The following is a 72,089-nucleotide window of genomic DNA, read 5'->3' as shown; positions in this document are numbered from 1 at the left end:
AAAGGTGGTAGAAAATTAGCACTGTTGTTTACATTTTAGAACCAAATCCAGATGTCGCACATGTCGGGGTAGGGCTTCAGTGCTACGCCTTCTCACCCTGATTGATACAAATCTTCCAGCTGGTGAGGTACTCTGTCAGGGCATCTATGCCTCGTTGGACTTTTGCCACTAGCGCTCTCATCATTCTACCGTTGTATACAATGGAGGTATCATCTGCGAACAGAAACAGCCGCCTTCTGGAGGTTCTGGCATGTCGGAGGTGAACAGATTGAAAAGCAGGGGCCCGATGGGGGACGCCTGCGACGATGTTGGACGCATTGGAACTCGCTCCGCTTATAGAGACCCGGAATGTTCTTGCCGACAGGTAATTGTTGATTATTTTCTCCAGGTAGCTGGGAAGATTGTAGCGTGTGGTTTGTACACCAGGCCTTCATGCCATACATTGTAGAATGCCTTTTCGACATCGAGTAAGGCCATGGCGGATGTTTTTGAGACAGACTTGTTCCATCTGAGGACGTTGGTAACTCGGGTCAGTTAGTGTACGGTTGATCGGACACGTTGAAAACCAAATTGTTCCTTGAGCAAGATGTTGTGGTGTTCGGGCAGACTAAAGTAACTGGTTGTGAATCGACTTTCCAAACAGCTTGGTTAACCCCTAGAGAAGGTTGATGGGGCGATAATTTTTCGGAGAGGAAGGATCCTTCCCAGGCTTTGACTGATTTCCAGGAGAATGGAAGTAGCTGAGACGGAGACACTGATTGAAGATCAGCAAAAGGTGCTCGAAGAACGGAGCAATCATATGTTTGAGTTCGAGATTCAGGACGTTGTCGAAGCTTGGGGCCTTCATGTTTCGATGATTTGATATGGGCCGTCAATTCACCAGCTGAGATCTCTAAATCCTCCAAGAAGTCGTTGGGAATAAGATGGATGTTGTTAGCATGCTCGTCAACAGCTGTGGACTGACGATGTTCTGTCTAAGATTGTGTGAGCTGACAAAGTGACGACCTATTTCGTCGACCTTCTCTGCAGGAATTATCAAGCGATCCTTAGAGCCATTGTTGTCTAATGGGATCAAAGGTGGAATGGGCCGAGGGTTGGATTTTAGAACTTTGGTCAATTTCCAGAACGGCTTAGCACAGTCTCGAAAAGCGCGGATCTTATTGGAAAAATCACTATTCCTGAGGTCCACCATTCTGGCATGAATAATTTTTGTTAAGCGATTGCAACATGTCTTAAGGGCAGGCAGTCCGGTATGCTGGTACTGCCTTCGTGTGACATTTCGTAAACGGATTAAATCTTTGGTGAGTGTATCAATGTTTAGGTTGTTGCTTACCAGTAGATCAGTTGTTACATGTTGTTCACGGGTCTGGGACAGCACCTCTTGGATGGAGTGGAGCCGCTCGTCGATTTCCTCCGATGTTGCCGGATATCGCTGGCAGTCCATGTTATCGTCAACGCATATTTGGAACCGACTCCAGTCGACTCGATGATAGTTCCGCGGAGAGTGCTGATGCCGATTAATCGAGGAGCCTACTTCCGCCATCACCGGATATTGATCCAAGCCGAGTGGCAAGTTGCTTGGACTCCGGCCTCAGCCGAGTGGGGGAATCCGGACTCCGGATCGTGAAGTGGCCTTCCTTCATGTCGTTGCTCCAGATGGCACCGTTTCGATTGCCGCGATTGTTGCCCCAGGTTTGCTGCTTCGCTTTCAGGTTACCGACAATAACGTACTGTCCTTGCCGCCGCGTAAGCTTGACAATGTCCCTCCGAAGGGCGACCGATGATCCGTCGCCGGCTTTGGCTTGAGTTGGGCAGTACGCCGCGATGAGCGTGATTGTGCCGATTGAAGTGGTAACTTCGACACCGATGGCCTCGATGACATCGAACTGGAAGCTTGGCAGCAGGCGACAGTTGATGTTTTATCGAAGTGCGATAACCACACCACCTCCCCTGGACGGCCGGTCCAGTCGCACTATGCGAAAGTCCGGGATGTTGACGTGTACCTCCGGTTTCAGGTGCGTTTCGGTGATGAACGCCACGTCTATTTCCTTCTCCTCAGGAAAATCCTTCACCTCGATCGTTTTGCTCTTCAACGAGCAAGCGTTCCTGTTAACCAGGCCAACCCTAGCAGCCATTTTCAATGATGAACATACCAAGAGTTAAGACCTGGTTGAAACGGGTTTTTGATGCGGGCAGCCGAGTGGCAAGCTGCGCGAATATCGGCAACAGTTGCTCCGGGGTGTAGAGCGGAGCAGTTTCTTCCGGTGGAACATTGTCGTTCTCCGACTGCCGATAGAATCTAGGAGGAGGGTGCAGGGCCATTCGCTGGGGAATGAAGCCGGCGTTGCTGGAGCTTGAACCGACGCAGCTGCTGCTGCCAGTCGCTTGTGCGGTTGTAATAGTGAAAGGATTGGAATCGCTCGCCGGGGAGCCACCATGGCTGGATAGTTCATCTCGTTGAGTGCAGGAACACGGTTCTTCTTCGTTAGGGTCATGGTGAAAGCCTTCTTCCGGATTTCCAGGAACTCGGCTCGTTTTGGGCAGCATTTTGTGATGGCCCGATGTTTGTCGCCACAGTTGGCGCAGTTGGGATTGGTCACCTCCATCTTGTCGCACTCGTCAGTTGGACGGGGTTCGCCACACTTGATGCAGCGCGGCTTCATGCGGCAGTTCATGGTGCAGAGCCCGAAATTGAAGCAGACTGCGTGATGTCGTGGTGCACTGGCCGATATCGCTTCCAGTCAACGACGGTATAATTTAGGCTCGCGCGTGCCTAAAAGTAATTAATGAAGTAAGCTCAGAAGCCCCACCCCTCTGTGATCTGTTCTGGGCGGTTATATGATGTGCACTTTTTAACCTGACAAAGGGATTGAGGATAACAAAAGAGCAGGGCTAATGAGATTACCTCATTAGATTCAAGAAAGCTGCTTTCCAGCGCGCACGCGAGCCATTTTGTTCGGGGTTCAGCAGAGAGCGGAACGCTCTCCCAAAGCATCGAACAGACTCACAAAGTTTAAGCATCCTGTGAAATTGTTTAGCAAGATTCTTAATTTGGTTATGAACTGTTAGTGATTCAAAAAGCGTTTTGTTGAGAAGAAGAAGTTAGTAACACAAATTTGACCCAAGACGAAGTTTCTTCATAGTACAACAAAATGGCGTCTGGTGGTCCTTGCGACGGTCGTCGATGAGTGGTTGCTGTAGAAATTTTCATCGATTTGGCTGTCGTCGGCGGAAAATGAATTTTTCTGGTAAGATTATTTAGTTTTGTCTCTGTTAGTAATTGGAAATGAAATCAATTTCTTCCAGTCCACCATTTTATTTAAAAGCAGGTTGATCATTTGGCGACGGCGGAAAGTTGCACTTTGGTTGCAGAATTACTATCCCGTGTTGGAGGGAGATGAAAGAATGGAATGAATGGAATCACTAACCAGTGTTGGTAGAAACTCAAAATCTCAAAACTCATGGATGATTCAAATCAAGCGTGAGTTGAAACGCACCCAACTCAGCACCTAAAAACTCATGGATGAGTTGAATCATCCATTTGAATCATCGTAGGTTTTCTTTTGTTCTCCTTCGTTAAAACAGTGAATTGACGTTTGTCGCATAAAATATTAGACACTCTTTTATGTATAAGCAATAAATTACCAGAAAATTGATGTCAAATGCGTCTTTAAACCAAAATGATTTTTTGGCAAATGAGTGAAATGATGCATTGCGGGCTTGGTAGTCATAAGGCTACTGCTTCTGCCTCATAAGCAGGAGGTCGTGGGTTCAATCCCAGGTCCGTTCCATTCTCCTACTTTGTATCTTTCTCTTTATTTATCATGTTCTAGCAATCGCTAGAACTGGAAATGGACTTCCATACCGTTTCCATTACTATTCCTATACCTTCAACTTGAGTATTCTATCAGTAATCTGCTAGAATTGGAAATGAACTATAGAGCTCGTTTCCTACATCCAATTAGAAAATCCATCAGTTACCTTCTCCTATCTATCACATTGGCAGCTCGTTAACCAAGACGGACCTCTGCCTCTCCAACCTAACCCAGAAATTCCAACAAATTCCGCATGAACTCGTGGCAAGTGCAGAGGTATATTCGGCTTGCAGTGGGCGAGTGATTGCATCATCATTTCCTCCCCTTCCCTACATTGACTTGCATTTTGACGTGGCAGGCGCCAGTATGACCTAACAAATGAGATCACCAGTACTTGTACATTGAAGATGTGTGCTAGTCCCAAGCAAACATCTGTTGGTTCCCTGTGCAAGAACAGCTGATCTGGTCATAATGGAGTAGCAACTACGAGCAGTCAATCAAGCTCTCAAGCTCTCTCAAGCTCAATGAGTGAAATGATGCATTCCTTTAAAATCGCAGACGATTTCGATCACACGGGAGCGCTCGTTGATTGAGATTTATGAGTGATTTTTCCAACACTGTCACTAACAATAACTAAGCTACCACGCCAAACGCCGATTCCACTGAAACAGTTCGTTTTTGCAATCAACCCTTTCTGTTCCCTTTTCCCAATGTGCCTTACTGCCTTAATAACTAACTGTAACCAAACGCTTATCGGAACCTCGCGTTGAAATCTCACTTCGTGGTTTCGCTAAGACGCCACCATTTGTTTAAAGGTTGAGGTGAGGTTGAGGTTGAATGATCTGCAGCAACTACGCCAACGACCACCAACGAACATTCGAAGGTGATCGAGCGCTTATTCAACCAAAAAATAGTCTTCTTCAGCTTAAAAACTAGCTTATTCAGCCTAAATTGATAGTTGGTGGTTTTCCATTGAAAATGTATCAGCGCATTAGTGCAGCTGCCTTCGCTCCACTGCGTCCGCTCTCCGTAAAATCTTATTCAAACTGAGGATCAGATCCAAACCAGCATGTTGCTTGATTTTGATGTCTGTGCTTGCGATGCATGTACATGATCGGTTAGTTTATCTACTTAAATATTTTTAATCAGATATCAATAATAAATAGTTTAAAATCAGTATGTTTAAATGAATAGCGTTGAGAAGCGTTGATTCATCCTTGATCGAATGGTCCAAATAATTTGGAAATCCATCGATAAACGGCTGAGATATTATCGTTCAAAGTCTAAGATATTTTCATGACGGTCTCCAATTTTCGCAATCGCAAAGTATACCCCAGAATAATGATACCCAAAATGCCGGGATCCCTTTTAATGAAATTTGTGACTGAAGTAACGAAGAAGTTCTTTGGAAATTCCACGTGAAATTATTCAAAAAGGATAAGGGATATAATTATCTATCTATATATACAGTATTATATATTGCATTATAATTATAATTATCTGTTAGAGAACGTAATATGATCCTTTAAGAAATACATGCTCATAAAAGTACGTTTGTGAAAAAGTTATTAGTAAATTAGTCCTACGACACCGAAATGACTTTCCCAACACTGCATTATTTTCACTGCTATGTCTGGTCTAGGTCTGCTATGTTTCAAAGCTGTCTATTTAGATGTTAGCCAAAAAAATGAAATAAGTTTCAATGCACCAATTTTTTTGTATCAAATATTTGTTAAATAATTTGATTGAGTATTACTTCAGACTCTTTAATGATTCCTATTCAGATGCTGATGGAACACTACCAAGCTTTCAAATAACCCAGCTAGTCGGTGGCTGTCTGACTCAGGTGTGTCATAATCGAAGAATTCTTCACAACCATTTCTAAAACCCAGACACGCTGTCGTCCGCTGCGGGTTACATGCATATTTCATTGACTCCAGAGAAAGGTGTGGTCATACCCGTTTCAGTTTACTGACCTCATTGAAAAAGTCGATACAGCCACAAGCAACTCTATAAAGCCAATAGCTAGAATAAGCCACTTATAGCGAAGACCAAACGCACTCAAAACGCAATGAAATAAATCTTGCATTTCACGCTGCTGCAGACCCAGTTTAAACATCTATGTTATCTACGGCGACTGGTTGCGCATGTGTCACCTTTGAGCTTGTTCCAACATCTCCAAAGCCTATGTCGGCTTTTCATTCGGTTTTGGGAGGTGCGTAATGCAAAGGGGTACTCGGACCCACTCAGCGATTGTGCAAGTTTGAAATGTTTCTTTCGAATGCTAAGCATTATGTTACATTGTACCCGGTTCAACTCAAACCGGTACGGGGCATTCTTTGTAATTAAAATTTCCACCAACAAACAACATTCAGTCAATTGAGATTCGACTAAATTGAATTATGATTGGCCACAGATTTGATAATTTGTTATTTTCACACAACGTAAGAAACATGTCAATGTCGTGCAAAATTTACGCACAGCAAGACAAACATTCGGCAGACCATTCCCATGCATGCATCTTGATCATGAGTCGTGACACTGCTGCCCTAATGCCTAGCGGAAAGGAAGTTGACCAACGACAGACAGTTAAAAGTGATGGTATTCAACACCTCTTTATAGCTATAGAAAAGGGTATGTGGTATGTGAAGAAAACAAATGTTCAAAAAATTAGCCCTTCTGTTTTGTTCAATTTCATTAAATTGCAGAAAGTTATTCCTAAAAAAAATCAAGCAAACAATTTTTGCAATATATTCTGAATATTCCAATTCAGATGAACCCCAAAGTGTTAAGTATACATTTTGCAATACCGCATACTGTTATGAAGCACGACCATGCTGCTGGTAATGCCACTTTCAATCTGACTCACAGTTAATTCGCCCGTGTCGACAAAGCTAAATTGCAGTACTGCATTCATCACATGCCACATGATGGACAAAATTTTGCGTTCGTTCGGGTTCTCATCTTGTGTGTTTGGACTAACCTCCGTGTGTTGCAAAAACGTGACACAGAAACGTCGATACTAGCGCCGTAGCCAATCCATGCGACAACGCCTCTGATCTTTAAGCTGTATAAGGCAAAATGGAGTGCAGAATGCGAAAATTGCGCACGACGCGATGACACATTTGTTGCACTTGAATTGATGTTGTGGTGGTCTACTGAACTGGAAACGGCAAATGTCAAATTTCATCGTCATGCATGCATATCAATATTGGACAGCTATGTTTTGCAATAGCTTTAATTATTGTGAAAGGTCCGGTGTTTTTGCAATAGTTTTCTTTTCCATATTCATTCTCATGAAAGAAATGAAAAGTATAGGTAAATAAGAAAATAAAATAAAATGCAAGACCATGAAAGATCGAGGCATTCTTACACCAATTGGATAAGTTTTTCAATTCTATTTACCTAGTTAGTCAAATTCTGTGTTTTCCGTTAAATTTGCTTAAATTGGTGCCAAAATTTTAATTGGTGAAGTTTGAATTACAGTTTCGCTGATAGAATTGACTCAACCACCTATGATTTAATATCAGAAAAACATTTTGAAATTTTTATCGATTTAATTAATGGTTTGAGCTTTGGAACAGTAAGGCAAGGTTTGTAGTAGACCCCTATTGCGAAATAGTGTAACGATAAACCATATTTTATATACAACAAAAGAAGACATTCATGCATCACAACACAAGTTTTCTCTTGTCAACCTCGATTCAAACTACTGCTAGCTAGTGATGTCCGGAAATGCCAACTTCCGAAAAACAATATGATTCCAAACGCGTCATACCCGTTAATAAATAATTGATGAGTATAAACGGCGACCGCACGTGTTGACCATGGAAAACCAGCCAAATTTTTCGAACACAACATTTACTGTTGAACTTGATCTTCAATTGTGGGCCTCGGCAATCTACACCACTCAGTCAGCGTCAGCCTGATGTTTGGCGGTGGGACGTCCATTGGCCATTGCACAATTCAGCCCGACTGCATATATGTTCACGGTTCGCTAATGTCCGTGAGAAAATGATCTGCCAATTTGGTTTTCTTCGTTCTGCTTTCCTTCGGCCAACTACCTGAAAAAATGGCACAAAAGTACTGCTGGCCACACACCGGACAGAACCATTCACAGTCTAATAAGTTGACTGCATCACGATTGTTGTTGGAACGTGTCGATTCGGTCGTTAGTTCCACCATGTGACACATATTTAATCTATTTTGTCAAATCGTTAATTTTGGTCACGATTCGTAATTAGACCATCGAAGCTGAAAACAGCAGCGCCAAAAAAAAGCGGCTTTCGCATGAATGCTTATCTCGTCGGTTGTCATCTCATGTAGTACAATCTGACTACTGTTTGCATATGTGCGGCATACACTGTGAATCATGTACCTTCTAGCTCCTACAACCCACTGCATGTAGATTTATACGAGAATAGAAGCACCGGCAACGTTGTAGGAACAGCAAATTAAATGTTTCTACAATTCAACTTCAGAGAAAATGAGCACCACTTGTTTTCCAAGATCCAAATACCACGACTGCCACGGTGCAGCGGAGTTCACTCGCTTCACGGCTCGTTGTTGCCGAGCACTGGAAAGGTTAATTCATCCTACAAAGCTATGCTGTATTACATACTACCCTTATTTTATAGTTTTGGGCTTTAAATAGATTTTGAGGGTTTAGTGATGCGATCAAACTAACTTGGTAGTCTAGTCTGCCGCTACCGCATCTGCCTTTTAAATAGAAATTTTTATCATCAGTCAACTGACGTTGTTATAGCTAATATACCTACCAGCTATATCACCCAACCAGCGGATGGCAGATTTCAATACAGTTCTGCATAAGAACCTTACAGAAACTGTATAATAATTGGGCATATACGATTTTTGTAAGAATTTAATACAATCGTTGTATTAAAATTATACAGATTTGTATTATTTTGATACAATTTCTGTATAAAAACCTTACAGATTTGTATATGCCACGTTTTTATACAATAATTGTAAGATCTGTTTTTTGGGTGACTGACAACAATCGCATATTTGCCCCATATGAATAGGAAATCCAGCAAAGATGGAACTGCAATGCGATTAAAGGCAGTATATGTACCCGTAAATTGTAAATTATGCATTTATAATGCCCAATGCATTGCAGCATAGCATAGCATAGCATAGCATAGCATAGCATAGTTACGGTGTACTTCGTAGATTGGACACTAGTGATACTCATGTTTTTCTTTTGAAATCGCCATCCAGACTGCTATCAGAAATCAAGGTGGGTGTGGTCCTTAATTTCAATCTAAGACAAAAATCACAAAAGCATGAGGATTACTACTCCTGGCCACGCCCAGGCCACGCCCTGGCCACCGTAACTTGGGAGGGGGAGGAAATGTTGATGTAGTACTTACTTAATGAGAGGCCCCCGACTCAGCGACACCCTCATAAGTACTACGGAGTTGGATAATGAGGAAGGTATTCGTTGGGTCAGGATTTGCCTGTAGCTGGCAATGCGACCATAAAAACAAGCAAAAAAAAAAAACTTTTTGAACGCGCGGCGCACCCTTGCAATCGGTTGCAAAGGTAGCAATGCAATAAGTTCTGCATTATATGTAAACATTACCGATACCGATTCAATGTAAATTATCGTACCGATAATAAAAAAAAAAAAGAGAGACCGAACGCGCGACGCACCCTTGCAATCGGTTGCAAAGGTGGTAGTGCAATAAGTTCTGCATTATATGTAAACATACCGATTCAATGTAAACTATCGTACCATACCAAAATAAATAATGAAAAAAAAGGGAATAACTTTAGTTGTACCGATTACCAAAAAAAAAAAAACTTTGATGGTCCGATCACCGAAAACACGCAAAGGCGATGACTTTAGTTGTACCGATCACAGGAAAAAAAAAAAAAAAAAAAGAGACCGAACGCGCGACGCACCCTTGCAATCGGTTGCAAAGGTGGTAATGCAATAAGGCATTTTATGAGACAGATCGAGACAGCTGTTTTTCTCGTGTTTATCTACTTTGACAATTAGTGGGAGCCCGTTTGTTTGGTAATTTCGCGCCGAACATTCCGATGGGTCCCATCATCAATTCTGCCTGTTTTACTTTTTGTCTACCAGGGTTTTAGAACATAGTTCTTCAGAAGATTCTTAAAATGTAGCGTTAGATAATTCATACCATTGCATTCTAAGCAGGAAATGCTGAAGAAAACACGAATGAAAAGTAAAACGTTACAAACATTATTTTGTGTTCGGACCTAACGGAATGTTCACGCAGAATCATACCAAAACAAAACATTATAGAAGTAAATAAACGGGCCACCGCGAAACGTCTCATAAAATGCCTTATAAGTTCTGCATTATATGTAAACATACCGATTCAATGTAAACTATCGTACCATACCAAAATAAATAATGAAAAAAAAGGGAATAACTTTAGTTGTACCGATTACCAAAAAAAAAAAAAAACTTTGATGGTCCGATCACCGAAAACACGCAAAGGCGAAAAATAAAAAACCACTTTTATGCGTTATATTACCATCACCATCCCACACATATATTTTCATCAGACTCCACGAAAACCTGTTAACAACAGAGAAAAACATAAGAAAAATAAAAAGTGACACAACATTCAAAACAAAATTCGAAAATACGCTACATGAACACCGAGCCTTTTTGTTTTGCGTCAATTTGTGTCGACATCAAAACAGTTGTTAGTTACCAAACTCAACGAGCGCTGCTTTGACCTTCACAAGTGCATTGCGTTCCAAATTTTAGAATGGCGTTCAGAGAAAGTTTCCGACTAGTTTGCCGTGAAGTCGGCGAGTACAACCTGTGAGTTCAGTGTATCCCGGGAGACGGCAGTTGTCTTTTTGGTAGCCTTGTACATCAGGTATTTGGGATTCATCCTGCAGAGAAAGACTTTTTGTTTGTTGCGTCACGCATGCGAGAGTCTATATTGGATCATCTTCGAAGAAATTTTTCCCGGTACTGGGAATATCTAGTGCCGTTCGCTGAAGACTTCGTCAAAGATGGTTATGTGGACATATATGATCGTGTCTGGAGATATTTAGAACTTCTTTCGGACAACCGATTTTGGGGCGGAGAAGAATGTTTGTCTGTTGCCTGTGAGCTGTATGACATTATAATTACCGTCTGGGATGAGCGTTCCAGTCGTTTCATGGAGTACTTTGGCGGGTCTCCTATGGCAAAGAAAGTTGCGATATGTTTCTCTGGTGTGCACTATGACAGTGTTTTGTTTGCGTCTCACACCAGTTTTTGCGACGCCAACGGGTCAATCAACATCCCGAGGACCAGTGATATGATTAGAGTTCAACCATTCTACGGGGATGTATCCGTTTACCAGTCTTTCCTACATCAGTTGAGAATAAGACAGGACGACAGTGAAATAACAATTCTTCGTTCGCTGCTTCACGGGTATAATGGCCGTTTCCCTGGTGCAGAAACAGGTAAGTTTTGTGATTGGTCTTGGTTCATAGATATTCAGAAGTTTTGGTTCTACGTGTTATAGGTCAATGTAGTTTGGATCGACCCAGTATTGAAATGCATTTATAATGCCCAAGGCTGGCTGAAACGTATACAGTAATATCCCGATTCTATCACCAATCGGTTATTTTTTTTTCTTGAGCAAGGGTAAACGGAAATCTGCAAACAGACACCTGAGGAGGTTAGTTGAGCCATTTTTCGACTCTGCTAATCGCGTTGAAGCTTTCAACTTCGTCGAGAGTGTCACCTGTGCCTCTAGCATTACATCATCTGCAAAGCCTTCTATTTTCACACCGGCCGGAGGCGAAATACTCCGTCATACATGATATTCTACAGAATCGGTCCGAGGATCGATCCATGTGGAACACCTGCTGTTGACCTGTTCTTAAAATAACTTCAGAATCCTGCACAAATAATCCGGGACTCTCAAACGAAGTAGGGAATTAGCTATAGCTGCCTAGTGCCTATAGATAGTAGAATCTATAGATGAGCGAAAGCATGGTTGTGTTCGTTATTTTGACCCTGTACCAGGCGCATATGACATCACACCCCTTAATATTTTCATTGAAACTGTGACGTCATGCGCTATCTTAGCCGTTTCCGTAACCGACCGAATTGCTTCGATGGTAAAACGGCCTTTGCGGAACCCATACTGGTTTCTTGATAAGCCACCAGCACACTCCGTATAGTCTGTCAATCTATTCAGGATCACCCTCTCTAACAACTTACCAAGTGTGTCGAGTAAGCAAATTGGTCTGTATGCCGAAGGCTCTCACGGGAATTTCTCAGGCTTAGGCAATAGCATCAACTTCTGCCGTTTTCAATGATCTAGTAAGTTTCCTTCGTCCAGGCAACGTTGGAGGCAGCTCTTGAACATATCTGGAGCGACATGAATCGCGTGCTTAAGGACCAGGTTGGGAATTCCATCCGGACCTGGTATCTTATTTAGCTTAAGGTTTCTTGCAACGGCGATAAGCTCATATTTAGTCACTAGCGGTACAACGTTCGGTATGGTGGCCTATCCGATGAGTCATGCTTTGGAAACAAACCTTCAACGATCCTGGCTGACATCTCCGGGGATTTCTTAGGAGGTGTGATGTAGGTCCTAGCCATCACTATCCTGTATCCATCCCCCCATGGAGTATTATTGACCATCCTACACAGCTCTTCAAAGCATGCTCTCTTACTACATTTGATTTCGTAGTTCAGAGCTCTGCTCGCTGTTTGGAACACCCAGCGCCTTTCTAGCCTGTCCGCTTCGATTCTAGCTCGTCGCAACCTTCTTTTAGCTTTAAGACAGGTTCTGCGAAGATCAGATATCGTGCTCGTCCACTAGTCCACCGGTTTACGGTTGCCGGTTGGCATAGTCCTCCAGGGCATTGTTACGTCACATGTTCATTGCTCGTGTTAGGACACCGGATAAATTATCACCACTAAGGCCTAGAGTCCAATTTCCCCACCGTAGTGATTCTTCCAGCAGTTTTGGGTCGAATTGCGAGGAACGCCATCTGTAGGGGGTGTAGCTGGCCATAAAACGTATTTCCTGATGGTCACTAGCAGTATACCCTTCGTGAACCCTCCATTCAGGCTCCACCGTCCATCCCGCGCTGCAGAAGGTCACATCGATGCATAACTCGCCATTCGGTCTTCTGAACGTTGCTACTCTATGCTCCATGTAGGAGGACAGTAGCAGCTACAAAAGTAAACTCCGTTTACCTTTGCTATAACAACACCCTCATCATTAGGAGATGACACTATCTCCAGGATGCAGTACCTCCCGCAAGTCCAGATGGTCACTATTTTGGACTTATCTGCAACCCAACTGCTATGTTTAGCAGAGATGCGGTACGGGTCGGACAGCAAGGCAACATCATTATTCTCGTGCATTGACTGTTGTAGCGCTGCCTCGCGGTTGAGATTTGGCTGAGCTACTTGCATGACCGAGCCCGTCTGGAGGCCGGACAGGCCTGCCTATCGGATGGGTGTTTGTTGTTTGTGCCTGGACCACAGATCAAACACCTCGGTGTCCTTATCCAGTACCTTCTTGGTGTCAGCCAGAGTACCTGGAATGAGGCAACCTACGTTCGAGCATAACATTTCCGCAACCGAATCGCGATATCCTGGATTTCAACGCAACACTGGATCTCTCAGTGCAGGTACCAGTTCACTTAAGTAATTTCGTCCAGGCCTCAGCATAGGGCTCTCACCTGAACCGCATCACCCAGCACCTCTGCTGCCATCTTTTTATCCATGGAACTCTTCCGCTTCAGGACGAGGATCAGCTCGCCCTTCTGCGTTCTACGGATGCAGTTGACATCATCCCCTAGACCAGTGAGCTTTTTATCGCCCCGCAAAGCCTTCAGAACATCAGCTAATTGCTTCGCCTCTGTCCTTCCTGTCATGACCATTGGAAGGTGTGCCCTTTCCTCTACGGGCACTCCCCTCCTCTTCTTGGCCAATGGCGCCTTCGCCTCCTCTACCGCTTTTCGGTCCTTCTTTGCCTTTTTGGGGTTCACAACTTCCCTCCCGTGGCAGGCCTTCCTCTCGGTGAACTTCAATAGTCCTCGTAGAAGGAATAACTGGTTTCCATTGTTCCTTAGGGTCGGCAACCTGCTCAACTTTCTTCCGACGGATCTTAGTAGCCTTACATTGCGCAATATCGGTTGGCGCTAGATCACTTCAGGTCGGTTGCCATACTGACCTTACTTAGCTTTGGAGTTGCTCCAGTGACAGTCATGCGTCTGCGGAGTTCTGCAGTCTGGCTTTCTGACAGCTGCTTTTCTTCAGTAAGGACTCGAATCTTCGAATCGGCTTCCTTCCTGGCCTCCACCACCATTGGCTCACTGCCAATTCATTCTCCTCGGTAAGTCAGCGGATCTTCCGTTCCGCCTCCTAACTTGCCTGCAGCAAGGATTTCCACTCCTGCTTTGCCTCTACAACCATGTTGCAGAGGTTCAACACGGAATTCTTAAGGTCCTTGCTGTACTTTCCGCCGTTGTCCAGAAAGGACATGCTTACGTCCGTTACTTCTGTAATCACCTCCGTTTTCTGGCCTCCGCTCTTCTTGTGTCAGCTCATCACTTCCGTGATGACCCTGGTCAGGGTAGCTCCGTCCATCTTGATCTCGACGGGTGTTTCCTCCGACCTGCCACGCTCTTTTGTATCACTTGCCCCTGGCGATTGGGGGGACGATCTGTTAAGGCCACTTCGTCTGGCGAAGAGATCCACCCTTTCGTCAAACGCTTTTCCCTCTCCACTTAAACTTGTTTTTTTTTTGGTTTGGTCGACATTTTGGTCCCACAAGTCGCACAATAACATGGTAAGGTAACGTTGTACTGTGGGGGGAGCCCAGGTAACCCAGAGTCTCCCACAGGCTGAAGCGGGATGATGCACTTTCGAATTTCTTGTTCAACATGGCACTCAAGAGCGTGATTAGGAGATCTGGTGGGTAGAGGAGTGGCACTATCATCACACGGTCGCATATTTGGGTTTGACGCCCAACCTAAGTGGTTTTTGTTATACCATTGAGTTATGAGACAACAAGTTCTCAACCTATCATTTTAAGTAAAGGTGTGAAAAAACACACTTTCAAAAGAACAGTTGTTCAGTATTTTCTACGGAGACTGAGGAGACTTGATCTCCTTTTCTTATTTCCGATGTATCACAGCCATAAATAAATAAATTTACGCGGCACTTGTCGACTTGCGACTTTTCGACACAAGCACGAGGTACTGACGACGATCTTACTGTTGAGGACGAAATACGTATCTATCAATGTACAATTAAGTGGTGGAATTAAATGGGATTGTACAAACTCGTCTTATGACAAGTGAAGACTTTCCACTAAAAAGCTCAAAATAATTTTCTTAACAAATTTACGCGGTTTTCGCACAAACTATCTGAGAAACATATAATTTATCCTAGTTATAGTGCAATAGCATTAAGTTGTTGTCATTACTAAAACACAATCGACTTCTTTGAAAGCTGTAGAAAATCAAATGTATAAATATTCGGTGGCGTTACGATAATAAACTGATTGGGAGGCTACTGTTCCATGATAAATTCCTTTTAAAATCTTTTATTACGGTGGCACCGGTTATGATAATCTTGTTGTACACAGCTGTGCGAATAAAAAATATGGTCCCCAACAGAGAATGAGCGAGAACGAAGCGTTTTACCGTGGCTCCTCGGTGGGGACTGCTTATCCAATTCTTTTTTTTCGGACTTGTGTTGGATAGAACAGTGCATAACACACCCATGGGGCAAAATGGCTCAAATTATAAAATACTCATATAATCGTTTGTGGTACATTTCTTAGAGAATATTTTTTATAACAATTCAACATTACACATTTAATTATCCAGATGTACCGCAAAAATTGAGAAAAATCCTTTGATGTTCACTGAAAATCAACAATTTCTTGCAACTCACCCCTAAGATTTTCGGTCAAACAAATCAGTTTTACAAACAACCATGCGTTCACCATTAATTTCTCATGCAAGTGTGCCTTTTAGCACCTCTTCTAGTGCGTTTTGCCCCAGGTTCATTTTTTAAACTAATTTTAAAAGCTTTAGAACGTAATGAAAACCTGGTTATTTTGAATAGGAGATCATTGTGATATGTAGCTCGTTTTGCAAATTTTGTGTCTGCACGTTGCAATGACTCGGTATTTCGGTTCATATTGGTTAGAACATCGAAAAAGCTTAAAGAGGGTATTTTGAACCTTTCCTTTTAGTTCTTCCCTACAAAAAAATAAACACCTGCGAACAAATTTATTTATACAGTCGCCTCTCCACATCTCGATATTGAAGGGACCATCGAGATAAGGAAAGATCGAGGAATGGAAGGAAAATGGAAATGGGTACTAGATCCAAAAACCTCGTTGCTATAAAAAACGACAACAAAACAAATGTCGCTTCCTGTTGTTGATGTGTTTGTTATTGTCCAAAGATGGTCTAGTATCCTAAAAATTTGAACATATCGACATAGGGAGAGTTAATCCTGAACAAAATATGATCAGAACACATCGAGATAGAGAGATATCGAGATAGGGAGGTTATCGAGATGTAGAATTCCCAAATGTATGTAGATTGAAGGGACTGAGGAACCATCGACATAGAGAGAGATATCGAGATATAGAACATTTAGATGTAGAGAGTCGACTATGGTAATATCCCGATTTTATCACCCCCTGGTGAATTTAGGGTTAATAACATAAAAAATAAGAAAATGTGAAAAAATCGAAAAAAAATATTTTCAATTTTTCTATTTGTTTTACAAATATGGATCAGTTTATGCCTTGGAAAGGCAAAATACGTGAACGGTCTATAAAGCTCTTTAGTAATGAATTAAAACGTGTTTTTGCAATTCCTGATCATAATACCTGGTTTACATACACAGTTCGCATTTGAGTTATAAAACGGCCTAAAAGACAGGACACCGTCTTCGACCAGAGGTCGTACAGACTGAACACTTAACACCTAGAGACAACGGACAGGACACATAACACCCAGTGGACCAGTGGAGAATTTTTCGATCACGAAGGGGCGGGAATCAAACCCACACTCCCTAGGCACATGCGTCTAGACGATTGACGTTGCTAACCGTACGGCCCCACATACCAATGAAATAGGTGCTTCCATTATTTGGGATTTCCTTCCATCATTTGGGTACTATAATGGAAAACCAGCATTAGAACATTAGTTACATGACCACATTTTGCTTAATTAACTTGGGTGAGTGTTCAAATTGTGTATTCCCTGTTGTAACCAGTCACTTTCCTAGGTTACAATTTACTGCCTTAAACACTTGGTCAATTCGGCTCACTAAGAAGATTGTATTTTTTATGTCATATTGTAAGTAAATGTCTAAATGTATAATGAATGTTCAGGCTCCGTGTTTTCATGTTTGAGTAAACGTTTATTGCACATTTAATAGCCCTTGACTGACGTAGAAGTTGAGTTTTGTAGATCAATGTTCAAATAAAATGTATATATTATGTTCTTGTTTTCTTTCGTTAAGATTTAAATTTAAATGTTCGTCTCGTCAGCCATATGTAAATATTGTACTAAAATGTTTGTGCTATGCGGGTTGCAATCTCAAAAGAATCGCCAACCGGCGATAATGATTTGGTATGGCGGTTGAGCGAAATGGTGTTGGATGGTGAAAAATTTGAAGTGGTGGAAGAATTTGTGTATCTTGGAACATTAGTGACGTGCGATAATGATATTACCCGCGAGGTGAAAAGGTGTATTGCAGCTGCAAATAGGGCTTATTACGGACTTCGTAATCAGCTCCGTAGTCTGCAAACGAAAACAAAACTCGCGCTGTATTCTACTCTGATTCTTCCGGTGGCTTTATACGGCCTTGAAACGTGGACGTTAAAGTAGGCTGATCGGAGAGCTTCCGGAGTGTTTGAGCGTAAGGTGCTGCGGACAATACTCGGCGGTAAACAAGAGAACGGTATCTGGCGGCGTCGCATGAACCACGAATTGTACCAGGTATATAAAGGGCTGAATATTATTATACAACACGGCAGACTACATGTATTGTATAATTCGTGTGCCTGAATAACGTCAAGCGAAGGTAATATTTAGTAGAGAACCCGGAAGAGGCCGCAGGCTTCGTGGAAGGCCGCGTACACGATGGCTTTTTGCAGTTGAAGAGGACCTGAGGGCGCTCAATGTTCAGGGCGACTGGAAGCGATTGGCCCAGGATCGAGTCCAGTGGAGAAGGATACTCCATTCGGCGTAGGTTCATCGAAGAGCTGTAGGCCATCAAGTATCAAGTAAGTAAGTATGGCGGTTGAGCGAAGAAACCAAAATCAAAATGCGGGGCTGGGTATGAAGTGGCCAGAAGAAAGCCTTGGGGAGGAAGTTTGTATTTCGATCCGGAGGAGTGAAGATCTGTGACCTTGCCGTTTACGCTCGCTATTATGCGTATCGGTAGTTTCGTATGATTGGTCATTTTCCATAACCACCAACATCCGTCCATAGTGAACAGTGGTATCGTCACCGAAGATAATTGGACATTATAGTTTATTTCGTACGGAACTTAGTTCGACCGCACCACAACGGCCAGTGAACGACACGCCCAATAGCAAGTGCTGGTCGCGTTAGGACGGCTAAGTTCGTTAACGTACCCAGTGACCAAGCGAGTGTGATGCGAAAGACTGCAGTAAATGTGAGTTTGGTCAGAAGTGGCAGGTTAGGTCCTTTGCGGTGCTCGGAGGATCGTGTGACGATTTGCCAAATCTGTAACCTGCCAAAGGGAAGTGTCGTGACTCGCTTGGATTCCTGACCACAGAAGAAAGTGCGCGCTCGGTACCACTCCCCGGATCCGCGGAACAATTGTCGGCCAATCGTTAAAACAGGCCTCGTGTCACAAATTAAAACCGGTCCCGTGTACATGGATCGAGTTACAAGCAAGCTACCCACCAGCAGAAGACAAAACGCCACCTTCTAGTCACTGCCCTCCATCGTGAAGTCCGAAGAAAACCGCATGTCGACCAACGTTCATCATGGCCACAATGGCAGTTAAGTCCCATTATCGTCCCTAAATAAACTTATTGTTATAAAAATTTTGTATTGTATAATTGTAAATTGTTTGCTTGAGCCGAATTGTCTAGTCCCCTTTTGTTCTTGTTTTGAGTTCTACTGAGTGTTTAAGGTAAGTTAGGGAAGCAGATTCCTCCCAGAGACCAATCCGTAGATATATACGACCCTGAGGATACGCGTTGGGACAAGGCAGACTAAAGAGGCCTTGTGTGCCCACCCCGAGGCTGCCGTTGAATTTAGACCAGCAGCTTGGGGCTGGTCTCCTTCTGGGACTAAGCGTCACTCCCGAGGTCTCAAATCGTATCACTGTGTCGCGAATCTGTTTGTTTTCTGCGGCAACATGATTTTTTGTCAAGAATGATCATGTGACGTAAATCAGACTGTACCATTTTGATCCAGATTTATCATAGTACTAATTAATGCTTCTATTATGTGAAGTAAAATTGAAGCATTCAGACGACATTTCTATGAGAAAGTCTGAAAAATCACAAATCTCGTTTGATGCACCTCTAAATTTCCATGGATTTGGCTCAAATTTGGTCAGGAGACTCCATTAAAAATTCTCATTGAAATAGAGGGGTGGCACTTTGAATCTGGAATACTTTTGAAAATGGTGAACAGGTCTATTGTATATAGACGAAGGCTTCAGTCGAATAAAACCCGTTCGTTTCTCTTTTATGAAAGCTTTGGCCATTTTTTGAATCAGCATTTATATTAATATTCACCACAATATTAGCAAAGAATATTGATTTATCACCTATTCAGTTAGCATGTAAATGAAAAATTTGTGAAATGACACCACAGAGTGATTTATTAACTTTCGCAGAAGGAATCAAAAACACTTCTAATAATATTACAAGTACAACAATTGCAAGTGCAATTTGATATTCTAAATTACATAATAGTGCACAATACGAGGTTTTTGTTCTGGAAGCAAGTTGAAGCGGGGATGCGATTTTGACTACAATCGTAATTTCGCCATGTGGGAATTCCGTATGACGGATTTAATATTTTTAGAATGTATAGTTTGTAGTTTGTGAAAAGTATTTCTTCCTTCTTTCCACCACAATGTATTGCGTATGATGGTCACAGTATCTTCCATCTTTAGCAATTATCTGAATTTCATTAACGAGATTAAATATAGCCTACAATAAATTAAAAAAATATTTCCTTTCACAAGCCATTATCATGAAATCAATAAATATTTGAGCCCTAAAATATCCCCTTTGTTGTCTAGTAAACTTTGACATGTAATTTTTGAAAATATTTCAGATATTTCTGTATTGTTTGCGATATGAAGATCTGATTCATCAACATCTCGGCGAAACAAGACACAACGTATTCCAACTGGTAACTTGAATACACACTTTCTAAACACAGGGAAGTGGTAATGAACTTGATTTGCACTGACCAACAAAGTGATGATTTAAGGCACTAAGGGGATGAAACAATGGATGCCGCCAGTTTTTTCTACTGTATTGAGAGGAAACAAAAATAAAACGACTAATTCATCTAGTGAATCAAACAACGTTGGAGATCTAAACAGAAATATCAGTTCTCTATAAAACAAATTGATACCAATCCCATTATTTTCACTAAATGATTTACGTACTTCGACCACAAAAGTAAGGCCGCTGTAGGCGTCTCGTGAATGACTTGATTAAAAAATGTCAGATTTGTTAAAAGCGAATCGAAGAAAAACCGACCATTGTGGAGACATTTGTTTTATCGACTACTGAATTATGTCAGACATTTCAAGTCTGGAATACTCTCCGATTGATTCAGCGACTTTTTAATAAATCTTCCATCGCAAGTTCACTCTGATGTGAAATTACACCCTTTCAGCACAAGTTTATCATTCAGACATCACGAACCAGGTTGTCGGGTCAGCACAATAAAGCGATTCAATGTAATTCAGCATTTTACGACCCTTTTATCCGGTTGGCGATGATGGTCGCGATGCGAAACCACATGATGGTCAAGGTGCAAAGTGAGTTTTGATTGATTGAAGCGATTTATATTGCCTTTGAGACGAGAATTCGATTCGAATGATCTACGATGTCCACCGCCATGCGTCTTTATGATCAAATTGTATTTTAGAATTAGCTTACTAATTGGTCTTTATGCTTAAAGCAAAATATATTGTTTACAATCTAAACTATATATTGCCCCGAGCATATTCGTTGGCTTCAACGCCGCTACCGGCAATGACAATTTGAGTAGCACCATGCAATAATTTAGACAACTTTTAAATTTTAACGCATATTTGTGTGATTACCCTTGGCGACAAATGTGTTTCTATAGCTGTAGGGTCTAGTTCAGTATTTTTTTTACTTCTATTTATGCAGAAAGGTACGGTGACTTTTTCGTGCATAGGTCAGATCGACATCCAATAACCCGCCTTAAGGCGCGCGCGAGTGAGCCACATCACGACGACTCCGTCCATTACAATTAGGTGGAATAAATCAATGAGATGAAGCGCTTCGGTTCAACTTGATACATAAACCGCACACATGGCCGAAGAGACCGAACGCATGTGTTCGTTTTAGAAAAGAGTGTCGGTGGAACGGTGACCTCCCCAAGAGAGTTGAAACCATAAGAGGGCAAAAAAGCAGCATAGAAGTTCACCGCCACCAATAATAGCACTGTGTTTGCTGAGGCCAAATTCATGATTGCAATAAGTAGCCTTATTAGTTATTACATGTTTCGGTGAAATTTTTAAGATTCTAACGTGATTATGGCTTAGTAAGTTATGGTCTTCTGAAGAAAAAATTACTTAAATACTGCAAATAATCTTTCACTAAAATAATTATCTACACTAATCTCAGGAGACACTGTGCAACTCATAAGCATGAGCGTCAAGCAATGTAAGGCAACCATGCTGACCAGTTAATCATAAATGATCCATGTATTTCTCAATTCAATCGGCGCGAGAGAGCGCTATAGGCACAGGGAGATAGTTTTGTTTTGTTTTATTCTAATATGCCAGCAGCATGGCGATGTTGTTGCGTGCGTGATCTACAGCAGCGGATCAGGTTTTGCATCGAAGCTGTAACGGCTGCACCTTCGATGTGACAGGCCCTAGAGACCCAAACCTCCGAATGTTGTGGCGATACAATGTTCTGAGGCTGACCGTTTGCTGGTTCTAAGACAAAATAAGCTGCTGCTGCTGCTGGTTAATTTTAATAAACAAAAATATGAATGCCGTCGCGTTAGCGGCGACACAAGATCATATCGGCAAAAGTGGCTGAGACGGTGTCACCCGACATGGTACAGCACAGCAGCCGATGTTGACTAGGCATTGTAGTAGTAAGGGCTACTCTTGCATTTAAGACTGAGCATATGATATCATGCTAGGCGAAGTGGGTATATTTAGCTGGAAAAGCCTATTAGGGCTATTAGAGCATATTGTGTATGCAAAGCTTGTTTTCTTAATTAAAATACGTTGTTATTGCTAGCTTATATCGTTTAGTGCAATCTTATATAGAATTTCATACTGATTTTACTGCTTAAAAGCATATTGACAGAATTGTGTTGAGTTAATACTCAACATGATGATGGCGAGGCTTTCAAAATATTTGTAATTCAAAATTATGATGATAGGAAGCTAGTAACATGAATTTTACATGTCCATGAGCACAATACATGGAACCGAGCAAAGCCCCAAGGGTCGATCGGATATCCGCTCAACTGTTGTTTCGTTTATATCGTAATATTTGGGATCCGATAGATTGAAGTGAAGATGCTTAAAAAGGATGACGAAGCTATATGCGATAACTGACTGAGACGCAATAAAGTCAACTGCAAAAAAAAATCGGCCTTATCGAGGCTTAGTACGAGGCGTTGTCAGTACTCAAAAAAATATGGAAAAATCCAGGCAGGCTTGACAGGCTCAGGTGTGTATAACACTTAACGGAGCCGAGACTTTATGATATTTACAATCGATATCATCTTATTATCAACAGTTAGTAAGGGGAAAGGGTATAGACCAAGATACTCGTGGCGGCTCAAGGTTAGATTGCGTAATTTCAGGACGGACTAGGTTGGGATTTAGGTTTGAGGTATTACAGCTGCTCATCCGGATATTTGACGTCATTAACGGTATGGCGTAGCGTCGGGCTCGAGTTGTGGTTCGTCAGGGAGCATCTTCCGGATGGCCAATTGGCCATAGCTTCGTATTACACAGAACAATAAGACAAAAATAAAACAAAAACGAGAAAGAAAAAAAAGGGGGGAATTAGACTGTCAGACGAGCAACAAACACCTCTTACTTCCCTGTAGGGTTGTTTACCTCGGGCCACAAGGGTATCCAATAGTTGCTCTCTGGAGGCGTCGTTTTCCGAGCAATACCAAACTACGTGATCGATGTCATCGTAACCGGCTCCACACCTACATAGGTTGCTATAGACCTGGTTTATTCTATAGAGGTGTGCGTTTAGTGAATAGTGATTGGACATAAGTCTCGACATCGTGCGAATGAAGCCTCGGCTTAAGTCCTCACCTCTGAACCACGCTCGCGCAGAAACTTTAGGAACTATGGAAAATAGCCACCGTCCAAGTTCATTGTGTGACCAAATCATTTGCCAATTTTGAAGAGTAGGGTAAATGATATATTTTGGACATGTACATATTTTGGACAAGCCTGAGCTTCTTCGATCAATTTTAGATAATGTGTAGAAATTTTTTTATCAAAAGTATGATCATTGCATACTTTTACCTCAACTCTAGCGGCTCCTGATGAGAATTCACAATTCAACTATTATTTATCTTTAAAATTATCTAAAACGTAAAGCTTCTACCAAAGTTCCTGCTGGACGCCAGTATGCAGGAGAACATGCATTATAGGACTCTTCGTAACATGCACCTGAAACACGTTTGAATTGGTTCAAACGGCAATCTTGAGGTCCTGCGGCCAAAGTTTGATTGTAATTGAGATACTAACATATTCCAATCGCTTAACATGAACTTGAGACGGGTGAAAAAGGAGTGACCAAAATGAAGTTATGTTTTTATGCATCAGACATTTATTGGTCACCCCATGTACAGTATATGGATGAACCATTAATTGCCAACTTTCAGGCTGTTTTCAATGATATCGATAAGATTGCGAAACAATGTTAATTTCTGGTTTAATCTATGTCAGTTAAGCAAATAAATGCATTTAAATGAATGTGGATACGTGTAGGTAAGTCATACCATTGAGATCTGTAGGTGGCCATTTTTAAATTAGGAGAAAATGACTCTGTCCAAAATATATGCATTTTTTATGCCGAAATTATATATTTGATGTCCAAAAAGAAAATATTTCAGTTCGCAGTATATCACAGTTTACACCTAGTAAACGTGATTTACTCAAAAATTGGGCAATGGAGACACAAGACTAATCATAGGTTATGTATTTGGAAGAACCTATTGGTTTTCAATTGTTTTATACTATTCAATCTCGATATATTTTCTAATGAATGTCCTGCGCTTGTCCAAGATACATCATTTACCCTACTCTGATGGACTAATGGGAAAAACTCGTTGTTCTAGATTTGTCTATCATAAACCTCACCTTCCTGTGCGCCCATCTTTGCTAGCAAGTTCGCCTTCTCATTGCCATAGATTAGGCAATGGGATGTGACCCATTCAAAGGTAATCTTGAATGATCTTTCGACCAAATCACGCATCTGCTCTCTTACAGTTGTAAGAAAGTAAGATGCGTGCTTAACAGGTTTCATCGACCGGAGTGCCTCGATAGAACTAAGACTATCCGAGAAGATGAAATAATGGTCTACGGGCTGATCGGAAATTATCCCCAAAGCGAAATTAATTGCTGCCAGCTCAGCAACATAAACCGAACACGGTTCTTGAAGTTTTCGGAAAGTGGTTGAAGTTACATTGAAGACACCGAAGCCAGGATCGATGTCGATGCGAGAACCATCAGTGAAATATCTGTTGTTGCAATTGACATGTTCATATTTTTCAGAAAAAAATGGAGGGAATAGGTATTTTTCGAAGATGATCTGGAATTCCTTGAATAGCGTGTTTCATGGACAGATCGTATTCAATTGAGGAACTGTCGTTGACGAAGTAAACTCGAGGTGGATTATAACATGGAAGACAGAGATCTGACGATATGTAGTTGAGATAGACTCGTAGGTATCTTGAACGATGAACCAGTTCAAGCATATTATCGAAGTTTTCTAATACAAGTGTGTTACTTGTTCCACATTTGATCAGTATTCTAAGTGAGAGCTCCCAGTAACGGTGCTTTATAGGAGTGACTCCAGCAAGCACCTCCAGGCTCATGTTATGCGTTAAATGCATACAGCCAAGAGCAATACGCAAACAACGATATTGAATTCGTTCCAATTTGATCAGGTGGCACTCAGCTGCTGAGAGGAAGCAGAAAGAGCCGTACTCTAAAACAGAGAGAATAGTCATTTTATATAGTTTGATGAGGTCTTCCGGGTGAGCGCCCCACCAAGTTCCGGAGATAGAACGGAGAAAATGGATCCTTTTTCGGCATTTCTCTAACAAATAATCAATATGTGTTTTCCAGGTACACTTGGAATCAAACCAGACCCCAAGGTATTTAGAAGATAGAGATTGGTTTATGTCATCTTTCAACAGCTTTAGTTTCATTCCAAACAGTCAGGTTATTTAGGGAATTTTGCAATGGTCTTTGCAGGACATTTGCAGGCGTTGTTGTGCAGAATGCTGAACAACGGGGTCTTGTACTGCCGTAAGCTGGAAAAGTGACGTAACAGCCATTTTACAACATGCATGTTTTCCATTTTTCTGTTAAAGAGCTCGATGAGTAGTACTCGTTAACACCATTTTTGGAAAATGGCGTATACGTCACTTTTTCAGATTACGGCAGTAGTACTACAAACAAACCGTAGTCTGCAATAACCATGGAGCTCCTAAGTGACTTGGAATTGGTTTAAACAAAGACCTTGCACTCCTAGCTCAATGGCGCTCTAATATGCAAAGTAAGATCAACGACCTTGCCGAGCACTCCTCTCTAGCAGGTTTAATCATCAACAGAAACAATGTGGATGTGAACACTGTGACCCTCAATTTGAACGTTTGCTCTCTAAAGAGCAAAATCGTCGGTTTCCTCGAGGAGAAGGAGATCGACGTTTCATTCATCGCCGAAACCCACAATAAAACCGAGGTAAGTACAACAATTCCGGATTTCAGGCTGGTGAGGTTAGATCGAACAAACTCCAGAGGGGGAGGAGTGGCCAACGCATTACGAAGCAACATAACTTGCCGCGTGCTGCCGAGCTTCAAGTTTATGAAACCTTTTGAGTGTAAGTCCCCTCCTCTGTCGGAGTCATCACGTTCATCATGGATTATTTCCCCACGCGCAAAAAAAGCGTGGTCCCGAATTCGTGAACCAGCAAAAATACACCTTGATTTAATTCATGGACTAGGGAACACCAGTCACGTTTTCCAGAACGTTCTAGAAAACATGACTCCCAGCTCCCGAATCCGTGACTATTGTTCACGAAAAAATACACTGTGAACTTGTTAGTTCACGAATTCATGAACGCTTTTTTTGCGTGCATGCATGCCAAATTCAGCGATAGAACATCTGATAGAACATCTTACTCCAGGCTCAGTTTGGTTTTCAACGCGGTCGGTCAACCGTTCACCAACTGGCCCGAGTTATCAAATTCCTCAGACGGAACACGCTTGTCTCCAAAACTTCTGTCATGGCCTTTCTCGATATTGAGAAGGCATTGGGGTTGACAAGGTTGACAAAACGGTGACAAAGCGTAACGTTTTGTTGAAACTACTGTACCCGAACGGGCTGGCCGATTTGTAAAAGTTTATGGTTTTGGGCTCTTCTGTATTTATGTATATGAAAAAATAGATCATTTTGCTGGGAAAGTTGAACAAATGTAAAAATGCTACGTTTCCATGAATTTTGAAGAAAACCATCAAGCTCGAACTGAAATCGATCTAGTGGGCGTCGACTAAAAGATTGACATTTAGGACGTATAAAAAACAACAGGTTCGCAGGTTCGACTACTTCAATATAAAAAAAAAGAAATTCACACACACAAATCCTTCAATTTATCTTCCTTACTGATTTCTTGTACCAACCGGATCTGAAGCGAAGAAAATCTTTGCAGGGTAGCAGTAAGAGATTTACGGTTTAGGGTCATTTGGCCGAATGCCGTTTGGTCGAATACCATTTGGCCGAAAGGGTCATTTGGCCGAACGCCATTTGGCCGAATATTTGAAATACGTTTCCTTATGAAGGAAGAAGGAAGAAAGAAGGAAGAAAGAAGGAAGAATTGTGCAGGAAGAGGGAAGACGGAAGAAGGAAGAAGGGGGAAAGAAGAAGGGAGAAGGAAGAAGGGAGAATAAAGAAGAAATAAGGAATAAGAAGAAGGAAGAAGGGAGAAAAAAGAAGGAAGAAGGGGGAAAGAAGAAGGGAGAAGGAAGAAGGGAGAATAAAGAAGAAATAAGGAATAAGAAGAAGGAAGAAGGGAGAAGAAAGAAGGAAGAAGGAAGAAAGAAGAAGGAAGAAGGAAGAAAGAAGAAGGAAGAAGGAAGAAGGAAGAAAGAAGAAGGAAGAAGGAAGAAAGAAGAAGGAAGAAGGAAGAAGGAAGAAGGAAGAAGGAAGAAGGAAGAAAGAAGAAGGAAGAAGGAAGAAGGAAGAAGGAAGAAGGAAGAAGGAAGAAGGAAGAAGGAAGAAGGAAGAAGGAAGAAGGAAGAAGGATAAGGGAAGAAGGAAGAAAGAAGAAAGAAGAAAGAAGAAAGAAGAAGGAAGAAGGGTGAAGGAATAAGGAATAAGGAAGAAGGAAGAAAGAAGATGAAAAAGGGAGAAGGAAGAAAGAAGAAGGAAGAAAAAATAAGAAGGAAGAAGTAAGAATAAAGAAGAATGAAGGAATAAGGAAGAAGGAAGAAGGAAGAAAAAAGGAAGTAGGAAGAAGAAAGAAGAAGGAAGAAGAAAGAAGAATGAAGGAGCAAGGAAGAAGGAAGAAGGAAGAAAGAAGAAAGAAGAAAGAAAGTAGAAAGAAGATAGAGGATGGAAAAATGAAGAAAGAAAAAGGAAGAAGGAAAAAGCAAGAAGCAGGAAGAAAGAAAGAAGAAGAAAGAAAAAGGAAATAAAGAAGGACCACTCGTAAAATGAGGTTATTTTTTAAAAACTATTCGGTCAAACGGCATTCGGCCAAACGACCCGTTCGGCCAAATGGCATTCGACCAAATGGCCACCAAACCACCAACATACCTTAACCATAGGTAAAAAGCAACAAAATAGCGAAACATGTTTACTAGTGCACTGATTGATTAACTTTCTGACCGCATTGATTTATTTAATTTCCGACAGCACAAAGCAGAACTAATCCCCCGGATTTCGTGAATGTTCTACGTACAATACCAAAAACGTTTGATCATGCGCTGATTGATATACTTTCCGAAGCACAAAACAGCACTAATCACGTTTCCGGATATTAACCCATCCACTCAAAAATAAAGTTTTTCTTAATTCGACTATAAGTCCAAAAAAACTGGACATCTAGACTAACTCCTCACATTTATTGCCCTATCTAGTTCCATTAGTGGATTCCAAACCACCGACAGACTGCAGAATTGGATTTTTCTTGATTGGATAGATTTCAATTCGCGAATAAACGCGATTCAGACTATAGATCGATGCATTTCAGACTAAAATTTCATCAACCCATTTAACTAAAAGGCATAACAAAAATTTATTTAGATTCGTATAAGTTTTTTTAAACTTCCAGAAATCAAGCTCTATCTAGTAAAAGGGCGAATGTCGCAAGAGAGAATTATCTTCATCAACTTCCCCTCTTTTAAATAAAGATGAAAAGCAGAGGATTTCTTCGCAGTTCAGAATGCAAGTTTGCATTGTTTTCTATCGTGCTGGGGTGATAAACCACGTAGAAATCCGCTGCTTGTCATTTTTATTAAAAAGAGGGAAAGTCGACGAAGAGAATCCTCTCTTGCGACATTCGCCCTTATTCCAGACAGAGCTTGAAATGTGTTAAAATTTTGAAAGATTTCTATGAATTTTCTGAGGAAGGGTCATTTGGCCGAAAGCCATTTGGCAGAATGCCACTAGGCCGAAAGTTGTTTGGCCGAATATGCCATTTGGCCGAACAAACCATTAGGCCGAAAGTCATTTGGCCGAATGGGTCGTTTGGCCGAAAGGGTCGTTTGACCGAAAGGGTCATTAGGCCGAAAGTCATTTGGCCGAATGGGTCATTAGGCCGAAAGGGTCGTTTGGCCGAAAGGGTCGTTTGGCCGAATGGGTCGTTTGGCCGAATGGGTCGTTTGGCCGAATGGGTCGTTTGGCTGAATGAGTCATTTGGCCGAATGAGTCATTTGGCCGAATGGGTCGTTTGGCCGAATGGGTCATTTGGCCGAATGGGTCGTTTGGCCAAATGGGTCATTTAGCCGAAAGGGTCGTTTGGCCGAAAATAATGTGGACAAAGAATCAGAAGGAATAAATTTTGGCTGTTTCGCCCTTTTCAAATGTTGGTCTAGATTTATGCTACTTTGTCATTCATTGTAGAAAATAATTAAATGTAAGGCTAATGAATTTTGCTGTCAAAAAATCGTTTCAATTAAAAATCGGTTAGAATAAATCGATTCAAAAAATCTATTAATCGGGCTTAAAAAATCGATCCAGTAAAAAACGAATCGAGATCGCCCACTCCTAGTGTTCGGCATTTGAGACATAGTGTGGCAAAATAAAATCATTGGTAGTTACAATCAATAAAATTTGATTATATGAAAGTTCTATTCCTTCGCTACCCGGTTGATTCATATTAAAATATTTTAATTAATGTGCCATAAAGTCCTCCGAAATGAAAAATGTGCTTAATTGTTCGGAATATTAATCAACAACACGGTATTACTTGAATTTAAATTTCTACATCGATTTATTTTTAAACTTCTTATACAAATAGAACAGTCGTATTAAAAGCTGAAGATTCACTTACTACAGACAGAAGAACCAATTGGTTTTTAATAACACTGGAAGCAAGCTAACGGCCTGGCAATTCTATTACGCTTAAGAGGCATTCCACGGGGGCATGTCAGTCGATCCTGAGCGACCATTTCGAAAATATTTGAAACTCTGCACAGTTTTTCAATTTCATCTAAATCGTCATTTTTCGATATCAAATCTTCATATTGAGTCACGACTAACTTTTCAAAAGGGTGTATGTGAAAATGGTTCAAAAATATTTAAAAAGCTGCACAGCAAAAACGGAATGTTCGATTGTTATGATTTTTTCAGCAAAGTTAGACAACTAAATGGTGATTCTTAAGAAAATGTGCACAGTAAAAAAATTGTTTTTGCCTTTAAAAATATCATTTTGTCACAAAAACTCAAATATCTCAAAACCCTATCTTTTTTCGAACGTATTTTTTTAGGGAAAACGGTCCATTATATTAGCTATCTACCATAAAAATTTGGTGATGGTAAACTAATAAACAAAAAGGTATGACATTTCACACATTTCACAATTTTCACATTTAGTAAAAAAAAATTTTTTCTGAGTAAGTTATTTCGAGAATTGCAGTTTGATGCAGATTTTATTGTTAAGGGACGTGATTTAAACAAGTTGTTTTCATGATATTTTGATTTAATTATTCATAGCATCTATAAGAAACTTAGACACGATCCAGTGTTGTGATCAAAAGTATTGATAGTGTCATAATTTTCATTGCACGTGACTGGCGAAAAATTCTTTTAATAGTGTTGAAACCTGTTGATAATAACGTTGATAGAAACATATCAGAAATGTTATTTTTAAGACAAAAGCTGCAAAATCAAAGATTTATATACACGTGTACGTCTATAGTTTACCTGCAAAAAATATACCTCTTAGAGAATAGACTTTATGATCGGGAGGAAACGGGTATCTTCAACAACAACAAATGCATGATAGGTACATACCATGACAATGCTCACGAAAAAGCAAAAAAATTACTACTACTAAGGTTGTTAAAGATCTTATAGTAATTTTTTCTTCAGTCAAGCAAATGACACCAAACTAGTCAGTAAAACTTAAAAGTGATTTTGTTTATTGAAATATTACGAACAACATGAGTAGCCGCTTTCTCAACTGTTGTAGGCCGTTTGATGGAAAAAAGTGTTCAAAAGAGTTACGAAATCTCACCGAAAGCACCATAGATAAACTGAAAGCGACTGGTTATGCTCCAATGTCCACATTGAATACAAATTTACGCATTTGCACGTCCTGCCGTCTAAACGTTGACAAAAGAGCAATCTGTATATCATCGGTTGAGCAGAGCGCAGGAAGTTCGAAAACGACAGCAACTGAGGAATTGCCAGATGTATCGACAACAACTGAGGAATTACCAGAAGTATTAAGTGCTGAGAGCCTTGCCACCGTACCATCAGCGAAATCTGTTTCAACAAATCAATCGGAAGATGAGTGTATCCAAAAGGTCAACATCGAACGCTTTAACGAGGGCATAGCTGGGATAAAAGTGACTCCGATTAAATGGAGTAAGATGGACTACGTTTATTACCCGGAGAAAAATACCGTGAAATAAACGAAGCTGTACGAAGAAACCTCTTCAAATTAGGACCTGATGATGTGGAAAATACAGACTACGATGAGGTAATTATAAATATGAAGGAAAGGTTCTCGAATGCAGCCACGACAAGGAAAGAAAAATTATTGATTTTGTCGATGCTGCCAAGTTCGTGGTCTATTCAGGATGCCATTGATGAGTTCAAAACCAATAGAAATACAGTAAAAGAGGCAAAACAATTGAAGAATAACTGTCTTTCAACCAAAATACTAGGTCTAGTACTGCATTAACAGATGAGACAAAAGAAATAGTAGTTCAATATTTTGAAGATGATGAAGTAAGTCGAGCTATGCCTGGTCAAAAGATTATGTATCAGTAAAAAGATGGAAAGCGTCAAGCAATCCAAAACGATTAATGATGACGACTTTGAAAGAAGCGTACACACGCTTCAAGGAAATTCACGATAATATTAAAATAGGTTTTTCCTCATTTGCAAGCCTTCAGCCAAGGCAATGTAAGCTTCTTTCCAATTCAGGAACACATAATGTGTGTGTGTGCACAACCCATGAGAATATTAATCTTATTTTACATAGTTTGAAAAGAATCAATTTAACAAAGGATATTAAAATGTTAACTGGTAGTCTTTTGTGTGAAAATACAACATCAAATTGCTATCTACGATCTTGTTCGGATTGTCCAGATTCTTCATCATTGGAAAATACTTTATTCGCTGAGTTTGAAGAAAAATATATTGATCAGTTATCATTTGAGCAATGGGTGACCACGGATAGGTGTGACATAGAAACTATTGTAAAACCTGTAGATGAGTTTGTGTCATATTTTTGCTTGAAATTAGAAAGTTTAATCCCTCACGATTTCATTAAAACAGAACAATCCAGCTTTTTAAAAATACGAAAATACATTACAAAATGGTGAATTTTTAGTCATTTGTGATTTTTCTGAAAATTACAGCTTTGTATTGCAAGATGAAGTGCAGTCCCATCAGTGGAACGTACAACAAGCTACAATTCATCCATTCGTTATTTATTTTAATGGAAGTACGCAAATTGAACACTTAAGTTTTATTATAATTTCCGAAGATTTAAGACACGATTCAGTATCCGTAAACTTGTTCATTGAAAAAATGATTAACTTTTGATAAAATGATTAACGCGTTGATAAGCATAAAGAAGTCAAAAAGATATATTTCATGTCTGATGGAGCAGCGTCGCAGTACAAAAATCGTAAGAATTTTTCGAGCCTATGTCAATTTAAATCAATGTACGGAATTGATGCAGAATGGCATTTTTTGCTACATCACATGGCAAAGGTCCTTGTGATGCTATTGGAGGAACAATAAAGCGCATGGCCACAAGAGCAAGTTTAGCCAAAGAACGTGAGCATCCAATTAAAACTGCGAAAGAACTTTTGATTTGGCAAATCGTAGAAAAGAAAAGATTTAACCAAATTATCATTTTGTTTTACTACTACTGAAGAGTACGAAATAAAGGCTTCAGAGCTCAGCGAGCAATTTAATAACGCGAAAACGATCCAAGGAACCCAAACATTTCACTGTTTCATTCCATTGTCGGAAAATAAACTTAAAGCAAAACTATACTCAAACTGTGCTGATAATAATTCAAAAGTGTTCGATATTTTAAAAAATTTGAATAAAAATAAATAAAAATAAGTATTAATAAACTGTTTTCATGATATCATAACCCATACCAAAATTCAAACCCAAAACTCTTAGAGTTTCTATAACAACATTGTGTAACTGCCACATTTAATTTAATACTTAGGATAATATTAATTCATTTTTATTTATTTATACATATAATATTTATACATATAATATACATAATATCGATGAAAACATAAATATGGAATATCATACAAACAACTTGTTTAACTCACGCAAGGCCCTTAACAATAAAATCAGCATCAAACTGCGATTCTTGAAAAAAAAAAATACACGGAAATTTTTTTTTGTTCACTATATGTGAAAATTGTGAAATGTTTGAAATGTCCAAACTCATTTGTTTATGAGATTACCATCACCAAATTTTATGGTAGATAGCTAATATAATGGACCGTTTTCCCTAAAAAATTACGTTCGAAAAAGATAGGGTTTTGAGATATTTGAGTTTTGTGACAAAAATGATATTTTTAAAGGCAAAAAAAAATTTTTTCACTGTGCACATTTTCTTAAGAATCACCATTTAGTTGTCTAACTTTGCTGAAAAATCATAACAATCGAACATTCCGTTTTTGCTGTGCAGCTTTTTAAATATTTTTGAACCATTTTCACATACACCCTTTTGAAAAGTTAGTCGTGACTCAATATGAAGATTTGATATCGAAAAATGACGATTTAGATGAAACTGAAAAACTGTGCAAAGTTTCAACTCAATAGAAAATCATGAATTAAAAATTTTCTTAAATTTTGATGCTGTTGCTTGGAATCGCTCTTAACGGACTTCTGTATCAACAAAGAAACCCCCGGTCAGTAATTATAACATAAGATTATAAGCCAGTAAATCCGCCAAACCGATCCGATCACATCAATGAACACCCATCGAAGATCACGCCAAGTGCACCAATCAAGCGCCAAGTGTGAGAGAATGCGAAAAATAAATACCACCGTTGAAAGGTGACGACAATTCGAAACAAAAACAAAACAAACAGTCCATATTTTGCCGGTCTGTTGCCTCAGAAGCCTCCGGTGCCGAACCATTTGCTGGTAACCTACGCAGAGAATGAGAGAACCCAGCAGAGAGATCACACGATCCGAAAGTCTAGAAGCAGCCAACCCCGAACGATCGATCGAGCCGTGGAACGCCAAAAAGGTGCAGTACGCAGCAGTGCCGAGGCAAAATATACTATTATAAAGCGAACTTGTTTCCATCTAGCATTTCCAGTACAAATTTGTACTTCCAACCTGTAATAGGTCCTGCGCGGTCGAGTCGTCCCGTTCTATCCAAAAATTAGTATCGGTCATCGAAATGTGGTTCTAAATCTCCCGGTGAGAGCGTTCCATCTGTAGAACAATAACAGTGCAATCGTGAACTATGTGAAACCAAATTCGGACAAATTTACTCAGTGGAATAACCGAAACGTTTAGAACTGACTTTTGATTGTGAGTTCTGCGGTGTGATCCAGTAAGAACGAAGACCCCAAGGCATCAACTATTTGTATTGTCATCATCGATAGGAATCTTCGCGAACTGAATGGGACCATCATGAACTAGAACCGCGCCAAAGTGCAGCAGAAAAACGTGATCCACCGTGTGGGTGCAGACAAACAGACGGTCCCAGTGCAGAGTGTTTTGTGTGTCAGAAAAAGGTTACCCCAGCGAACAACGGTCGCCTTCAGCGATTCCTTGAATCTTCGAACGGCAGCTCGTGCATCCGTACCCGAAGCATGAATAGAATAATGGTAAATTGCATCGTCTGCAGCATCAACCATAAGCAAACAGGAGCAGCGGATCATCGAGACGACGATTTGCTCCTTTTTGCATCGGTTTTAACCATTTATAATGACACCTGGTCGTGAAGATTGTTTTATTGAAGTATTGTTTCGTCGGCGGTTGTGGCACCGATTGATTTAATCGACAAGTTTGCGCTCTTAGATTTATTGTATTTTGACTACATAACGAGTTACTTTGAAGATTGCTGTCTACTGGTCCAATTAAAACAGACTAGACGATGGGGATGGTTGTGAAATAATGGTAATAGTGGTTATTCAGGATTCGGTTTTTAAACCGTAGAGCATCAGTGAAGAAATAAGCAACGATGTTTCATGGACGAAATTATGACCAAATAGTACAACAGTAAAAGTTGAATGGTAGAAGTTGATTCAGCTAAACAAGATGATAAAAAAGTGTAGCTAGTTTGATGGCTTTTTTCTATAATGTTACAAAGATGTTCTCATAGTTCACTTCACAGTTTTCATTTCTGATTGCACGTGGAAATTTGCTCCATTGAAGATACCGAAGATAACATCGATTACTTTTCTGTTGGCCTTCCGATGAATACTGTTCTATTCTTGCCTTACAAATATTCACTTGTCATAAGACGAGTTAATACAATCCCATTGAATTCCACCACTTAATTGTATCTTGACAGATACGTATTTCGACCTCAACAGTAAGGCCGTCTTCAGTGTCTCGTACTTGACTCGACTTATCTTATTATAAATATTATTGATTTATATATATATATATTACAAAATATATATATATATATATATATATATATATATATATATACCCGATTCTGTTTTTACACGGATTTCTTTTTAAACGGCCGTGTAACAAAAATTTTGCAAGGTTGCTCCATTTAGCTCCATTCGTCGAGAAATCATAAAACTTTTTTACACGGATTTTCAAATTTTGAACTGAATTTTTTTTACACGGAACGCATCCCCCGTGTAAAAAAAGAATCGGGTGTATATATATATACATAGCCTATACCTTCTATCACACCGAAAACTTAAGATTTACAGCAGTGTTATGTTAAACGAAAATAAAGAAGCACTTCACTACCCATGATTTCAAACTTGACGTATCAACTATCGCCAAGCAGGCATTATTTCAACCATTTAGAAATTTTGATTCATTTCACTTTGTAATAAATTCCCTCAGCTATTTTCCAACATGTGTTGTATGGTGAACTTTGATCCGATGCTTCTTTCTACTTCGCCCAATAGTGCAATGCTTGGTTATTATTATTAATTTCAAACAAGACCGGATGCAGTACATCCATTCCACTCGGTCCATGGCTGCACGATCATAAATGGTCTTCGGCTGATCGAATCATCTTTCCCAGGCGCACCTCGCCTTTTAGTGCCCGTCGAGAACCATTTTGATCGGGTTATTGTTCGACATTCGGGCTCCGTACCCAACCCACTGTCGATTTCCGAATTCACTGTACGAGGACTACTGGTCTTTTGTAGGTAGTCAGTTTGTTACGACAACGATCTCTAATCTATCGAATCGTATTTTGGATACCAAAGAACCAAAGTCACGATGCAGCTCTGATTTTTTTCTGCTGGTATCATTTTCGGAATTCACCAGCCCAAGTACGCGATCTCTTCAACCACCTCGATTTGTCTCCATCGATACAAACTCGAAGTGAGTCGCTAACGTTGTCTTCTCGTTATTTCTTCCTCTCAAGTACTTCGTTCTCGGCGTGTTGATGTCTAGTCGCGATCTGCTTTCCTCTTCACTTACTTACTTACTTACTTATGGATCCTGTACACCTCCGTGCAAAGGGCCGACTTGAAAGATCTCCATCCTGAGCGTTGCCCGGCTATTGCTTTAACCTGTTGCCAGGTTAGATTTCGGTCGACTTATTTTATATCTTAATTGAGGCTTCGCCGCCATGAGCCTCTGGGTCTGCCTCTGCTGCGATGTCCCGCTGGGTTCCAGTCTAATGCTTGTTTACAGATTTCGTTTCCGACCCTACTTAGAGTGTGGCCGACCCAGCCCCACTTCCGATCCCGAATTTCTGTTGCTATCGGCCTCTGGTGACAACGACTATGGAGCTCGTTGTTTGAGATCCAGTTGTGAGACCACCAGGTCCGAATTATATACCGCAGGCATCTGTTAATGAACACCTGCAGCCGTTGAGTGTTCTCCACTGATACACACCATGTTTCGCTAGCGTATAACAGCACAGATTTCACGTTAGAGTTGAAAATTCGTATTTTGGTGCGTTCACTTATCTGCCTGTTTTTCCAGATATTTCTTAAACTCGCAAAGACAGCCCTTGCTTTCTTGATCCGTGCGCCTATATCGATCTTGGTACCGCCGTCTGACGCCATTTGGCTACCAAGATATAGGAAGCTTTCAACATTCTCCACTGGTTGCCCGGCTACTGTGAAACTGGAAGGAGTCACAGTGTTTACATCCAACGATTTGGTTTTGTTGACGTTGATGACTAAACCTGCCGAAGAGGAGCGCTCGGCAAGGTCGTTGAACTTACTCTGCATAACAGAGCGCCGTTGCGCGAGGAGTGCGACGTCATCAGCCAATTCAAACTCGATTAGGTGCTCCATAGTTATAGGCTGCCATAACAGCCCGCGGTTTGGTTTACGGTCAATCGCATCTATCAGAATCTCGTCGATTACGATGAGGAACAGTATGGTGATAGAATACATCCTTGCCTCACACCAGCTACGACCCGGATAGGGTCGGACAGGACCCCATTGTGCGATGAGGCCGATGATTTTCTTAGGAACCCCCTTGCGTCTCAGGGCGTCCCACATATTCTCGTGATTGAGACGGTCGAAAGCTTTTTTGTAGTCAATGAATACCAAGTAAAGGGACTCTTGTAATTCGTTAACCTGCTCCAGAATGATGCGGAGCGTGACAATATGGTTCACACAGGATCTTCCGGCACGGAATCCGGCCTGCTGCCGCTATCGCATACAGTCAGGTCACCCTTTTTGGGCACCTTCACTAAGATACCTTGCATCCAGTCGACCGAGAAAGTTGCGGTGTCCCAGATATGACGAAATAAACGATGCAGTAGTTGTGCGTATGTCATGGGGTCAGCTTTGAGCATCTCGGCTGACATGCGATCGACCCTTGGGGCTTTATTCGATTTCATGCTTTGGATGGCTGTTTGAATCTCTAGTAGTGATGGAGCTTCGGTATTGATTGACGCGTGTTATACGTCGGATCCTAGGCAGATCATTCCGAGGTGTTGATGGCCTGGCTGGCACTTGAAAAAGTTGTTCGAAGTGCTCGAACCAGCGTTCCAGCTGGTCAGTTGGGTCGGTCAATAACTGATGATTCGCGTCTTTCACAGGCATCGTTGCATTCATCTTCGCCCCGCTTAAGCGTCGTGAGATATCGTAGAGGAGGCGAATGTCCCCAGTTGCGGCGGCTCTCTCTCTCTCCCTTCGTCGGCCAGAGAGTCTGCCCACGCTCGCTTGTCCCGTCGACATGAGCGTTTTACTTCCTTCTCAAGAGCCGCGTATCGTTGACGGGCTAAGACTTTAGAACCTCTGGTTTTTGATCGCTCTATCGCGGCTTTGACTTCTCTTCGCTCCTCTATCTTCCTCCAGGTCTCATCGGTGATCCATTGTTTTCTATGGGTGCGCAGTTCGCCCAAATTGTTCTCGCTGGTGAGGATGAAGGCATTCTTGATGGCGGTCCATTGGTCTTCCACGCTGCCACCTTCCAAAATATCTGCAGCACGAGTCTTCAGTTCTTCGACGAAGGACCGTTTCACCGTGGCCTCTCCCAGTCGGCGTGTATTGAATCGTCGTCCAACTCTTTCCTCCTGCCGACGAATCCGCGCAATGCGCAGGCGTATTTCGCCGATCAGATGCGATATCGGCACTACGTTTATTCCGTACATCAAGAAGGCTCCGTTTCCATTTCCAGCTGATGCAACACCACTTGTTTCTCAGTGAGTAACAACAACTGTGGTGTAACTTACTAAAGGCCTGAATTATGCACAACGCGTCGTATTTGGAACTCCTTTGTGACACAAAAAGCGCAAGAGGTGGAGCCTATTTGCAACCTTTTGAGGCTACAATAAAAATAAAAATTTAAAAACCAACCAGGAATCGAACCATGGACCTTGTAACCCTTTACTATAACCATCACACCATCAATTCTATTTGAAGATTCTTTGTAACTTCAATGTACCTTATACGGAACATGCAGGGGATTTTCAAAAATAAAATACTGCTCAGCTGAGCTCAAAATGTTTTGCAACATATCGGAAACATTGTCGTAGCAGCAATGAACCGAAGAGTTATTAATACTGCAACTTATCCGTTATGTTTCTGATATAAAACACATTGAATTCCAAATCACCCAAGGAGTTAGATGCATAGTATATTGCAACGCCACTTAAACGGAAATGAAACATTGTGTGTTTCTGAAACTGGAAATTAGCTTTAATGTGATTCGATGTATTGTCAATGTCTTCATTGCAATTTATTTGGAACAAACAGCAATTTGAAAGATGTTGCACGTGTTGCTTGGTCAACATATGTGGTCAATTTGATTTTCTGCAAAGCCGTCACGGAAGACCCACGTGACCTTGTGAACCGGTCGATGAGGAAAGAGCGATCCCCCAATCACCATGTCGTTATTACCACAAAATTCTGCGAACAGCTATCCGTTTTCGCTCATTTCTCCGAGACCATGGCGTCCTATAATGCGCCCATGGTTCGAGTTGTCGGATCCGATCTTCGCATTGAAGTCGCCCAAACAGATCTTGATATCACCCTTCGGAATTCTATCTACGACGACATTGAGTTGACTGTAGAAGTTCTCTTTGTCTTGCAGATCGGCAAAAAAGGGAATCATAACAAGCCGTGAAAACAAAACTATCGCACTTGTTACTTACAAGTTAGAAAAAAAAACTGATTCGGATAGGCGGCCCCCACCGATGGGGTTTGATAAAACGTTTTGTTCTCGCTCATTTTATGTTGGGGACCATATTTTTTTTCGCACAGCTGTGTAAAACAAGTTAAAATACATCATCAGAACCGGTGTCCCCCGAAATTGGGGCTTTTTTAAAGAAATTTATCATGAGTTGTAGTCCCCCGAATCAGTTCATTATCGTAACATCTACCGAAAAACGTCTCTCACGGTATGCTACCTATCGAGAGCGTATACAGACATGATAAGTGAGAGATTTTCTCATTCTCCTTTGGAATCAAACCCTGTCATTTAGGGTCCTTACTTCGTTGACGAATCTCTTTTTCTTCTTTCACCATTTTTCGTGGTATTTCAAAGGCTGGGGTGACGTCACTTTATATTTTTTAATGCAAATAAATAGCATTAATGCCGCTAGGTGGCTTTGGTCCGATTCGCGAATTAAAATCAAATTAAACTTAAAAATGACAGTTCAAAAATTTGCAAATAACCCTACTCGCAGAGCAAGATTACTTTTGACAGATATTGAATCATTTTTGATAGATGTTTTGTTGGTATTGCTGGTCTGGAGAAAAGATATTTTAGTTACTAGATAAAGATTGTCGCTGTCGTCGCTGTCCGGAACATCTTTTGCTGGCGAGGATAGGGAAGCCAAATGTCAAAGAAGGAAAATCCATATGATTTGACAGCTTGGTACCCAACATGTTCCGAACAGCAGAATAAAGGGAACCGAAGCGACAATCTTTATCTAGTAACTAAAATATCTTTTGTCTGGAGTCTCAGTTGTAGAATTAAACTAAAAAGTGACAGTTCGAAAATTAGAAAATCACCTGGTCATAAGAATGGCTGGTGCTAACAATTCCAATAAGACATCGATGCAAAATGATTCGATATCTGCCAAAGTAATCTTGCTCTGCAAGCAGGGTTATTCGATAATTATTGTAGTGTCACTTTTAAGTTTAATTTCAGTTTAATTCTCGAAATGAGACAGATCCTAAATCATGGCTTTATTTTTCAAATATAACGTTTTATAAAAAAAAAATTTTTATAACAATTGACAAATGTTGGCCTTGGAAAGTGTAACCTTCAATTTCTTGTTATCTTAGTATCGATATCTAGCTTTTGTGAGTTTCGATCAAATTGTCGCATACGCTTTATCAACTCAAAATCTTCTACGTCACTTTATATTTGAGTGAATTTTGGTTTGGTGAAAAAAGTTTGGTGACTTATAATTACAGTCACATTGCTCAATGAAACAAATATATAGGTTTGATAGTTTTTATGCCTTTCCCGAATTTTCAGAACAATGTATTTTGTTTATAAATATAAGTATGAACAGGTATATAACATTTTATATCCTAGTTTCCCTATGCAAATGTTAGGAGCAAATACCAAAGATATTCCACCATAACCTCGTTTACTCCTTACTTACATTATTCAAATCTAAATAAAATTTTTAGCAATCGATTTTCGCGAAGTATGTTTCGACAAACACAAAAATTACTTTTTCACGCTCTGCCAAGTGGGTACGAGTAAAAGTTTCTGTTTAATTACATGCTACAGCTGCATTCCATGACATTTGGCATATGGCATTTTCTTAGCTTTTTGGTGATTTGAATTACGGTATTATCGTCTGATTGATCTAGAGGTTTAAAATAAACCACGTGGAAAATGAATATTAGTTACGTTGATTAATATCGCGTCTGTCAGTACGGTGATCTAAAATATACCTAAGTATTATGTATTCAGCTTTTCAAAAAAGTCTTCATAATAATAAATGATTTGCATTTTGTGCACTGTTTTGCTATCATTTTAAAAATATTGGTACTTTTAAGAATGGCAAAAATGTATTGCTCCTCATTTGTTTGTTAAAAAGATAATGCTTAGACAAAAAATGTTTCCCCCTAATAGAATAGACCTTAATGCTTTTACATCAGTTGAATGGAAATAATGCATTAGGGTTTTAATAATAATTCTCCTTTTAACAACATGCTCGTTAGCACTAGTACGGGATTCAATCCCCTACCCCCAAGTATGCGAATCTATGTTTTCCATTTCGAAACACACGGTGACGCCTTTCGTTTCGATTGAATCGGATTTCCATGGCAATGATGACTTATTCAAATAACCTCGTGTTGCACCGGCAAACACACTCAGCTCAGCTCATTGATAAAGGTAACCTTCCAACGAGAATATCAACCAGCTGCTGTAGTTGACTCTCGCCGCTTTTGATTCCCATTCCCATGCGTTGCATATCGGTTCGGATATGTGGGCTGCTGCACACTTCTCCAAAGCAGATTGTAAATCGATATAGACTGCTGTTGCTGGTAACCTGGTACGCATAAAAATAAATAGACTCAGAATTATGCAACTCTACGCAGGTTGATATTTGGCCCCAATCAAGGTAACTGCTCTGCTCCCACGTTTGAAAAATCAACTGGATGCATTGGTTCCCAATATTCAGTTGTTGATAACATAGTTTGAAAATTAACATTTTAATTTGAGAATTGAAAATGCTAATTTTTTGGAATTGAAATCCAACTGTCAGGTGTTTTTGACACTAAAAGAAAACATTTTATTCTTGACCTTTATCATATACAGGCTCGCCGTAAGGGAGGAGAAGACCGCCAGCTATCACCAAGGGAAAAGTAAATTCATGGAAATTTCACACGTTGTGGTACAACGATTGAAGTATATTCTTGCTATAAAAGTAAAATGGATTTTTAGAAATACTCTTAATTTAATACCGTAATAGGCATGTAATTCGTTATTTTAATATTTTATTTTGAACAAGTTAAAATTTTGAATTTCTAACCTCACATATTTGACTGAATTTTCCATATAATTTTCTATACCGTGCTATTATTTATATTTATTTATTTTGGCATTTTGGTATTCATATTTATTTTGGCACTCACGAAAGGAGCATCTCAAATAAATGATATTTGGATATTCTGCAGAAGTGCATTCTGAACCCTTGAAAGTTGAGAACCCCAGTGACCTGCAAAGCGCGTACCGGTCCGATTTCTAAACTCAAAGAATCACTTCAGTCATTTCGTGATCACGAGCCGCCTGGAAAATTATCTCGTCGTCAAAAAGTTAGCCTAGTCCAGAGGCTGATTGACGACCGGGCAACGCGTCACTCTGAAGTGGGTTAACCGCCAACAGAATGAATTGGTTTTGCTATTGGATAGGCATCAGCGAGTAGTGGTTCGATATCATTTACTCTCACTCAACATGGCACCGGCGAATGTATGGCCGGCGTGCATTGCCAGACTGCTACTTCGATCTACAGCATGCTTAATCACTTGAGAAAGTGTAGATAACGATGATTGACCACATTTGTTCACTGTGAAGCGGTCAGAAAATGCGTTTCAGAATAGTTTGCAGAAACTGGCGCTGTTGAACGCATGCTGGGAAGTGCTCCAGCTAAACGTATCTGATTTCTGAATGGACATTGAGGGTGTTGATGGTCGTGTTGTTTACTCTTTTAATGACTGTTGGAGAATGGCCGGTGCACTTCATATTGCAGACAGCGTTTACATTTCATTCACTTGTTCATCTGAGAAATTATTGTGAGGGAACATTTCATTATTCTTATATAAGATTCGACCAAAGGCTAACAATTTGGGTTTAAAAGTTCTCAATAATTCACCTAGTCTTTACCGTGCATTATAACATAGTAGTTTTGCCATAAATTTTAAGCCCATTGTTTAATTTGGCCAATTTCCAATAGGAAACAATGGGACAGGATTCCCCGTCGAATGCAACTTGTTGCGAGAGCTATACAGGTATTAGGAGAGTCTTAAATTATGTCAATCATGCTGCAATTACGGCGTCCACACGTTTTCGGAACGCACGGCAGGTCTCAATAATGTAGCCTGGATCCATTTCATTCCATGAGGGATCAATGATTGTCTGAGGCTTGATGTACTTAGGTGGCGTTTGTAACAGTCCGTGGCCTTCAAGGCGCGCGATACTGAGGAATCCAGTGAATTAAGATCTGGGCTGAATGGCGGCCACATATCCTTCGCCGTGACTCGCCATTCGAGCTGACCTCGGACGACCTGTAGTATCCTTCGCGTATAGGGCAAGACGGTATAATATGATTGATAATTAATAATTGATGAAAATGTATTGTGAGAGTTCGGCTGGTACCTGGTGCTGGGAATTTGGTTTCATCAGTACCCGCTAAGCCGCGGAGGACGACGGAGGTCTTTCGTAGCTTAGTAGGAAAAGCACCTGTCTAGCGTACTGGGGTCGTGGGATCAAAGCCCACCGAAGGGGCGGTTACCCTCCAATATCTTTTCCGAACTAAATCTATCACATATTGTACATATGCATAATCGAGTTTCAGACATAGTGATAAATGATATTTTTTTATCTAATTAGAAAAACAGAACAACGAATTCGGAACTCATAAGAAGAAGCAAAAATATGTTTGAACTACAGGTTTGATAGCGCAACATTAAGTGGTCACTGAACAGAGTAATCAAACGAAAAATCTTGCAAAACCAATTGTTTTTATTGAATATAATATGCGTTTTAATCATTAGTTTTTATAAAAAATTATTAACAAAAATTAATTCTTCTAACTGATTCCTTTCTAGTGGATTATAATATTATATAAATTATTGTGTGTATGTGTTTTCGCCAACTAATTTCTCTACCACAAGTTTAATTTTGCTGAAACTTGGATAGCGCTATTTTGTGACCCGGATGTATTTCAAACACGAAAAATTGACACGTTACGATACTTCTCATTTATTATTTGCCTTGCTTAAAAACTTATAGTAATACGTACAGTAATGGCTATAGGATCACTCCAGAACCAAAATATCCGGAAATATTGATAAAACTTCTTTCCCTTTATCTTGGGAAAAATTTAAAATTAAAAAAAATTGTTGCTGCAATGCACTAAAATGATCGCAAATATATGTGAATTGTTGAAAATAATGGAATCTATTCCCATAATGTGTAATAGTTGTTCATTATTGACAATGTCAAGTGCTATTATTTTGACCTTACTCGTATGTTTGTCTCAAAACATTTTATAATATACGAGAGAAGCACCATCACCGCATGGTGGATTATTCTGAGTTTTTTCTCTTTTATATATGTATATATTCTTCTATCTACACTCGAGTGCGGTACGATAGTGAGTAGTGTGCCCTTGAAAATGTGAGTGAATCTAGTTTTGGATTCTGTGATGCTTGTCCTTAAGGAGATTTTTTTTTATTGGTAACGTAAATTTTTTTAAGGTTTTAAAAAGGTTTTTATTTGCGCTTCTCACTATTCATATTTAAAAAAATCAATTTTGTTAGAGGACATTTTTTATATAAAATTGGTTTTTTTAACCGTCTAAGACGAATTAAGTACTCTCCATTTAATTCCACCAATTAATTTTCGATATCTTTGCAGATACGTATTTCGACCACAACTGTGTGATCGTACTTGACTCGACTTAAGTTGTTTTTTTTTTGTTTTATTCATCACTGCGTTAACTTTAAAAACCAGTAATGGTAGCCAGGTGTAGGTTTAGATTTCAATATAGAGAAGACATCTGGAAATATCTAGACTTTTAGGTATCCAGTTTTTTACAAGCGGTAATGGCCACCAGCGTGCCTGCGGGTTAGTCTCGGATCTGAAGTTTGTGCAGGTCAACTACACCCACTGTTCCGAGCATTTTGATCATTGTGACATATAACAAGGTGCTGATGTAGTGAATTCAAGCCTTCTTATATACCAAATTGATCAAAATGCTCGGAACGGTGGGTGTAGTTGACCTCTACAAACGTCAGATCAGACCCGCATGCAAGCTGGCGGCCGTTGCCGCTCGCGGAAAACTAAATATCTATTAAGGATATGCGGTATTTCGAAAAAAAATCATTTCGGAGCACTCCAAACTAAATTTCGCGGAATTTGAGCATGGCGAAATCTGATTTAGTAATTTCGTTTAGTTACGATAAATTCCAAAAAAATGTTCAGCTAAAACTAACTTTTAACGAAATAAAATGGAATTTGGATATTCATTAAGTTTCAATTAAGTTTCATTACACAATACGATATCATCAGTAGAGGGAGTCTCGTTTCGTCCGTCTTCCAGTGCGGTTAGTTTTTGCGCTCTACTTTTGTGCGGGGATTCGCTTAAACGTAGAACAATAGAACCAGTGCAGTGACCGCGGTCGAAACAAATGTGTAGTGTATAAAAAAGTGCTACAGATCCTGAAGACGCGTATGTTCGTGCAAGCAAGGGCTGATGAGGCCGATCGATTGTTCTCAAGGGCAATGTCCTTGCTAATATTGCGATCAAGCCTATGTGAATGCTCAAACATGTTCAGCGTTAGAATTATTGAGGAGAGGTATGGTTTTGATAAACTGTTAATTTATTTGAACACGCACGCACCCACACAAAAGCACATACACATATATACACATATGGACATGATTATTCGTCATGTTTTCATAGTAATCTCTAATAAAACATGTCGAAAACTTTTATCTATCTGTGTACAAATACAAACACACATACACATTCAAATACTCACATACAGATATACAATACACTCATATTATATCATATATTAGGTATCTATATTATTGGAAGCGTTTGGTACGCGAGGTCCACGCTTTCTTCATTTCCTTTCGATTCCAAGCTATTAGGTGACTTGAGGTATTCCTAAAGTCGCACAATAGCTAGGAGTCATTAATGCGGTACATACTGCGTAGTTGGTCTGGCCATATGAAAAGAAAAATGACGGGATTCAGAAACCGTCATTTTCCAGGATGCTTTCAAGTATTGGCTACGCAAGTATGAGTTTAGATTAGATTGGATTAGTATCATTAGTAGACATGTATTCAGTTTTCTACTAGAAAATTTCCGAAACACTTGTAGTTGCAAGTGCTCAAATGGAAAACGAAATACGTATCAAATTGCGTAGTGGAATTAAAATTACCGAACTGTAAATCTCATTTACTATGTTCCAATGAGACTGTCATAAAATAAATTGCTCCTGCTCATCCGGCTCTCGCTAATCCCGCGACTCGATAGTCCGGATCTTGCTAATTAGGAGTTTTCTGAATTAAAAAGTTTTATTATTATGCTGTCAGTATTCAAAAATTTGAGCTCTTAGTTTGTTTTGGTTCATTTGTATGGATTTGACAGTCGGATTAACGAGCGGGGGTATATTGTACCAGAGACGATGGTATTATATAGAGACACGCGGAGAGAATGAAAGCAATTCTGGCTTCACGGCCAGCAGACAAAAAAATTCTGTGCGATAGGCAACATAAAAATTTGTGAGAACTTGAAGTGACTCTCAGTGTGAGCAGTTATTTCGTTTGCTCCAGCTACATATTTTCTCTTCTTTAGCACCATTTCTTTATATTCAACAATAAATATGATTAAATACCATATATAAATTTGCTAAGAGAACTCTGAAAACATCTTCATATACTGAAGTTTTCAAACTTTTATATAATTTCTATAATGTTGGTTACAATACCTATCTTGCATTTAGTACCGATTGGTAATGTTTCTTTACTTTGCTCGTTTGGTACCGCGTTTGACGGTTCGTTTGGTACTTTCGGCTTCACTGTTTGCAGGTCTCTATCTATAAACAACGTCTCTGTATTGTACTGCCTTTCGTGTAGTACACCAACCATTTTGAACTGACACAGGTCTGACATAGGGGAGGACGGACTATAGTCCAGCAGTATACTGCTATTAATCAGTAATTTAAGCGTAAAGATTAAAATGTCTTTTAAATGACCATGTCAAAATACATTTTGGGGATATTTTTATTTTTGCATTAAATTTCATACACATTTAGGGTAAAGTTCCGTTAGACGAGATATACATCCATTGAGGTGTTGTTATGTGTTTATTGAAAAATCATGAAATTGATAAGATATTTATAAAAGTCTCGATTATCCGAAGGAATGATTTTCCTTGATTTCCTAAAAAAAAACAATTAATCCACCAAGCGGTGGATTTTCACGTACGAGACATTGAAGACGACCCCACGGTTGAGGTCAAAATACGTATAAGTAAAGTTGCAATCGAGAGGTGGAATTAAATAGGATAGGACAAGTGTATTTTCTTTCATTTGCATTGATTACAATGTATTTCAGCCCCATCCAAAAAAAAATTTTAGATTTTTTTTCCAAAAACAATTTTCGTCAATGATTCCTGAACACAATAATGGTCAACCAGGTCGGTCGAAAAAGATTATAAACTACAGATACAAGTTGATGCTTCGGATCTCTTTGTTCTTCTGTCCGAAACATGTTGGATACTGTCAAATCGTATATATTTTGCAATGACATTTTGCTCCCACCCAACTAACAATTTTGGTGCTAAAAGCTTCAACTTCTAGCCTTTGGCTGTATAATATTTGAATAAAAGCAGCCAATGCTGAATAAAAGAAAAGCCTCCGCAAATAATCCCTTAAACTTCAACTCGACTATTACCCAAATATCTATCAGCTAGTCAGTGTGCCGAATATATTTAATCTTTTATCGTTTATGCAGCTTTCATATAGTCATAAAACAGCTCTGTCTGAATTAGCAACAAAGCTTATCGGTTAAGAGCTCATGTATGTAACTGAGTTGCTTGTTAGCAACTTCCCATATTACGGTGAGTAGCATTCACAATGAAAACGTTTTTGCTGTTGTTATACCACTAACAATATAGCGTAATGGCGCTATAAATGAACTAACGATGCTTTTAGGCAACTTCTGTGCCTTTGAAAATTACACAACGTTTAAGTAAACCTTATACTGCTTCTTTTAATAGCATATCAGTATGGAACGTCAAAACCGCTATGTTTACATTTGATTTTTGTTGCCGGAGCTGTGTATGAGCTATTGATTTCTGTAATGCAGCTACAAAGGTATTCACCTGCTCTTATAGCAACTGACAAAGCGCTGTCATTAATGCTAGCAGATAGCGTAAGAAAACAAGCCATTTAGAAGCGATATTTGTGTTGACGGCTACTGTTAAACGATTAGCAGCAAAGTAGCATCTACAGATCGAGATAATGTTGCCTAAAAACAATTTCAGCGATTGATGATGGATAAAAGTTAACCAACAGAGCATGCTGATAGATGTTTGAATAATGGTTGAAATAATGCTGAAAGCATGATTTTTAAGCTTATGTGCTGAAAGCAGCATGTAGGCCTCTTTATAACGTTTATACAGCATGAATCTGAAAATAGCGTTAGTAAAACAACCTATAGGGTATGCGAAGAAGCACATCCATGATTTTCTTTGTTATTTACATATGTCAAAGTGACGGTGATGACAGAGCAGCGGCCATTGATTCAGGAGATCAGGAGTTCGAATCTAGGTAGCAACAAAATTGATATTTGAGATTTCACAAAAAAAAACATTAAATAAACTCCCGAAATTTACTCTCCTCTCAAATAATATTTAATCAAATTGAATTCAGTGGCTGTATAAAACTTATTTAACAGATTCAAAAAATCTGAATAAGCGCCATTGAAGCGAATTATATTACTAAATGGGTTTAGGAAAGATTGAGAAAACATTGTGTAACATGCTGTAAAGTAGTTGTGCAGACACGTCAAAAACAGCTGAATAGATTCGCCAGATTTGCTGGTAAAAAAGCATTGAATAGAAGTTCTTGATCATATGGTATAGCACATATATTCAGCTTGAAGCCGTATAGACGAGTTGAAATAACATTTACATTGACATTAAATGTTAGTTGGGCAGCCAGCAAACGATGTTTCCGACAGCAATGACAACGACAATCTTTCGCTGTAGTTTATAACCTCTTTTTTGGTCACAACAATAACCTATTTTAATAGCGAAAAACTGATTTTCCATTATCTCCCACATGCGTTCTAGAGAAAAGAGTGACGAGTGAAAGATGTTTTTCACCACAATCTTCGGAAAAAGATTCTCCTTCGACCCGAAAATTGCTTGATTTTGTCTCATCGAAAGAGATAGTACGAACCCTGCACATTTCAGTATGTACTCATGATAAGAAGCGTATCGTCGTGAGAAGAATCTATCATGAACCGGTATAATAATGATTCGATAATCGAATTTCGATTTGAAGGTAGGTTCACGGCAGGTATTTCCGTCCATCGTCGTAGGAGCTAAAACCAACGAAAACAACGTCCATTTTCTAGAACTCTACTAAGCATATGTGGTATTTCGAAAAATTTCGTTTCAGGTGATTCGAAACGAAATTCCGCGGAATTTCGCGGAATTTGAGCATGGCGAAATCTAATTTCGTTTCCTTTCGTAAAACTACCAAAAATTCGTTAGAAAAATTAGTTTTTAACGAAAAATAACGGAATGTTTTAAAAAAATTAAACTTAAACCATATACTGCCTCGTTCGCTCGTTTATTATCAAAAATTGTGGCTGCGCCGCTGAACAAAATCATAAAGCTGTTTTTAGACCTTAATGTTATACAAACTTTAATATTAACACTTACTATATAATCCCATTCTGAGTCGACTAATACATATTTAGATTTCTTCTATAAAACGTCTTCAATGTTTTGTTAGAAATGTCAAACAGAAAACGAAAAGCATCTTTAATTATACTATCTTATTTTTTTCAAAAGTGATCTGACTCAATATTTAAGACTTCAGGCTCAGAGTGTGGGTGTAATCAGATATTAATCAGATCAGTATGACTTTGTTAAAGGGACAAATCAGTGGCGTAAATTTTTAAGGCCCTTGTGAAGTATTTTTAGTGCGCCTTTTTCTTATTAAAGGCGGATTTCTTCACTTCTGCTTAGGCCTCAAACCAGGTTTAAGCGCATGGGTGAGCACCGCTTAAGAGTTAAGAATGCCCTAAGGAAAACAAAATGCAACATTTTACGTGCAAACAACAAGTTGAATCTTACCTAAAAGTAAAAATCCAAAGTTCAGATGTTTGAAGATACTCCACACAACAGTTAATATTCGGCAAATCATCGAAATATACAATTTAAACTTTATTGATTACAATGATATGGGTTTCTCAGTCTCTGGGCTGTCAAAACTGCTATATGGCTATGTGATATTGTTTTACTATTTGCACAATATCGATCGTGTTGCTGCTAGTCACACTCCTGCAGCTAGTCCGAGAAAACGCGAATTAAAAAAATTCTGCCTAGCAGAGCAGAAATTTATTTAATCAGTGTGCGATCGATCGTGTTGATGCTGGTTTGGGGAGAACATGAAGTGAAAATAATCATGGGGCCGTCCAGAAACCACGTGGTCACATATGATGGGAGGGGGGTTTGGAAAAAGACCACGATAAGCCACATGGGGGGAGGGGGGTGTTGCTCTCGAACCACGTGGTTTTTTTTTACACGAAAAACTTTTGGTGAATAACAATAGCAGTGTATAAAATACAAATAATTAAAATTTAATGATTTAATCATTAAACGCAAAGCGCATCTAAGGGCTGATGCCCACGTACCGTCTTTTCAACTCAGCGTTAAAAAGACGTAGGTGTGCATCGAGAAAAATCGATAACGCAACGTCGGTCGCAACGCTGATGCATATCTGCATTATTTGACCATCTTAGCCTAAGATCCTATATCCATACAAAAATAAACGAAAAAACAGGTTGCGATTCAGTCTCAATTTCCACCAAAAAAAATTGAAAGGAAAAATGGAAAAATATTTTTAAAAAAATTCCGCCGCAAATGGTTTTTGGCATCACGCCGGCGACACTTTTGCATCAGCGGACTGCATCTACAATTTTGAAAAATGTTAATGTTTTTACAATAATCCAAGAAAAAATCTTAAGAAGAAAAACTCAAAAGAATTTCTTGTGGATATTCAGGAAAAATCAAATAAAGAAATTTCCTGTAAAAACTTTGACATTACTTCATATAATCTTGATAAAGTGCTGGCATTCAGATTTTTTTTTAACAATTCTCTCTGAAAAATTTTGGCTACAAATTGATAATAAAAAAAAAATACAAACAAAACAAGACAAAATTTTCAAAACGACTTATCTGCTTTTGTAAACAAAGATTCAAACAGACGATTTGACGAATCTGATAGCTCTCCCACACAAACCAAACCCACCAATCGGTAGGTGAAGGTTTCCGCTACCTGTTGATGGTGTTAGTTTGCGTGGGAGAGCTATCAGATTCGTCAAATCGTCGTTTGAATATTTGTTTACAAAAGCAGATAAGTCGTTTTGAAAATTTTGTCTTGATAACATCTCCAGCGTAAATCCGAAAAAATTTCCTTGAAACTCCGAAAACAATTCCATGTGAATTCTGTCTGAAAATTAAAAACAGTCCCGTGGGAATTACATATCATTTTTGCTGGAAAATGTATTTCTTCGACAAGTTCTTCCGAAATGCTAATAGAATATACTAAGTTGAAAAGCAGATTAACTTCCAGTTGGAATATGGAGCCAATGCCACATGAAACACTTTGATATTTCCGTTGATTTTTTTTTTTTTATAATTTTGGAATTTTGAAATACTTTTTTACGCTCTTTGTGAATTCTATCACCTTTTTTTTAAATTTTCCAAGATTTTTTTTTATTCGAGGCATTATTTAGAATTTCCACGGAAGAGTCTATGGATTATCTTCAAAAAAATCTTTGGAATTCTCAAGGTTCATGTATTTTTAATTTGAACCAGAAATCATTTCAAAATTTTATCGTCATTTTGTCATTTCTTGTCATTTTGATTTCTTTGTAGGTTCAGCTGAACATTGGTTTAATTCTTTACCATGCAAAGATGCACAGGAAATGATTTAGAAAATTTAAGGAATTTTCACATCAGAAAATCTTAAAAATTTTGATTCAATTTTTTAAGGAATTCCTACTGGAAATACTTCAAAAGTACAACCTTTACAAGTACTACAAAAGCACAATTTTTCCGTTATTTCCACTTGTAAAAACATCGGAATTTCCTCGGCAAAATTCATTATTGGTGTTTCAGATGAACTTTTTTCGTTTTTCTACTGGAAAATCTTAGGAATTTCCATCGGAAATATTTTGGCATATTCCGAATCATTTCTTTTGGAAATTAAAAAAAAATTGCTGAAAATTTCTAAGAATTTCTTTTGGAAAACGAAAAAAAAAATCCATTGTAAATTAAGAAGAATTTCCTTTGAAGATTCATTAAAGTTGCCCAGGATTTTGAAAAAAATCTTTAGAGATTCTGTAAAAAAGTAAGCTGGATTTTTTTTTCTAATTTATACTGGAAATGTTTATTGGAATTTTCATCTTAAATATGCATTTCGGATCCTTCTACGGATTCTTCTAGTTCTTCAAAATTTTTACCGAACATTTTTCGGAACTCTTCCACAGAATTTCGGAAAAAAATGTCGTTGAAATTCTGAAGATTTTCCGGGGAGACTCCGAAGAATTTCTTATCAATATTCCGAAGGGTTTCCCTTGGAACTCCAGAATAATTATTCTTTAAAATTAAGAAGATCTTGGAATTTAAAATTAATCCAAGCAATGACTGTAGGCAATAGTTTAGGCCTAAGAAGCCTAGTTTTTATGACATTGAATAATTATCATAATTGATCGAAAAAATTAATAATGCACCTAAATGTTCTAAATGCACAAAATTCTAGTAGTGCGCATGAAAAAGGTTATGACATAGAGAAGCTTGCATTTAAAAAATCAACATGAAATTCTAAATAAAATGCTTTTAAATTCATAAAAGGGTCTTAGAACTAAGGAAATACCTGCGATATGAAAAAAAGTGGCAGTGTTCCAGAAAAAAACTCTCCAATTCCTAAAACAATCTAGGTTAAAAAATAGTGTTATAATAACGATTGAAATTGAATTCCAAAACAAATCTCAGCCCTTTCAGGAATGATGGGTCATATATGCCCAACGTTTTAGATTGTCTATAAAATCACAAAAGAGAGCAAGGCCACCATTTTCTTCAGTAAAATTGTTCATCTAGATATTGGCTTTACAGAAAAAATATGGGAGCTCAAATTTGACTGACCATGAAAACTCAGATATCCGAAACCTTGGGAAGATTTCGATTCTAAGAGCATGTAAATAAAGTTTAAATGTTTGAATCATTCTGAACAGATGGGTGGTCAGATAAGATGGGTCATCCTGAACGTTAAGCCAGTGATTAATATTCAGGAATACGAGATGCTCAAGGTACTTCAAAATGCTCTCAGGTTCAGCCCACGAATCTACCAGATAAATCAATCAATTTGCAATGTCCTCATCATCGGTATATACCCAATCCGATGAAATAAGCATATGATCCTAATTTCCATTAACATGAGATCCAAGAGACAAGGTACTCAAAATTATCTTGAGTCAACAACAAGTTGCACAATGACTATGAGGTTTGTTCGCAAACTGTTTTTGTAGGGCCTTAGAAGCACTGGGTTCACGGACTTGAATGATCAAGTAGTTCATACATTACGACTTCCAGGACGTTTTGTATAACCTTTTTTTTTGTGTCTTTATTAAGGAGACTTTCAGCCCGAGGCTGGCTCGTCTCCGCTCTTTGTATAACCTAAAAAGTCTGTAGTGGCTTGTAATCGAATGATCCGAACTCCAAAATAATAATTGGTCTATAATACATTCATTCCTCTATGAGTCGCTTATGAAAGGACCATTGACTGAAGCATATTCAAGATGTGAAATAGAAGTTCCTTGGAAAATTATTCCAAAGAACCGTCAGAGTGACCGAGAAAACATGTTTAGTATGGCATCATTGGCTTCCACGAGTCGATATCAAAATAAAATTTCAATGAAGAATTAGAAATTTTGAGAGATGAGCCAGCTCTGGATTGAAAATCTCTTTAGTAGAGAAATAAATAGAAATTTTCCATAATAAAATAGGAAATTGCCAATAAAGAACAATAATACACACAATAATAATAAATTAGCACTTGTAAAAGCAAAAATTGCAATTATGAAATAAGAATTTTCCATAAAGAAATCAGAAAGAAAAAGAAAAAAATAATAATTAAAAATCATAGGGATATTTTGGAAAATTTCTAAACCATTTTAAATTTTTCTCGAAATTTTTATAAGATATTCGCGAGACTACATTTTTTTTGTATCCTCCTAATGCATTGAAGGTGTGCAAGTTCTAGACATCCTAATAGGGGGAATGATGGCTTTGGCAGGTTTTGTTCTATTATTGGCAGGAGGGTTTTTTATGACTGTTTATGCTCAAATTTGGCCTTAAAATTCTTTGCGTATCAAAGAATATTGTGGCTAAATTTCATAAAATTTGGTCGACAAAAACCTCCCTGACAATAATAGAACAAAACCTGCCAAAGCCGTCTTTTCCCCTACCTGATACACATTACAACATGATAACATCATCAAAATTTTCGACTTCATGAAAATTAATAATTTCCATGCTGGGTTTAGTTTGATTTTTAATCAATTAAAATTGTCCATTTTCAAAATTGATCGGATTAACCATATGTTTTAGTTACACAAGGTTTTTTTTTAAATTTTTGTATTTAAAAAAAACCACGTGGTCATAGGGGGGGAGGGGGGGAGGGTCTGCCAAATGACCACGATAAGCCACATGGGGGGAAGGGGGGTTGAAAATCTTCAAAAATATGACCACGTGGTTTCTGGATGGTCCCCATGTCTGCACCGAATAGCACAAAATTATTTAGTGCAGAATCGAACTGTTGTAGGAGCTTTTTAAACGAAGCACATTGATTTTGCGTTGGATTGATTTGAAACACGGGTTTCGTCTTCGAGTGGTGGCTTCACTTGAACTATCTTTTCAACTAACAAACGATTCCTTTCCCGTGGCGCTCACGGAGCATTCTTCGGTCTCTTATAACAATGAGTGGCAAACTAACTTTCCTCTCCTTTTGTACGACTGTCGTGAATACTTTGCAATCACATGTCTGAAATCTGAAATACGTATCTTTTTGCATTTTAAAAAGGTGCACAGGAATCTTCTAGTGAACAAATGTATGCTATTAATAACTATCTATCTGCGTATATTGCTGGCAGATGTAGATATTCATTTATATATTTATGTATACCCCACTAGATAAAAAATAAAACCTATGCATTCTTTTTCTGGTTTTGAGTCAGCTCAATACCATGGAACCACGCTGGTAATATGAAGTATGCTTCAGCATAATTACTTAACACCGGCATTATCTCCAATGGTAATAAAAAAGAACTGGTGTTTCATCTAAAATGTTATTATTCGAAAAATAATTACTCGACTTATAAAATACTCAATTAAAATTTTATTTACATATAACGCAAAAAAACAATTCAATAAAAATTCCGCCGAAAAAAAATCGTTTTGTTTCATAAAAATCCGAATCCAATGGAACCTAATTTCGTTTCGTTTCTTAATCACGGGGAAAATGTTTATTTGGTTTCGTTTCGAACCAACATAAACATTTCAAATTTCCTTTCCTTTTGTTTCGTATGGGAAAAGTGTGTTATCGCATACCCTTAATAACTGTATAAAAAATAATTGGGTAATTGGTTTGCGCTCGTTTGCGTATCGTATCCAAGTTGCTTCATTCCACCAGCAAATCTGTTCGTTATAATCTCCGAAGGGGTTATAATATATTTTCCCATTTTAATCATGAGTAAAATTGTGGAGAACGTAAAAAAAACGAATTTTGCATGGTAGTTTACAACGAGAATTCTCGCATACTACGCAGAAAATCGTCTTCCGGGTCAACAGTGTAATATATAGTAAAGCATGGCTCCACTATTTTAAATCCAAATGAACATAAACAAAATTCATAAAGCTAGAAAAACTGCAATGCATTGATTGACCATTTTGGACAATTTACGCGTGAGCGTACTTCCGCAGCGTTGAGAAGCTAAATAGACTCAAAATCAATGACATTCATTAAGACATCATCATCATTATTGACTATAAGTTGGCCTTGCTGTAGAATTAAGACGAATGAAGTCAATTAAATTTCGGCATTTCAGCATGGGTCTAATTCATACCTTATTCCAATCCTATCATGGATCAAACAAGATGTGCATAATTTGTGGGTCTTAATTCCCCATTAAAAACGATCCACTCCTATACGCTCAGTCCCTAACATTCATATAACAAGCTAAAAGCTCTGCTCATATCTCATTCACACTTATGGTGCACACCTAATATTGCTCAAACAAAATATTTTTCATGTTTCGAATCGAACAAAATAGGCAAAATGAATGCAATCTTCAATAGATCGTGTATATATATGCCTATATTACTGGTATTCACTGCAGCTCTTTTTCTGTTAGCTATTTTTAGCGTTTAATCTGAAACTGTCTGTCTGTAGATTATTCCTCTGCACCACCGCAGCAGACACCCTATGATTACAGCGCAGTAAGCGACTTAAGCATCAACATCCACTCCTCACGATATGTTTAGCGCGGTGCAACTTGGCTATCAAACCAAAGGGCCTCAAATTCGTACCAGCATGTGACGTGGTGAGCTATCTCGTGACTAACAACTTTGAAAGGGAAATTCAAGTTTACCCATGCATCACGTCCTATCGCAGGGTGACTGACTACTCACTGAATAGACCATCTGGTTAGCCGACCTCTATATTCACGAGTGCTCCACTATTGGTACCAACTTCACTTGTTTTCATATGGCACCGAACCCTGTTGGAGCATGTGTATCATTTTCAAACAACATGCGCATCGGAAGGTGAGCTGTCATGGATCATTAGCGTTGATATTTCAATTTGGTGGTCTCTCTTGCGCATATCCATGCCCATGTTCCATGTTGCCGGGTTATTATAGTTCTCAAGCCAAACAATTAAATATAATTAGAAACCCCATGAAGCTGGGTGTAGAAGATAGACGCCCTTTTCGAAGCAGTCGAGACCACTCAAAACGTTCTAATGCCTCTGGGCATTCATCACGCCAATCGAAGTTCATTGGTTCTTCAAATCTTTTACTTGACCATGATTTTAAATCTAAATTCAATGCCTCAGAAATGAGTTACAACGCAGTCACATCGCTTCGAGTGGTTACAGATCAAGGTGAGAATGGCTAACTGATCGTGCCTACTGGTTCGAACTGAGCAGCCCACATTTTGTGAAAGGGTTAAAGGGTCTGAGCCCTTGATGGTCATGATAGACAAGAATAGAGGACTGCTTCTCAAAAAGTGACTACATTGTCAGATTGCAGCAAGCTGAGCTGTCAGTTATTTACCTTCGACGCCTTTCACTCTACTGATTTCAAATGAAATCAATCATCAATGGAATCGTATTGACGACATTCACATTCGATACATTCATCTAACTTCCAAATGATAAATATTTTCTGCGAGGTGTGGCACCAATATTTACCTCTCTAATTGCTATACAGTTAATTTCTGTTGTAATATGGATGAAGGAATAGTACAATTATTATTAATATATTGAAAATAATAATTAGTACGATTCCAGCAAAAGGTTGAAGCAAAATGAATAGCTACGACATATTCCGATATTTGATGTAGTCTTGTGACTAAGAAACATTAACATAAAAGACTGAAGAATTTCTATAGACATATAATAAACTTTCTAAAATTAAAGCAAAAAAATAAGACTTGGAATTATGTTATAACAAGCGGTTAAAATATATTAGTTATCCTCAGAGTTGAGTATATACAATTGTTTAAAATTGTCTCGCCAAAAAATTGATCAATATTCTGATACAATTTCATCAAAAAGGTTGAGTTTTGATTTTGAAAGTATTCCAGTTTTACCATAACACATAGAGAAAAACGAATATCAATTAGCAAATATTGGGCTGCCTATTCTTGAGTGATGCGCGGTCGTACAAATGCCTACTTTTTTTTAACTAATTCGATTTGCTAATTATCTAATACTTGCATTCATCTTTAAGACTAGGTTTTCCGTGACTGTCATCCTTATTTACTATGATACATTTTTAATTAGGGTAACCGTACCCTTAGTGGAGGTAGCCTGGTAGCACCAATAGTGGAGGTAGTGGGGTTTTAATGCGATTTATCATATTTATACACTTTAAGATGGTTTTAGTTGATGGGTCATGTTAAATGCAACTTATCTTAAGATTTCACTTGAAAAACTATTGAAAACAATGATTTTCCTTAAAAAAATTTACTCCCTTGTACCTATAGTGCAACTGTACCAATAGTGGCGAGTGGCGAGTTGTCTGAGATGAGCCAGCCGCGGGCTGAAAATCTCATTAATAAAGATCATCTCGCCCATTCGGGTACGTCTTATTCGATGTACGTCGGCGCCGAGTTCACCGAGCTTGACGTCACTCCTCATCGCCTTCAAGACGTCCGAGTACTTAGCCTCGTCCGTCTTGATGACTAGGGCATCGCCCCTGGAGCGATTGGCGCCTACCCTAGACTTCTTGCTACCCTCATTCGCCTGGGACTTCTTTTCGGCCCTTGACATCTTCGGTTTCCTCTTGTTCTTGACGAGGGTCCAGGAGGCGTCATCCCCCTCTATTTCCCTGGTCCGGGGCGGCTGAGCCTGCTGAGAGCCTGCCGTAACTCCTTACCACCGTCTTTCCTGGGTGGACGGACCTTTTAGGTCCTTCCTCCCCCGGTTTGGGAGGTACCTGGCCGGGGTTCAGCTCCCAGCCCCACTACCCTTGTTCGGGGTAGTAACCCTCCGCGTTTTGGAGGGGCCCCAAGGGAGCTCATCCCCTGGAGACTGTCACCCCCGACGTGCCCGCGAATACTTGAGCCTCAGTCTGGGTAGACTTTGGCACCACCGTCTTCGCTGGCACGCCCTCGGTCGATTCGATCTTGCCCGAGTCCGCGAATCCTTGGGCCTCAGTCTGGGTAGACCTCGACTCCACGGATTTCACGGGTTTACACTTGGCCGTCCCGACCGCCCTCTTTAGCTTGGCGTCCAACATCGACTTTCGAAGTTTCTGCAAGCTCCTCTTGAGGCCCGAAAGCCCATCGCGTTTGCAGTTCATCGCCTTCACAAGCCATGGGCCGTCTATAACCTCTACCGGCGTAGCCTGGGATATGGTTAAGTGACCCACGCTGGCGCTGCGCGCCGAGCTACCGACTATTGCTTCTGGCCTCCTAGGAAGAGACCTGAACAACCCACCTCTTGCGAAGGGGTTGTCGCCTAAACCACTACCACTAATTGAAGAATTTACTTGATTTTCCATTTTGGTCCCACGAGTTGCTCGGGAAAAGAGGTCCACCACGCCAGAGTCCAGCATGACGCGGTAAGAGACAATTACTGTGGAGGGTGCCCAGGTACCCCACAGGCTCCGTTAAAGGCCTAGCTCATTATTTCACCCCCCTGGCCATGCATCCCCTCGGCACGGGTCGCTTAACGCCTTGGGATTAGGGGTTAGGGACGATGGTTCCTTTGGTCGCACCCACTCACTCTAGCTGATGTCAGAAGGACAACAGTGCCCAGGCTGCACTACCAGCTAAGTACAAAACCCTTAGCTGGCCGATTGTCATCGGAAGACCCGTGGAAGCGTGAGATTGGAACTTGTGAGGGCCAGAGCTGTGTAGGTCGCTCCTTCCCAGATGTCAACTCATCATTTCGCAGCCCAGTCTGCCGATGTCTGTATTTTTGTATATGTACTTGGTATAAACGCTTTTGCCCAAAAGTACACGCGACGTTTCCCACAGGAAACGACACACGCGCTTTTTGCTGCCCGTATACTCGGTTCTGAAGGGGAGATAGCATTGCAGCGTTTCCTAGGGTGCGGTTGTTACTTTCGAATGTGAAACGCCGCGTGGAATCTTGTGCAAATGCGCTTTTATTTGCTTACAACTTGCATACATTAGTGGAGATTCACGTCAAATATTGTAAACATTTAGGCGTATCCCGTGTAGAATTACGCTGATAATGGCGTTACATTTATGCGCATGATTTATAGCGTATATTTCAATGGATTTTTCTATCTGCGTAGCTTATTAAGCTTCTTTAAAAGGGCTCTTGCACTGATCTGCTAACCTCACCAATAATATAGATGCCATCCACAAACCCAAGGAGTACGTTAAACTTCTTTACATACCAAATCTTCGATTTGCAGCTTCCGGAGCTATGTTGAATAGCAGATTGAAGAGCACATATTCCTGCTTTAATTCATCTATCGTCACGTGCGAATAGGATGTCTCACCATATATTCTGACCCTCGATTTGGCCTCAAATAAGCTTAGCCTCAGTTTGTTCCATTTCACAGAATCATACGCTGCCTTAAAAATCACAAGCAGATGATGAGTCCACAAGTTGTATTCCCGGAATTCCTCAAGGATTTGTTGCAGAGTAAACATCTGGTCCGTTATTGATCGTTCTTTCCGAAAGCCGCTTTAATATTCACGGACAAAGGTTTCCGCAAACGAGCGGAGTCTGGTAACCAATATCGAGAGAGTACCTTGCAGGCGGCATTGAGGAGTATAATACCTCGATACCTCGCACAATCAAATCTGTGCCCTTTCTTGTAGATATGACATATGAGGCCATCAGACCAGCTCAAAAGATCGTTTCAATTACTTGGTGGATTTTTTCGTTCAGTCGGCCCCTCCCAACTTTCAGAAACTCTGCCGGGATTTTGTTCTTCCCAACGGTCTTACCGTTCTTTATCTCTCGGACAGCCTAACAATCACCGGCTGGGTGTAGATTCTTCAACAAATATTGTGCAATTTTGCAAGCTTTTCTACAATATTGGTTGGGTGCATGTGTTTATGCCTTTTTTATTGTAATAAAAATTATTATTTTATCTAGAGGATCCACCATTGATCGGGACCCCACCAAAAAAAAATCTTACATTTATTGTAAACAATCTTGCCATATACAATTCTGCAAGGTTTTAACACAATATACAGAATTGTAACATTTCAATACAATGGTTGTATTATAATTATTCTAAATTTTATATGTCAAAATTTTATACAGTAAGGAACGGCAGTACTTTATTAAAATCTGCCATCCGCGGGTTGGGTGGGTATAGAATAATAAAGTCAGTTGTAACTATAGATAGTAGAATCTACTATATATTCCACTATTTACAGTTGTAACTCGTCTCCTGAAAATGTTTGCGTTGCACATCCACACACATTTTAAATAAGCCAGAATAAGCTTTTTTGTTTTCCTTTGTATCATTCACAGAACCATTTCATCGCAGCGTTTCTAATTGGGTGCATACTGAATGATGCAGCATTCGCCAAAGGAGTCAAACGAAAACGCTTGTTGTACGACCTTTCCGATCCCGTTATCACGGTAACTGAATCCAGCCAATACTATCATCCTCCCGCAATCCAATCGTCCATCTACTCAGAGCATACTCCCGTCCTAGACCAAATAATCAAACCGCTCCCACCGCCCCTGCCATCCTACCTCCCGAAGCCCTCCTTGTCCAGCATCTTCAAGAACAACTATTTCGAATATTCCAACTATGGCTCGCCGTTCCAATTCATTAGTGGGAACCAGCTGGGATTTCACGATGAATCGACTTACATAGCCGATGGCCGAATTCTGAAACAATATGCCGTCACCGAGCACCACCCGGAGGAAGTGGAAAGAAACCAGCTGTTGCAATCCAATGAATACCGCTCGGCACCGTCCTACTTCGACGGTGGCTTCCCGCCCGCACTCGATCAGTTTGATTTTCCATACCCATCGTCCGTCATTGGATTCAACCCACGTTTCGGAGTGCCATTAAATAGCCATCACCAATCGCCACTGCTGACGCGCAATCACGGACCAGTGGCACTTGGGTCCGGTTCGATTGGATACATCCATGGTCCCAACGGAGTTGCCATCGGATCGGGATCGTTGGGTTATATCAGTCACAAGCAGCATCGGGACTCGCTTCAAGAATTGATAGAGCGGAAAAGCCGAAAGCACCGGCCGAGTCCGCTACATTTTGGCCATAACCACGATTGAGACCTTTGCTTCGATTCTGATTGATTTCGTACATTTTCCAGCGAAACCCGTTCTACAAAATAGAGGCTGTTCCTATGTGACACATTTATCCACCAACCGAAATGAGAAGGTGTAGAAATTATTTAGAATAGATAGTAGCAATGCATTTCGAGATTGTTATTTAGCTTTAGAACGAATCACAAGTGCCTAATATATGTGTAGATAGCAGAGTGGGGCGGTCCGGAAATGATGCCATCCAAGCGAAGTTTGGGACGAATAACGCTTTGTAAATTTGTAAATATTGCTCCGATTATGGCGAGCATTAGCGCAAGAGATAACTGAATTTGTTTTAAGAAATCTTATTTTTGATATTTCAAACTTTTATCATGTTGTTGTAAAAATAAAATTCTATTGAAACTTTTGTATAAGCAATGACGTGTATATAAGTAAGTGGTATGATATCACGTATCCCTGGTGGTGTACATAGGGTGATAGATTTAAGGTTCACCCAAACACACGCGAGGCTGGAATCGCGACGCAATTCTGTCGCTTGGCGACTGCGATTCTATCGCTTGGCGACTGCGATTCTGTCACCGTTGGTATGGAAGAGTAAATAAAACATTGCTTGCAGCACCGAATGATATACCGTGCAGGTACCATATTCTGCGCATTTAAGAGATTTCCAATACATAAATATTTGTTATTGAAATATTATAATGATTTGCAATACCTTTATGTGGCAAAGGTAAAGGTATAGTATGCGGTAATATAAGAATAATGTGAATTTGTATTGAATAGACAAAGAACATAAGTTATTGATCGTTTTTGAATATGTGATATTGTTCCTAATTCTGCGCACTGATTATGAAATGTTCCTGCACAATGTAAAAATACACCTTTTAGTTTTATTTTATTTTTCATTAAATGATGTGCGTTTGAAGCCAGTTCATCAGTTTTTGTACCTTTTTGTACTTATTACAGATACTTTTTTTACTTAATTTTTCTCGTTTTGTACAGTGTTGGGTTGTTTTTTGCTTTTTTCAGATTTTTCCTCCAGCTTTCGTTTTGCTGCCAACCTCTCTTCCTCCCGAATGCTCTTCCTTTGTATTTTATTTTGCTCTTCCATTTGTTTTTGGGTTTCCAACTTTTCGAAATATGTTTTAAACGCTTCACTAGTCGCAACAGCAGGTGGCCGTTGTCGATTTTGCTTAGGTTTAAGAATATTTTTTACAGTACCGGGAATACGGAAGGCTTTATCCAGTTTTCCGCGAGCGGTAATGGCCGCCAGCTTGCTTGCGGTTCAGTCTCTGATTTGACGTGTCTGGAGGTCAACTGCACCCACCGCTCCGAGCATTCTGACCAATGTAGCATATAAGAAGGTGCTGATTCAGTGAATTCAAGCCTTCTTATATACCACATTGTTCAAAATGCTCGAATGGTGGGTGCAGTTGACCTCCAGAAATGTCAAATCAGAGACTAACCCGCAGGCAAGCTGGCGGCCATTACCGCTCGCGGAAAACTGGATAAAAAAAATCATCCTCGATGCCGTACTCTGGTTCTTCATAGGACGAATGCACGCTCTCCTTCGTCACAGTAGGAAACTCATCAAGAGCGATGTTTGAAATTGTTGCATGCATGGAACGTTGGTTATCTGAAAATATATATATATTCAATTTTTTTACGTATCAACTTTTTAACGAAATATTACCGTTCAACACATCGATACCAACAGTATCATCTAGGGTTATGCGCTAATTCGTCCATGGCGCTAGCATTCGTCATATCAAATTCTAAATCACTAAATACTCGCGAATCGTAAACTAAAATAATGAACTAATCATCTGGTGAGACAGAAAAAAGTGTACACTATGATCTGCATTCATTTAAATTACATTCCGGTGTTACTTACTTGAAATACAGTTAAATTTAACTTTGCGGCAGTGACTTTTTCACAATTTCCCACGTTATCCGTGCGACGAAGGAAAATCAGGGCCGGATGTAGGGGGGGTCCGGGGGGGCCGTGGCCCCCGGCCCCCACAAATCTTGTGTACCAAAACCAACGTTTTTTGTACATATTAGGGCCCCCACAAACTGTCGGCCCCGGGGCCCCCTTCCGGCTTAATCCGGCCCTGAGGAAAATCCAGTTCGTTCACTGCTGTAGAAGACGCGCAACACCGTCACCAAAATCAACGTAATTCACTGATTTTCACCGCACTTTTTCACATAAATTTCACACTGCGCACTAAATAAAAGCAATGTTTATTGCTCAAGTGAATAATAATTGCAAAATAACTGCCGGAAGGCGTTCAAATGATCTGTTTTTTCAAACTTTAGAGCGTTTGAATTTTTTTTTTCTTCGTCGCCTTGTTTATAGTCGAAAAACGCGTTGCCAAACTGGCGGTTTGAACTGAAATAATCTTCTGTTACACATCTGATAATACATCATGCAGTCAATAAAAGTGGGTTTTTCAATTATTTTCCGCTAGTGTAATAAAAGAAAAGTCTTCCAAATAAATATTTTTCATACACACTCGTCATTCACACTAAAGTTCCAAATGTTTGAAACAGGAGAAATAATTTCATAACAGAAATCTGTTGGCAGCACTACCCACGTACATATTAAGCATGTGTGTTAGTTGTTTGACAGACTGAGGCATTTAACTGAATGGCAGCACAATCGAAACCATTTTTATGCGGTCGAAATGGGACTGCAATAGGAAATTTTTGTTAACTGGAACCGAAAATAAACTTTTAACTTTGACTTTCAAAATTGACCGAAATGATAGTTATCTGCATAAAGTCACAGGTAAGTCGTCCAGTTATCCAAGAAATGGCTTGAGCTCAGGAACAAAGATTTGCAGTCCTGTTTTAAGTATGGTACATGCTCCTTGTGGTACAGAGAAAGAATACGTAGATGATCAATTTTCCGGTTTCAAATATGGTACATGCACTCTGTAGTACAAAGAACAGAATGCGTTCACTGCATATGTTCTTGGTCTTCCAAGAAATCCCTGAAGTAAAGCCTTTCGATCTACACGCGTAACTGAAGATCAATTTTCCGGTTTCAAATATGGTACATGCTCTCTGTAGTACAAAGAACAGAATGCGTTCACTGCATATGTTCTTGGTCATCCAAGAAATCCCTGGAGTAAGGCCTTTCGATCTACACACGTAACTGAAGATCAATTTTCCGGTTTCAAATATAGTACATGCTCTCTGTAGTACAAAGAACAGAATGCGTTCACTGCATATGTTCTTGATCATCCAAGAAATCCCTGGAGTAAGGCCTTCCGATCTACACGCGTAACTGAAGATCAATTTTCCGGTATCAAATATGGTACATGCTCTCTGTAGTACAAAGAACAGAATGCGTTCACTGCATATGTTCTTGATCATCCAAGAAATCCCTGGAGTAAGGCATTCCGATCTACACGCGTAACTGAAGATCAATTTTCCGGTATCAAATATGGTACATGCTCTCTGTAGTACAAAGAACAGAATGCAATCACTGCATATGTTCTTGGTCATCCAAGAAATCCCTGGAGTAAGGCCTTTCGATCTACACACCTAACTGAAGATCAATTTTCCGGTTTCAAATATGGGACATGCTCTCTGTAGTACAAAGAACAGAATGCGTTCACTGCATATGTTCTTGATCATCCAAGAAATCCCTGGAGTAAGGCCTTCCGATCTACACGCGTAACTGAAGATCAATTTTCCGGTTTCAAATATGGTACATGCTCTCTGTAGTACAAAGAACAGAATGCCTTCACTGCATATGTTCTTGGTCTTCCAAGAAATCCCTGAAGTAAGGCCTTTCGATCTACACGCGTAACTGAAGATCAATTTTCCGGTTTCCAATATGGTACATGCTCTCTGTAGTACAAAGAACAGAATGCGTTCACTGCATATGTTCTTGGTCATCCAAGAAATCCCTGGAGTAAGGCCTTTCGATCTACACACGTAACTGAAGATCAATTTTCCGGTTTCAAATATAGTACATGCTCTCTGTAGTACAAAGAACAGAATGCGTTCACTGCATATGTTCTTGGTCATCCAAGAAATCCCTGGAGTAAGGCCTTTCGATCTACACGCGTAACTGAAGATCAATTTTCCGGTATCAAATATGGTACATGCTCTCTGTAATACAAAGAACAGAATGCGTTCACTGCATATGTTCTTGATCATCCAAGAAATCCCTGGAGTAAGGCATTCCGATCTACACGCGTAACTGAAGATCAATTTTCCGGTATCAAATATGGTACATGCTCTCTGTAGTACAAAGAACAGAATGCAATCACTGCATATGTTCTTGGTCATCCAAGAAATCCCTGGAGTAAGGCCTTTCGATCTACACACCTAACTGAAGATCAATTTTCCGGTTTCAAATATAGTACATGCTCTCTGTAGTACAAAGAACAGAATGCGTTCGCTGGATATGTTCTTGGTCATCCAAGAAATCCCTGGAGTAAGGCCTTTCGATCTACACACCTAACTGAAGATCAATTTTCCGGTTTCAAATATGGGACATGCTCTCTGTAGTAAAAAGAACAGAATGCGTTCACTGCATATGCTCTTGATCATCCAAGAAATCCCTGGAGTAAGGCCTTCCGATCTACACGCGTAACTGAAGATCAATTTTCCGGTTTCAAATATGGTACATGCTCTCTGTAGTACAAAGAACAGAATGCCTTCACTGCATATGTTCTTGGTTTTCCAAGAAATCCCTGAAGTAAGGCCTTTCGATCTACACGCGTAACTGAAGATCAATTTTCCGGTTTCCAATATGGTACATGCTCTCTGTAGTACAAAAAAACAGAATGCGTTCACAGCATATGTTTATGGTCATCCAAGAAATCCTGGAGTAAGGCCTTTCGATCTACACACGTAACTGAAGATCAATTTTCCGGTTTCAAATATAGTACATGCTCTCTTTAGTACAAAGAACAGAATGAGTTCACTGCATATGTTCTTGATCATCCAAGAAATCCCTGGAGTAAGGCCTTCCGATCTACACGCGTAACTGAAGATCAATTTTCCGGTATCAAATATGGTACATGCTCTCTGTAGTACAAAGAACAGAATGCGTTCACTGCATATGTTCTTGATCATCCAAGAAATCCCTGGAGTAAGGCATTCCGATCTACACGCGTAACTGAAGATCAATTTTCCGGTATCAAATATGGTACATGCTCTCTGTAGTACAAAGAACAGAATGCAATCACTGCATATGTTCTTGGTCATCCAAGAAATCCCTGGAGTAAGGCCTTTCGATCTACACACCTAACTGAAGATCAATTTTCCGGTTTCAAATATAGTACATGCTCTCTGTAGTACAAAGAACAGAATGCGTTCACTGCATATGTTCTTGATCATCCAAGAAATCCCTGGAGTAAGGCCTTCCGATCTACACGCGTAACTGAAGATCAATTTTCCGGTTTCAAATATGGTACATGCTCTCTGTAGTACAAAGAACATAATGCAATCACTGCATATGTTCTTGGTCATCCAAGAAATCCCTGGAGTAAGGCCGTTCGATCTGCACGCATAACTGAAGATAAATTTTCCGGTTTCAAATATGGTACATGCTCTCTGTAGTACAAAGAACAGAATGCAATCACTGCATATGTTCTTGGTCATCCAAGAAATCCCTGGAGTAAGGCCTTTCGATCTACACGCGTAACTAAAAATCAATTTTCCGGTTTCAAATATGGTACATGCTCTCTGTAGTACAAAGAACAGAATGCGTTCACTGCATATGTTCTTGGTCATCCAAGAAATCCCTGGAGTAAGGCCTTTCGATCTACACGCGTAACTGAAGATCAATTTCTGAAGACCTTAACTTCCGGTATTTCTTGGATAACCGCGAACGTCTTCCATACGCAGATTCTGTTATATGTACTACAATGGGTACATTACATTAACAAAACAGGCTTTTAGATCATTGGTCACGCGTGTAGACCTGAAGGCCTTCACTTCAGGGATTTCTTGGATAACCGTGAAGATCTTCCATACGCAGATTCTATCATATGTACCAAAATGGGTATATTACATTTACAAAACAGGCCTATAGATCATTGGATACGCGTGTAGATCTGAAGACCTCCACTTCAGGTATTTCTTGGATAACCGCGAACGTCTTCGATACGCAGATTCTGTTATATTTGCCACAATGGGTACATTACATTAACAAAATAGGCCTGTAGATCATTGGTTACGCGTGTAGATCTGAAGGCTTTCACTTCCGGTATTTCTTGGATAACCGCGAACGTCTTCCATACGCAGATTCTGTTATATGTACTACAATGGGTACATAACATTAAAGAAAACAGGCCTGTAGATCATTGGTTACGCGTGTAGACCTGAAGGGCTTTACTTCAGGGATTTCTTGGATAACCGTGAAGATCTTCCATACGCAGATTCTATCATGTGTACCACAATGGGTATATTTCATTTACAAAGCAGGCCTGTAGATCATTGGTTACGCGTGTAAATCTGAAGTCTCCACTTCTGGTATTTCTTGGATAACCGCGATTGTCTTCCATACGCAGATTCTGTTATATGTAGATCATTAGTTACGCGTGTAGATCTGAAGGCCTTCACTTCCGGTATTTCTTGGATAACCGCGAACGTCTTCCATACGCAGATTTTGTTAGATATACTACAATGGAAACATTACATTTAAAAAACAGGCCTGTAGATCATTGGTTACGCGTGTAGATCTGAAGACCTCCACTTCAGGTATTTCTTGGATAGCCGCGAACATCCTCCGTACACATATTCTATTCAATGTTTCACAATGTACACATATCATATTCAGAACAGGCCAATATTAATTGAATTAATGTTATTTTATTTAACACGGTATGATACCGTATAAAAAACTACTTTGGTGTACTTGTAGAAATCGCACACCAATACCAACAGATTTATTTGACAGCAATCCATCGAGTTTTAGACTGGACGAATGAAAATTCTCATGGACGTAAACAGATTTTCATAAGACAAATATGAAAAATTTGAAGGGTATTTTTGATTGCCGATTCTCAATAAACTATGATTTGAAACTAGGAACTCTAAAATACATGTTACATACAACTTAGTTAGAGTAAGTAGTTGTGCTGGCGTATAAATTAGATTTGAAAACTAAGCACTACCTACTACGACGGGAATTAGCTCACTACCCTACTGTCTTTTCGGTCATCAAGTTATTCTCGGTGTCATGCTCTGGGTTGCTTGTTAGTTGGTACATGTCATGAATTTTACGTCGTTCAGCTACAAATATTAGGAATTATATAGCTATATAGATAATTCTTATTATGTTATATGTATGCATTAATCACTATACCTTCTAGATCAGAATCCTCAAATTCTCGGAAACAATCATATTATGTATTTGCCGAAATGTTGACTTTTGAATACATTTCCTCCAATACATCTTGTTTAGCTCGTTGCCACAGGTAAAATAAATTAGTGTCCTCGATCTTTCCTAGCCATTTTGACTTTTTTTATGTTGCTCAAAACTTCTTATTTGTCCGTTTAAAATAGAAGTAGCATTAGCAATAAAAGAGCTCTCATTCAAAGCGGAAGAGTATGTACTGTTTTTGATACTTATATTGTGATGCAACTTTGTGTTTAAAAGCATCTCATAGTTGACAGCGTCTGGGTTCCATGGCGATATTTCACATTTACGAAATCCATTTACATGAGTATTCGTGATATTTGGAATATTGTCTACCGCCTGTTTCAACAACGGTGTAAATTCGTGCCTCTTGATGGGTTCACCAGCATGAAAGGTGCGCCACTCTATGAGATGTTTGTTCCACTGCACTTTCAACTTCCTAAAGAACGATACGTCCAATGGCTGCAGTACATGTGTAGCATTTGGGATGAGACAAACTAGTTCAATCTTTTTATCACGACACAACTCTGTGGTTTGATAAGACACGTGTGATTTATGTCCATCGACAAAAACCACAAACGGTAGAGGAATGTTCTTCTCGATAATCCACGGAAAAATACATTTTTTAAATAATAGTAGAAAGTTTCCTGGTTCATCCATCCTGACGGATTTTTATGGATAGACCAACCAGCCGGTGCGCTGTTCGCAATTTCACCAGGTAGCCATTGCTTAAGTATACGGGAACAACACTAATGGTGGCGCCAACATTCCGGCTGCGTTTGCTGAAAACAGTACAGTGTTACACTCTTTTTCGGAATTAGCGTTAGCGGAATTTTGTCCGGATTCCGCAAGCACTTTCTCCTTCGTTGGGACCATTTTTATAGACGTTTCGTCCATGTTGAAGATACGTCTTGCGTCTTGCCAAACCTCGAAAAGCTGGTTATCTTGTATGTATTGATTAATTTCCCGGAACCAATGACGAATGCTTATTTCGTTAACGCACGTTCGCTGTTTCGAAAGGGAGCTTGGAATTCTTCGAGCAATTTTCGGATGACGTCCCAGAAAATGTTTCAGCCACTTGCGCCCAGGGGCTTTCTCAGCAAACGGATTATTGGACTTGCGAGTGCAGCTTAGATAATATGCTACGGAAGTTTTCAATCGCATGGATTCTACTGGTAAACCAACTTTCGCAGAATTTATGATCCATTGTTCAATGCGATCTTCCTCTTCGTTGGTTTTCCTGGATGGCGAGAAACGAATCCGCGAGACAGTGCAGCTCTCAACGTACTTTCCGGAACAAGGTGCCTTTTTGAAGCTTGACCGACAGTTATACCTTTTCGTATATCAACAATAGCCAATTCCGCTTGCCTGATTGTGTATTACATATTTCTTCCTTTGGGCTTCATTGTATCGACCTATACGAACATTTAGGAACATGAGAAAAAATTAGTACCATATTCTACGCAAAGTATTTTGCTTCTTATTTTGTTCATTTCAACTCTGAAACCAGAATTCCGCTACATCAAATAAACAAATACTTACTGTTTGCAGCTAGATAAAAAAATGAATTTAAACTTGTTTTTTCCATATTTGAACCTATTTGAACAAACTTTTTACAGGAGCGTCTTACGCACTGCGGCTAATGGAGGCCATTTTTTGACGTTTTCGATTCTGCTGTTTATGTTTTTGTTCATATTTTTGAAATAGGTAGAAATTTATTGTTTTGTTCTCCACCCATATCGAAATATACATAAACTAGTTTCCGGTTACATTTCATTAAACCTATTATTAACAGTAAAAAACAATTTTAAAGTGTTTTAGTGTAAAAGTGCGCAGAATTAGGAACCGCGCAGAATATGGAACACTCACGGTAGTAGCGTTTACTAGTTGTCGCCATCGCGGCGATGAAATCGCTTAAGGTTTTATTTCGAAACGCTTTATATTGCTTAACGGAAACTAATAGAGAGCGTTATTTCTAAGAGAAAAAAACATACTTTTCCTGTTTAAGTAATTTACATATGGTCGGGGTTCAGCCAAACCGCACCAAGCGG

General features: G+C 39.6%; 1 protein-coding gene across 2 annotated transcripts; it reads left to right on the top strand.

Moving 5' to 3' along the window:
• The first annotated feature begins 34,100 nt into the window (after window positions 1-34,100).
• LOC134213369 (uncharacterized) lies at window positions 34,101-63,068 on the top strand. 2 transcript variants are annotated; one of them, XM_062692376.1, is made up of 3 exons: window positions 34,140-34,261; window positions 34,325-34,850; window positions 61,881-63,068. In XM_062692376.1, exons 2-3 carry the CDS (start codon window positions 34,836-34,838, stop codon window positions 62,655-62,657), a joined length of 792 nt encoding a protein of 263 aa, XP_062548360.1. In that variant the 5' UTR covers window positions 34,140-34,261; window positions 34,325-34,835; the 3' UTR covers window positions 62,658-63,068. The 2 variants fall into 2 exon arrangements, with proteins under 2 accessions (XP_062548359.1, XP_062548360.1); XM_062692375.1 differs by lacking the exon at window positions 34,325-34,850 and having other exon boundaries at window positions 34,101-34,261.
• The last annotated feature ends 9,021 nt before the right edge of the window (window positions 63,069-72,089 follow it).

The sequence above is a fragment of the Armigeres subalbatus genome, chromosome 2, assembly GCF_024139115.2.
Source record: "Armigeres subalbatus isolate Guangzhou_Male chromosome 2, GZ_Asu_2, whole genome shotgun sequence".
Taxonomy (NCBI): domain Eukaryota; kingdom Metazoa; phylum Arthropoda; class Insecta; order Diptera; family Culicidae; genus Armigeres; species Armigeres subalbatus.
Note: the sequence above shows the minus strand (reverse complement) of the source record. Positions and strands in the feature narration are given on the sequence as shown.

Bases quoted from the DNA above. Each gene is read 5' to 3' on its own strand.
- LOC134213369 (XM_062692375.1), top strand. From the start codon at position 34,172: ATGAGAGAACCCAGCAGAGAGATCACACGATCCGAAAGTCTAGAAGCA. The intron at 34,262-61,880 runs GTGCAGTACGCA...TATCATTCACAG, and splicing joins AGCCGTGGAACGCCAAAAAG to AACCATTTCATCGCAGCGTT.